The sequence below is a fragment of the Natrix helvetica genome, assembly GCF_964273705.1.
Source record: "Natrix helvetica genome assembly, chromosome: 1".
NCBI classification, from domain to species: Eukaryota; Metazoa; Chordata; class Lepidosauria; order Squamata; family Natricidae; genus Natrix; species Natrix helvetica.
Genome location: NC_138548.1, coordinates 370546527 through 370618615, shown reverse-complemented (window position 1 = coordinate 370618615; position 72089 = coordinate 370546527). Strand labels below are relative to the sequence as shown.

General features: G+C 41.9%; 1 protein-coding gene across 1 annotated transcript; it reads right to left on the bottom strand.

Moving 5' to 3' along the window:
• Nucleotides 1-13528: 13528 nt before the first annotated feature.
• Nucleotides 13529-38744, bottom strand: LOC309382702 (vomeronasal type-2 receptor 26-like; the record flags this gene model as incomplete). Its single annotated transcript, XM_081934456.1, has 6 exons — nt 13529-13557; nt 30591-30866; nt 31652-31778; nt 33144-33356; nt 37661-37949; nt 38671-38744. 6 exons carry the CDS (start codon nt 38742-38744, stop codon nt 13529-13531), a joined length of 1008 nt encoding a protein of 335 aa, XP_081790582.1.
• Nucleotides 38745-72089: the final 33345 nt, after the last annotated feature.

The window sequence follows — 72089 nt, the reverse complement described above, 5'->3', positions numbered from 1 at the left end:
AATGCTCTCCATTCTCTGTGTCTGGAGCAAAGAGGCCAATCAGGGTCCATTCAAAATGGAGGAGCAGTTGAACAATTGCTGGGTATTGAAGTCCTTCTTTGGGGACCATTGGATGGAAAAAAGGGAATTTATTTTTATCACTCAGAGCCTCTGAAGCAATTCTATCACTGACCTGAAAAAAGGAGTCAAGAATTTTGTGACATTTAGGGTTTTACCAAGTTCTAATGTTTAATTTTTAATGGATCCAACTTTTTTCTCATGCACATATTAGAACAGTTTCTTCTTGATTAGTCATTGGGCCTTATCAAGATATAGAATATAAAAGGAAGAACATTAACAAAATATCATTTCAATGTAGATTTAAAAAAAAAATAGTGCAATAGAAAAAGCATAAAGAAGGAAAATAGTATTTTTATGACCCCTGAATTTACAACAATCAGACCATAATTTCCTTCCAAAAAGGGTTTTATTATATGTGATTTTTGAATTCTGAGCACCCATTAAATACATTTTTTAATATTAGGATCCCAATAGGTGCAGTCGAAGAAGTTGATCTCCTGCTTTCTTTTATAATTAGCATTCAAGTAATAGATGTATTACATCTTCTATCTCTGAACCTCCATAAATAAAAGTATGTTCACTGAAAGGGATTTGGTAGGTTCAACTCAATACTTGGAAGGTTCATTTGTAGCACCTGATGCATTTCAATATGCCAACCTTACTGAGTAGAGCTATGATCTTTCTCTGTTTTGCCAACCTTGATTCTCTTCCAGCATTTTTTTTAAAAAATTTCTCCAATTGTAAAAAGACAGGGAGACCACAGTTTCCAATATAATTTATCAGTTGCACACTTCAAGAACTTTTAAATTGAAATTTGTTTCTTCTAACAGAGTTTTGGGACTATGACAGTTTGCATATCATTAATTTTATTTTAAAAAATTCATGCCCTAATTTTATAAATTGTATACATTCCCCATTCAGCTCTGAAGGCAGCAGAAGATTCTTCTCAGAGGATGACTTTGACAATGTAGGTTAAGGAAGCTGCATAGTTGTGATTAAAAAAAGAAAAGAAGTAACAGTGCATTCACTTGCCCCTTTGGTCTAAATGACCTCCTGCAATGGGAGGGAGCCAAGATCCAGTCACAGAGAAAAATACTCCTAGGTAAGGAAAGGCGTGAACTTCCTCTATTGACTCATCATCAAATAGCCCTATGTGGCAATGATACCATTTTCCAAACATCGTAACTTTTGATTTTGACTTAGAAATAATCAGGTAATTCTTATGAGAGGAGAAGTCAAATCTTCTTAACAGTATATGAAACCCAAATGTCATTTAGGCAGCAGCCTTGTTTTACCTTCTGGTAAGGATCAGTCCTACTTCTCAGGGCTTCATGGATCCTAAAACAGGGCTCCCCAGCCAATGAGCCAAGGCTGACTAGTGGTCCATGAGGGGATTGCAATGAGGCCATAGAAATGGATTACAAACATCCATTTGCACAAGTGCATCCTCACTTGCCTGAGCAGCGTGCGAGCATGTGCACAGGAGCTCTATTTAAGCCAGCTGTTTGCACAGAAAGGTCCCCTCTGCCCTCCTTTTCAATCTGCAAAGCTGGAAACATTGGGGAATTCTGTCCTAAAACACACTCTCAAACAATTGAATGTGGAACATGAAATAATTGGGATGGAAGGGATCTTGGAGGTCTTCTAGTCCAACCCTCTGCTCATAGAGCAGATCGTATGCCATTCCAAGTATGAAAGCCCAGCTCTTTTTGAAAACCTCCAGTAGTTAGACAGGATCAGCTTCATGAGGCTGTTTCCCTGGTTAATTGTTCTCACCCACCAATGCTTGTAGAAAGGGCTTTGAGCAGGGTCAACATTCTGAGCTCCGTTGCAAAAGCAACCAGTTTCCTCCATAATATTCCTTTGTTTACTGTGTCAAATGCTATAAAGGCAGCAGAGGCATTCTTTCCTCTGACTGATATTTTTCATAGTTAGATAGTTCAAGGCAACGCAATTACCAACAGTGGATCAAATCTGCTTCTGGTTCTTCTACAAGGAATGTCCTTTTCATCTGCCACTGTCAGCTCTATTGAAGGGGAAACTGGCATGTCTTCTAGTCCAACCCCCTGCCTAGGTAGGAAACCCTACACCGCTTCAGACAAATGTTTATCCAACGTCTTCTTAAAAACTTCCAGTGTTGGATTATTCTCAACTTCTGGAGGAAAGTTGTTCCACTGATTAATTGTCCCAACTGTGGGGAAATTTATCCTCAGTACGAACTACAATTATACAAACTATAATTTCCATCTTTGACCCAAATGGGCATGGCAGTAATTATTTATACATGTAAATGAACCTGCCAGTAGAATGTCCCACCAGTTGGGATATTTCTTAAATTGTTCAACTGTTAGAAAGTCCCCTCCAGAGGCAATATTGTTCTCAAAAACATTGAAGGATGAATTTTAAAACATGAGCATTTTAGGGCAAAAAATAGTTGACATTTTGGCTAACATATTTGTAATTCTTTTATAAAATGGTTAATTCATGTTTGATAGTATCATTACTTTGGAAATATCACGAAAGAAATGAGAGTTTTCCTTCAGTGCTGCACTTTCCTCTGGTAGAAAGACCCTTTGATTGAACACAAAACTCATCTTCACAAGTGTGCAACAGAAGCCCTCAAAGCAAGAAGGAGGGTCTCATGAGTAGATATTTCTGTTTTGACCCATTCTCCTTACGCACTATTATCTCAATCCCCAACCATGAAACCTACAATGGCCATGGTGAAAAGCAGCTCTTGAATTCTATAGTCAATAAATGGCTGGATCTATCACTCACACACCAACAATCCACTCACTTTACGAGATAGTAAAACACAAACACAAACCTGGGCGATTTTGTAGGGGCCGACTAATGTTGACATCTGGATGGAGAAGTCTCTGTTAGCTCCATCAAGAATCACCAAAAGATTGTCCTTCCTTCCACAGCTGTAGTTGGGAACATTGGCTTCTCCAGTAGACAACATATCTAGGAGGGCATCTGAAGTGCCAAGTGTGTTCAGATAGTTGTCATAGAGGATGTAGGCAAGTGTGTGATTGTGCAGAAGGTGGTGATTTTTGTTAAACACCTCAATATTTAAAATCATACGTAGTATTTTTTCTTTTCCATAAGGTGAACTAGTGTAAGACCATGCTCATATTAATATTAGGATTATCAACAGCAAAAACTAAACACATTGTCTTTATTTAATCCTTTTTTCTCCATAAGCTAACTGAGGCTTAAACCAATATTGATCCAAAACGATAGGCAAATGATAGTCACCCATTAATATTTCTGAGTGTTGAGATTATTGCATGGAGATAGTTCTCCAAAAGGATTTTAAAAAATCAGAAATATACTATTATTTGCATCTGTACTAATTTCCATCTGCCAAGTAAACAGGTTGTAGAATAATTCATCCATTAAAGCAGAACTATCATAAAAGGAAGAAGATATTTGATCAGTGACCCGGAAAAGCTATTCTAAAAACAAATCATCCTCTATTCCTATAAAAATCAGAGAATAGAATATTAATCAGTCGGTATAAAAATATGGAAATGAGCTTTGCAGGGGAAACTACAACAATCACTACTTTAAGCAAAACTCAGAATTCAATTGATGAATTGAGGATTGAACATAGAAAGGAAAATAATGTGGACTTCTTTCAGGTTTTATTTTCCTCATGTTTGGATTTGAGCCTCTCCCAGAAAATAAGACAAAAGTGAGAGGCTGTGGAAATCAAAAGGCTTCAACAAATTAGTCAGGTCCTGTAATATAGGAGTAAGTAAAATAATAAGAATCAATGAGTATTAGAACTGCAAATGGAGGGAATGAATCTCCATCACAGTGAATGACTTACAACTGAATCTGTCTAGAAGGAGCCATGTTGAAAGGTAATATTGCAGGTGTTATTTTTGATGGAGAAACGACTATACCAAGGAGAAGATCTCCTTGGCTATAATAGCTCCATGGCTTTTCTCCATCCTGGTAGTCCAAATTCAGTGGGCACTTCAATCTATGTTTCCCAGAGACTGGCTGAGACACCAGCAGCAGCATCAGAAGCAGAAGCAGGAGGTCCATAATTGCTGGGGCTGAATCATTCTCCTTCCTGTTTCTAAAAAAGAATTAGAAGAATTCAAAGACTCTCAAAGGATGGAATATTCTGTGGCTTTCCTGATTCAAACAGAGACAAGCCAAGATTCACCTGGAAGAAAGGGAAAGTACATTCAACAGCACAGCTCCTACCTGTCCCATAACTGGAGCCACAAAGAGCATAACCTCTGTTATTTATACTTTTCTAATGCAAGAACCCTTCCATGTTGCTTCAGTCTGATCAAAGACAGTCACTGGAGAAGAAGGAGAAATGATCTCAAGGCCTGTATGAAGATAATTATAGTGAGAACAAACATCTCTTGGGACCCTGAACTTCTTCCATGTAAGGGAGGGTAGCTAGAGAAAATCTTAGTGAAAATATTTTGTCAGAGTTTTGACAGCATGACTATTATTATGGGATAAACCCCAGGAGCAAAACACAGCACACAGCACACAGAGCCTTTATACAGTTAATAGTGGTTTATATACAAATATATACAGACATGCAGATGGAGATAAATGCCTTACCACTCAGGTACGAACACAAGGAGAGTAATGAGATACATGAAGAGAGAGAGAAACGCCCCCTAATGGCCACCTGTATAAAGACACCTTACCAGAGTCTCCACCCCACTAGAGTCTTAAAGAGGTGATGCAAGTATTGCTGAATCATCCTCATTGCATCAGCCTACAGATTACAGTTTACAACCTTACATCAGCTGGCAGCTATTAAATCCTCAGTACCTGACATATTTATATATTTCATATCAGTAAAAAACCACATTCGGCATTCGTCTGTAGTGGCTTTACTCCTTCCTGTTAGGACATATCCAGAAAGTGATGCTGGAGCAAGATACTTCAACATCCAGCAAAGTGACTTCTGCTGTCCTTCAATGTGGCCTCTTGCCTCCAGAGATTGCTAGGGAAGATCACTCAGAGTTATGGAGTTTGGTGTCACTCTAGGTTGGTGCCACTTAACTTTAGTGCTCCCTGTGCTTTCACTCCATGGAAGCAATCAGAATACTTCAACCCAACCTAATGATAAGAGGTCTTGATTTTTTCCCCATGAAACTTCCATGTATTAACACCGAATTAGAGCTGACTTTATAATTCCTTGTAATTGAAGTAAAATTTGCCATCGGTTCTAGAAATATCAATTTGCATGAGAGCTGACTGAGTGACAGGAAACTGACAGCCTTTGGAGACTGCATATTGGCTAAGAGAGAGGAAAATATGGAGTGGATGGAAGTTTTTGTTTTAGTTACCTTGACACTCTCTGTGTTTTTCCATATTGATACAATGAGAGCCATTAAATGTTGACGTTGCTTAGTTAAAATAATAAAATGGTGCTGAGAGGTCTGCAGTTGAGATGGTGGCAGATTTCTTGCCACAGCCACCCAGAGGTTGGTTTAGGAAGACCTTGTAGCAGTTCCTCTGGTTGTGTAGGTGTGACTATTGTGACATTCCCATCTCTGAGGCTTTATTTGAAACTCCCCCCCCCCAAGAAGACCTCCAAGTGCTTCAAGGGTACAGTTCAGAATCCCCATGTTCTGTGTTTCCTTGGCTGATTGTGTATGGATTATGTTTCCTATCTCCAGGGGAAATGTTAATATCTACAGCTCAGCCTGGAAGGGAGAAATGGGAGTTTGAGTGAGAGGGGAAGCTGGTGATGGGATGGGCAGGTCCATCCTCACAATAAGGAGTCACAGGAGGACCAATATTCCCATTTCCATTATTTGAAAGTTGTCCCACTGCATGGCCCTCAGCTTCCACTCTCAGTGCCTGCTACCAGATCTGTGGTGGCCCCAGGCTCAAGCTTTAGTTTCTATATGCCAGGTTGATGTGCAGAAGAGCTAACTTTGTCCATTACGTTGGCTGCCATTTCTCACTGAAGCCTATTTGTTTCCAGAGGGGAGGAAACGTCTCCTCAGTTGTGTAGAAAGTTAGCATCCACCCCTCTCCTAGAAGAAGGAAATACTTTGAGAAATATTGAAAATGCAGACTCTATTATATTTCCCCGGATGAGAAATGGAGAAATGTGCTCTTGGGAAGCAGCCCCCACCTTCCTTAATAGCCCTCAGAAGATGTCAGCACTTCAGAGATAAAGAGATAGCTAGCTCTATTCATAAGCAAACTCCCAGCAGCAAGGTCTGAACAAAGGCAGGATCAGCCCTCAGCCACAATAGGAATTGCCCAACAAACCCCTTCATTGCATCAACCAAGCTTAGCTCAGACAAACTCCTGCCTTTTCTCTCCTTTTTGACTCTGCAGTCAAAGTAACCAATTTGGAGCCAACCTAGAAGTAAGGAGAAATGTCATGACAGTTTAGTTTTAGCACCTAATTCGGGGCTGGGGGAGGAGTGAAAGATGAACAAGTTTCTCTCTCCCAGCTTTGGTTGTATGTGTGTGTGTTTGTCTGTGTATGTCCTTTATTAAAGAAATTTGGGTTTTGGTGGGAGAAAGATGGGATAAAAGAATGGAAAAGGTTTCAGGAAATTTGTCCTGAAGCTGCTCTTCAGCATGCAGTGCCTGGTTTCCCAAAGCTAGAAAGAGCCATGGGAGGTTTGCAGCCTCCCAACAGCCTGAGGATCAGGGTGGGAAGCTTCCAAAGCAGCCACCATTTCTCCAAGATCTTCTCAGAGTATGGAAAATGGGGGCCACTTCCAGGAGGCAATGGGGATCAGGCCCAAGCACTGCAGGAGGGCATTATTGAAGGAAGGGAGGCCTCCAGCCAGAGGGGAAGATGTCACCAAGCCACATCTGGATAGATACAGGACACCCAACACTTCTATACCAGAAAGAGAGCTTGTGGGGTCATAAGGATAGGTTTGTACCCTTGAAGAAAGAGCTCATATCTGGGGGAAAGGAGATGGGAAAGGGGGCTCTCGTGGTGGTGGGTGACCCCTGCAAGCAGAAACATGGCTGCATTTGTATTCAGATCTTATTTTCCCCAGGGTAAAACACTTTGATGTGAAGGAAGACAGAGAGCCCTGATCTTTAGTGGCGAGGGAAGTCCAAAGTCTGAAATCATCCAGTGTTTTTTTTTCCCTAAGGAGAACCTCTCCAGGGCAGCCTTTTCTAGATGGGGAAGGGGAAAGGCTCTGAATTATGAAAGAACCATGAAGATGAGGCTGAGACCCTCGTAACTAACTTTGAAGTTTCCCACCAAGTTTAAAGCAGTCCAAAGCCCAGGAAATGGCTTATGTGTGTAGTCCCTTCACGGGTTGCTTAAGGCAAATATTTCCTAACCAGTCTGCTGAAGGTAAAGGAGGGTTATCTATAATTTAAAAACACAAACATCAACTATTAATTCATTTCATTGTTTAATGATTATCTTAGATTTTAATTTGATTAATTTAACTTTTTTTCTTTCAGTTTTAAATAATATAAGTTGTCAAATAGTGGCAAAGAAAGCATATAAACCAACATCAACTGTAATCAATAAATAAACGTTATGATTCTAAGAAACATTTTCATTGTCAGCTCCCTTCTTTTATAATTAGATGTTCCTTTGTGTTTAGATCTGGTCTCAGGAGAATAATGTAGCACTTGGGGAAGAAGATGCAGCCCAGCAGTCCAGCACTGGAGGACAAAATGGAGAAGATTTGCACAGCCACCATAGACTTTCCTTTGGTGCTCAGGTAGGTGGGCAGGAAAGAGACCCAGACACTGCAAAAGACCAGCATGCTGAAAGTTATCAGTTTGGCTTCGTTGAAGGCCCCAGGCAGGTTTCTGGCCATGAAAGCCACAATGAAGCAAATGACAGCGAGGAAACCCATGTAGCCGAGGACAACATAAAACATGATAACAGAGCCTTCATTACACTGAAGGATGATCTCTCCAGGCTGGGAGCGCATGTCAGAATCAGGGAATGGAGGAGAAACTCCCAGCCAAAGGGCACAAATGAAAATTTGGACACCAGAACAAGAAAGGATGATGGAGTTGGCCAAGCTCTTTCCTAACCATCTTCTCATCCTGTTTCCTGGTTTTGAGGCCAGGAAAGCCAGCACCACCATGATAGTTTTGGCCAACACAGAAGACACAGCTACTGAGAAGACAATGCTGAACACTGTTTGTCGGAGAAGACAGGTGGCTTTCCTTGGTTGTCCGATGAAGAGGAGAGGAGACAAGAAGCAAAGCAGGAGGGAGATCAGGAGGATGAAGGAGAGGTCCCGGTTGTTGGCTTTGACAATTGGAGTTTCTAAGTATTTAATGAATAGGATTAAAACAAGGCCTGTAGTTAAGAATAAGAGTAGGGCAAAGGAGATGAGGATGATGCCAAGATGTTCTTCATAGAACAGGAAGATTATTATTTTGGGGACACATTTGACTCGATTCTTGTTTGGATATTGTTCACCTGGGCATTTTGTACATTTTTCAGTATCTGAGAAAACAAAGTAATATTTTTTTTCATACTCTTTCAAATTTCAAGAAATCCTTTAGATGAGATTTGATACTGAGAGACAGGAAAACCTCATTAAATTGTATATAAATACATTCCAAGAAAAAAATATATAAATCAAATTAAAAGAAGAAATATCTGGTAGCACAAACTCCTTTCTCTGAGGTAATCCACCAGATTCTTATCCTTCGCTGACTTTCCTTTGAGTTTGTTTGTTTGTTTTAATTTTTGACAGATGCTACACATGCGTTTCTCACAGGAATATTTAAACTCAGTTATTAATGATTAACCCACCAACTAGGCTCTCAATCAATTGCTCAAAAAATTCTGCTCACTTGTCTAACATGGTTGGATCCATGGAGAGCCCCTTGAGAATGGTTGCAAAACGGCCTACTTCAGGGAGATTATACAGCCCCTTCCAGTTAAAAATCATTGACTACCCTGGATTAGGGAGTATCTGCAAGCTGTAAGGCCTTTTGGAAATCCTTTAAAATGTGATTCTGTCAACAGCCCTGGGAATCACTTTGCAACAGATCCTTGTGTATTTGGTAGCATCTTGATGCTTTCCTCTCTTGCTTTCTCAATGTTTATTTCTCATTGTATTAATTTATAATTATTGCTTTAATTGTATGCCAACATGCAATTACTTTGAATGAAATAGACAGAGTCACTTTATGTGAAATAGACAGCCATATAAATTTGATGAATAAATTTTAAAATAAAGAGATCTTTAAAAAGATTAATTCATAAAAGAATTCATGAATAGGAACTGAAGTTGTTATCTGTAAAGTCTTTTTGCCCAATAAAAATGTGAAGATGAAGCAATATGTTTCCATCCTCTCTATATTTGGCAACAATTTTAAATAGAGCATGGATTCAACATTCGTATCAATGGATATTAAGTAGATTTTTAATTAGTTCTTTTTTCTCCCTCCTTTCTGTTCCTTTTAATCCTAGTGCAGCATTTTAGACTTTTTTTCCCTTTCAAAAGCAGGACTATATTCCTTTTTTGTTGGTGTTATAACTGTTTGTATCTCAATATTTAACAATAAGGAAAATTGGAAAGATAAGAGAAGGTAGGAAGGAAATATCCACTTGACAGTTTTATGATAAGACATCTGTTTGGTTTTCATTGTTCCTTCAACCCAAAATCTCTCCCTCAATTGTTCCTCCCAATTAGATATTTCAACTTATTAGGATTTATGATGTTAATAAAGATTAACTGATTAAATGTATGATTGATCAATTTTGTGGCCTGTAATATAAAGTTGGTTTGGGTAAGCAAAGCCCATTGAAATAAAATCATTCCTCAAGTTACGAAGAATTCAGAAGTACCTAAGATAAATATGGAAGGATACATTGAAATTGGCAAATAAAAGAGAGATTTCCTAACCAATTCACAACCTCCTTCTACCTACCTCATCCTTCAAAATCTTTTTCTTATCTCTCCCATATGGAAGGAATTGGACACCATGAAAATTAAGGACAAAATCATCAAATTTACATTTGTCTTTAAAATGCATATTGATATAAGAGCCCTGATCAAAGATGTTATGTCTACTTTATATGTAGCTTTATCCTTCCTCTTTAGTGTTGTTGTTTCCTGTATCACATTGCTACTATAGGATTCATCTTTACTGTTTCTGTGATGCATTTGCTGTTTCTGTTTTATGGCTTGTGTAGCATTTTAATTACTCCACATGAAACACACTCTTGCTGAATCCAGTAGGTTTCCCTATGGTGTCACCCACCTTCCTGAGCGGAGATGGTCCCCTCTGGACAAGGAACACAGTCATAGCAGCAAACTGGCTCTCCTTCTCGAGCCTTCTTGACAAATCCAGGCTGACATTTATCCACACATTTGGACTGAGGCAGAGACTGAGAAGAGAAAGAAGAAATGCCAAAGGAAATATGTTGAGGTTCATCATTCATGAAAGATGGTGGTAGACATGAACTTTATCCAAGAAGTCTCTGGGCTTCACTTAGGGAAATATCTGGATACTTCCCAATGGTTGCAGGAGGTACAATTGCAGGCAGATGCCTCATTTAGTTCCTCCTTTTTTTCTTGGGACGTATCAGAGAGCAAAAAAATGTACCTTTCTACTTAACAAAGTCTTGAGGGATGAAATTGAGAAAAGATTCAAGCATCAAGTGACAACCAGGGGGTTCCACCTAACAGTGGAATTAACATGCATTCCTCTATTTTTCATATAGGCATGATTTTGAAATAAGATATCTCATTTGAATGTAAACTTTACTGTAAAATGTTTATTAAATGTTTATTTTATTAGATTTATTAGAATAAAACTGTGATGAAGAAAGAAACATCTGACCAGTAGGATCTGGAAAAGTTCTTTTCTGGAGCACATAAAACATTGCAAAGTTGCTTCCCTTAGAAACTATCCCCCCACTTAAGATACAGAGGAAAAATTCCTGACAAACAAGGGCTGACAACCTTAAAGGATATGCTCATTATTTTGTAGGAAGGTAAAGCCCACCCTCTCCAAGAAAAATGAAATATCCTGGGAAATATTGAAAAGGCAGAATATTATATTTCCCTGGATCAGAAATGGACAAATACGTTTTTAGGCAGGAAACAATCTCCCTCTTAATAGCCCCCACCTTTGTCAATGGGCCATTAAAAAGTCTGGGCCAGCCTATTCTGCATGACAAAGATCTCCCCCCCGCTTCAGATCCAGGGTGATGGGATTAAGGCATTAAGGTAGTATTAGCCCTTTACCCATCTCACCACAGGGCACCTGGGAAGAAGCAATGCTCAACTAAATGTGGACTCCCCCTGCATGGCCCCATGGGAGCTGACAACCAATCAGAAAACAAGCTCAAGATCAAAGGCCAGAGAGGGCATAAAACCAGGAACTTTCAGCATCTCACTCTCTTTTCTTCTTTACCCAACATCTGGAAGCATGTGATTCCCCCTTTTCTGTTCAGGAGCTCAAGCCATGTGGTCCTGTGCACCATTAAACCATCTTTCCAAGCAGCCTCCATGTTTCCAGTCTCTTTTTCCCCACTTGGAACTGAACCCAGAAGGACATTTCTTCCAACAATTTGTATATTTATTTGTTCAGTTAATATGGCTACCATGGTAGTGAACTAAAACTTACTGACTAGTTTCTAAAACTATTGTGCACTCTTAAAAGCCAAAGCTCGATTTAAGTAATGTTTCCCTTGAAATTGTCCCTTATTACTTCTAATATCAGGATTCTTTTGCACCCAAGTCCAGCTTGAGTACTTCAGTTTTCAAGCCATTATCATGATAAAATGGGCAGCTAATAAATTTAATCAATGAATGAATAAATAAATAAGCTCACATCAGAACAGTCATTATTATTTTATGTGAACTGAAAGCCTTGGACCTCCTTCCTAAATTCAACTATCCCAGTGGGGTTAAAGAGAGACATGTCTAACTATGGTCTCAGCTGATTAAAAAATCACAGATTTTGGGTCTGCAAATTTAGGAGACCCTGACTCTAACCCGGCAATGAAGGAATGAAAGAGATGTGCAAATACATTGACAAAACCCTAGCATGGGGGTTCATCAAGCCAGCCAAGCCACGGGTTGTGGCACCAATGCTTTTTTTTTTTAAAAAAAGATGGAACTTTGAGACTGTGTGTGGACTTTTGAGGAATAAATGCCATGTGCGTACACAACCTATACCTCTCCCCCTTATGAAGGACATGCTATCTCATCTGGCCAAGGGAAAAGTCTTCACCAAACTAGACCTCAGAGAAGCATACTAACGAATACATATCAGAGAGGGGAATGAGTGGAAAACAGCGTTCAACTGCCCCCTAGGGAGCTTTCAATTCAAAGTGATGCCTTTCAGACTGCAGGGGCCCACAGTGGTATCCATGCAGTTAATAAACGAGGTGCTGCGCGAACACCTCTACAAAGGGGTCCTCGTCTACCTAGCTGACATTCTCATCTACACTGAGACCATGGACGACGACATACCCTTGGTCCGCGAAGTGCTGGAAAAACTTCTGGCAGCCAACCTGTATATCAAGGTATCAAAATGCGAGTTCCACTGTGCATGGTTAGACTACCTGGGTTACCAAGAATCAAATGAGGGAATAGAGATGGACCCAGCCAAAGTACAAGCCGTCCTAGTCTGGGAACTCCCTCGCACCCGCAGACAGCTACAAAGCTTCCTAGGGTTCACAAACTTCCACAGGAAATTCATCCCCTCCTTTGTGAATATTGCCAAACCCCTGACAGACCTCCTGAAGGGAGCCCAGGAACAAAAGTTCACCCGGGAGAACCTCTATAGTGGGACCTAACCTGCCAAGAGGCATTCAAAACACTAAAAGAAATGTTTGCAAAGGAGCCAGTGCTAAAGCATCCTGACCCTGAGCAACCCTTCATGATCCAGGCAGATGCCAGTGACATGGCAGTTGGAGCGGTGCTACTCCAAAGAAACAACCAAGGAAACTTACAACCCTGCACCTGCACCTCCCGCAAGCTCACAGACACAGAGAGATGATGGGCTGCATGGGAAAAGGAGGCTTTTGCTGTGAGATGGGCACTGCTAACCGGGAGACACCTGTTGGAAGGGGGCCAGAAACCGTTCAAAGTCTGGACGGACCACCAAAATCTGGAGGCGCTCAGGACCCTGTGGAAACTATCACTCAAACAAGTCCGATGGGCTCAATACTTCAACCATTTTGATTTTGCTTTAAAGCACATCCCATGGGGAGGAACTTTCTAGCTGATACCCTCTCCCGTATGCCCCAGTACAAATGCGAATGGGAGCAGGTGGTAGATGCCATCATTCCCTCTACTCAAATAGCTGCCGAAGTGACCACCAGGCGGCAATTCCATAACCGGCAAGACCAACCCGCAAGCGACCTAAGCACGAGACTCAAACCGAACTACTAGCAGACCCCTGGTTCCCAAACAACTAACACATCTTGACAAAAAGAGATGACCTCGCATGGAAGGGGACGAAACTCTACATCCCCTTCTGCTGCAGCACCTCATTGGTGGATATGATTTATGACACAGACTGAGGAGAGGGGAAACACAGGGGTAAAGTTCAGAGACCATTAACCAGAAATCAGATTTGGATGTGCAGAAAAACATATCAAAATGTTGCTCCTAATTAATGAATGGATTTCTTTTGAACTTTGTCATGAGGCTCGTAAATTAATTAGGGCATCCTTTGGAAACTTCACACCCACCTTGTTTAGTAACTTTAGCTGTGACAAATCATCTTGGTCGATTGTAAGTCTCTGTCTTTCAAAACTTCCCAAATACTGGTTGATGGGATCCTTCTTGGGAAGAACCACCCTACTAAGGATCCACATATCTGCTGCTAATTCTCCATTTTGATCCAAGTACAATTTCATCAGGGAAAGATTGTACAATTCCTTCTTGTTTAGAAATGAATGGAACTAGAATGGAAACATCCAGGAATTTTAAAAGCAGAAATCTTGATTTCTTACCTCTTATCTCTTTTTACATTTGGATCTTTCTTCTGTAGTTGTTTAACTTCTAAATATTGTGAGTTGGGAGAACAAGTGCTGCCACTATTTTCAAAACTCAAGAACAAAGTTTCAGTAATAGTTCTCAATCACTTAGTATTATTGACCAAAAGTATAGTGAGAAGATATATGTCAACCTTGAAGTGAACCTGGATGAGACCATCTTTCTGGCTTCATGGTTGCCACAAGGCAGAAGAGGGGACAGGAAGGGGATAAATTAGATAGCTGGGGTTTCGCTGTCAAAAGAAAAAGTTTTCCAATGGGAACCAAGGTCATTCCAACAGGTGGCTAAGAAAGGAAGAGTGGAGTAAGCAAGCAACCTGCAGCACCTTTATTGGTCAATGTGACTGATGACTTGGAGGAGAGGGGGAACTTCCATTTTTTAATTAGGTGAAAACCATGCGACATTTTAGAGTCAGCGTTCACCATTGTGTCAATATGATGTATCCAATAAACTGTTCTTTGAGGAATCTACCTGCCTCGGAGTTCTACTTTCAATGGGTGCATTACTTGAAACACTGACAATAAAATCGACAAAAAAATGTCAACTATAAGGTACAGTTGAGGAAAGATCATAAATCAATTGAAGAAAAAACAGAAATAAGTAGAGTATTCATAAAGTCATTCAAAACAACAGGGTGATTAGCAGAAAGCAAAAATTTGTTACGAAGATAGTTGGCAGGCAAATCCTTATTCAAGTAGAGCAGAGGGGGGAAATGATCAGATGAACCAATTCTACTTTATTGTAAGACAATATTAACAATGGGATTGTCCAAATCTTTTAATGAACTCTTTTGACAGATCTTATCTGAGTTTCTTTTTCTGCAGCTTCTGGTTTCCTCCCCCACATCTTATCCAATCCTTCCCTATGCAGCATCTCTTTCTCTCATCCTCCAAATTCATTCCCACATATCATCACACTTCCTTATTAAACTGTGTGAATGCTGGTGGTATAACTTGATATTTAGCAATCAACAAAATCCTTCCTGATGTGGTGAGTGGGGATCTTCTTAATTGTACACTGGATGGCATGTTAATTAAGTGGATACAACCATCTTTAAAATTGTACTCAAATAAATTTTAATCTTAGTGATAAAATTTGGGAGTTATGAAAAACAATTGGACTTTGGGCATTGCTTCTTTGATATTTTCATTTAAAAAGGAAGTAGACAAATCATGATTTTGCGATGCAGAAATTATAATAATGCTTTGACAAAGTTGTTTTGATCTCCTTTAAAAATTCCCAGCTTCTAGAAAATAAAAATATTATTTTGAGATAGAGAGAGGTGCATATGTAAAATCCAGTTCAAAACTAATTTTGAGCACCTATTATTCTATATGTAGAGTGATTGCTGATTATAATAATAGTAATTTTTTACAATTTGTTAATCATCATATTACTAATTTGATAATGTCATGAATCATACAGTGGATTCATACCAGGTCTCCTAACAGGCACCAACCTTTAAAGAAGAAAATGCACAAAATTTTCATCAGCTTTAGGCAAGGACAAAAAAGGGGAGGAAGAGATCAGCTTTTATCCTTGAGGAAAGAGAACAAGGAGAAGAGCCATGTTGGTTTATAGGAGTTTAAAATCCGAAGGAGTTTGGAAGCCCTTTTTCAAATACAGAAAAGATCTTGGTTGTAGAAGGGAAAACACGTCTCTCTTCCAATAAGTACAATAAGATTTTATACAGGAGCTTAAGATCTTAAACAACTAATCCTAAACAACTAACCTCAGAGAGCACCAAAGACCCTGAAAGGAATAAATAGTTTGATGGATCCCTGTTGGGACCCTTTACCTTCCATGGCTGCAGCCTTGGAGCTCCCAACTTCTCTTCTCCCTTCCTTCTTCTCCTCTGGGATTGGGATGCAGCATTTAAGGCATGAGCCAGGATCTTAATGGCACTGTAAACATTGCCATCATTTGGGATCCGCATCCTATTCTTTTTCTCTTGGGTCCCCACTGGTGCTTTCTGGGTGCATCTTCTTCGGCCTTTGACAGAAAAGACGTGTTTTGAAACAGAGCAGTGAAAATACTCAGCTTGAAATTCAGGTTCCACAAACAAAGGAAATTTAAAGTCATCCTCTTTTCTCCAATTCTTTTGAAACTGAATTGGAAAGGTCCAAGTACTATGGATATACTTGAGACGCCTGTCCCTTTTAATTAAAAATTGTGCAACCACTGTCATGATCCAGACTTTCCCTTCAATGGGTCCTGGCAAAAGTTCAAATGTTGAATGGAAAGAAAGAATTCTGTCAAATGGGTCCTCATATTCCATGAAGTGAACAAAGACATTGACTTGTTTCCACTTAGAGAGGGCATCCCCGAGGGTTGCTGTGTGTCCAGTCACTGAGAATTGTTGCGATACAACAACACAAATTTTATTCTTGACAAGCATAGGAGTAAAAGTTCTCATGAAATGCTCTCCCTTCTCTGTGTCTGAAGCAAAGAGACCAATCAGGGTCCATTCAAAATGGAGGAGCAGTTGGACAATTGCTGGGTACTGGAACCCTTCTGTGGGGAGTATTTGATGGAAAAAAGGGAAATGACTTTTATCACTCAGAGTTTCTGAAGCAATTTTCTCACTCATCTGAAAAAAGCAATAAAGAATTCTGAGTTATATTTGGGGTTTATCAAATCCAAATTTTTAGCTTTTAATAAACTCAGCTATTTTCTCATGCACATATTAAAAGAGTTTCTTGTTGATTAGTCAGTAGGACATATCACAGAACACTAACAAGAACATATATAAAAATAGAATTTAAAATATTAAGTGGAATAGAATAAGCATAACAAATAAAAATAGTATTTCATATCATCCCCAGAATTTCCTGCAATCAAACCACATAAGAAGGTTTCAGCTGAATTAATTTCTTCTGAAAAAGGGCTATATACCAGTGGCTTTTGATACCATCGACCATGGTATCCTATTGCGCCGGCTGGAGGGGGTGGGGGTGGGGGTCACCGTTTTGCGGTGGTTCTGCTCCTACCTCTCTGACCGGATGCAATGAGTGTTGGCAGGGTAGCAGAGGTCGACCCTGAGGACGCTCACTTGTGGGGTGCCGCAGGGGTCGGTCCTCTCGCCCCTCCTGTTCAACACATATATGAAGCCGCTGGGTGAGATCATTCATGGTTTTGGGGTTGGATACCATCTGTACGCTGATGATACGCAGCTGTACATCTCCACCCCTAACCACCCCAACGAGGCCGTCGAAATAATGTCCCGGTGCCTGGAAGCCGTTCGGGTCTGGATGGGGGACAACAGACTCAAGCTCAACCCCTCCAAGATGGAATGGCTGTGGCTACTGGCGCCCCGGTTCAACCAGTGGACTCCATCACTGGCCATTGGGGATGAGCAACTGGCCCCTGTGGAACAGACACGCAATTTGGGCGTCCTCCTAGATGCCCAGCTGTCGATGGATGACCATGTGGCAGCCGTGGCGAGGGAGGCGTTCCACCAGGTCCACCTGGTGCGCCAATTGCGCCCCTTATTGGACCAGGACGCCCTTTGCACAGTCACTCATGCGCTGGTGACGTCTCGTCTGGACTACTGCAACGCTCTCTACATGGGGCTCCCCTTGAGATGCACCCGAAGACTGCAGCTGGTCCAGAATGCGGCCGCGCGGGCTATCATGGGGAGTACTAGATACTCCCACATAACACCTCTCCTGCGCGAGCTGCACTGGCTACCTGTGGTTTTTCGGGTGCATTTCAAGGTGTTGATTACCATATTTAAAGCGCTCCATGGCACAGGACCTAGTTACCTGCGGAATCGCATCCTACCCCATACATCCCTGCGACCAATTCGCTCTCACAGGGAGGGACTCCTCCGGGTGCCGTCCACCAAGCAATGCCAACGGGCGGCGCCCAGGAGTAGGGCCTTCTCTGTGATGGGCCCAACCCTCTAGAATGACCTCCCCCCCGATATTAGAACCATTACTGACCTCCGCTCCTTCCGTAAGAAACTCAAGACCCACCTGTTCCAATTAGCTGGCCTAGCCCATCTATAGTTTTATTCTTATCCTCCTGGCAGTTATTTTTAATTATTTTTAATTTTGGGGTAGATTTTAGGGGTTGATTTTAACGTTGTTCTTAATTTTATTTTACTGTACAGTTTGTATATTGCCTCCTCTATTTATATTTATATTTATATGTATGTATGGTGTTTTTTACTCTGACTGTACACCGCCCCGAGTCCCTTTGGGGAGAGGGAGCGGTTTATAAATCTAAATAAAGTTCAGATATTATATATACTTTCTGAATTCTGACCACACATGAAATATGTTGTTTTAATATTAGGATTTAATATTAGTGCAGTCCAAGATATTAATCTCCCTCTTTCTTATATAATTCACATTCAAAATAACAGATATATTTCAACCTCTATCTCTGGAACTCCAAAAAACAAGTATATTCATTTTAAGGGATTGGAAGATTCAACTCAATACTTGTCAATTTGGAAGCAGCTAATGCATTTCAATGTGCAAACCTTACTGAGGACGGCTATTGGCTTTCTCTGTTTTGAAGATCTTGGATTCTTTGTGCAGCATTTTTTTTTAGTTTTTTCTCCAATTGCATAAAGACAGAGAGACCCCAGTTCCTAATATGAATTACCAGTTGTACAATTCAAGAACTTTTTAATTGAAATGTATTTGTTCTAACAGATTTGGGGGGGGGGGGAGGCTGTGTCACTTTCCATACCATTAATTGTATAAAAAACAATTATATGCCTTAATTTTATAAATTGTAGAAATCCCCAATTCAGTTCTGAAGGCAGCAGCTGAAGTCCTTTTATCCACCCACAAGATACTTCTCAGGTGATGTGATCAAATTTGTTCAAGTAGTCATATAAATTAAATCCCAAAGTTCAGCTCAATATAAATGCATGGTGGTAACTTTGGCCTTTTGTACTTTAATCATTCAGGCTAACAAGGCTGCATAGCTATGATTTTTTAAAATTCTTTTAACACTGTGTTCACGTTTCCCTTCATTGTAAATGAGCTCCTTTGATGTTGAAGGAGCCAAGATCCAGTCACAGAGAAAAAATACCCAGGTAAGGAAAGGTGTGAACTTGCTTTATTGGCACATCATCAAATAGCCCTAGATGGTAATGATATCATTTTCCAAAGACCCTAACTTTTGATTTTGACTGATCAATAATCAGATAATTCTTGTGAGAATAGGAGCCAAGTCTTCTTAACAGTATATGAAACCCAAATGTCATATTGGCAGCACCTTGTCTTACTTTCTGGTGGGGATCAGTCCTACTTCTCAGGGCTCCATTGAGCCCAAATCACACTCTCTAACAAATGAACAAAGAACATCGAATAATAGGGATGGAAGGGATCTTGGAGGTTTTCTAATCCGACCTGTGACATTGATTAATTGTTCTCATTGTCAGTGCTTGTAGAGAGGGCGTTGAGCAGGGTCAACATTCTGAGTTCCATTTTGAGGGCAATCAGTTTCTTCTATGTTCCTTACTTTGTTGTAGCAAATACTCTAAAAGCAGCAAAACATTATTTCCTCTGATTGATATTTTTAGAGTTAGATTGTTCAAGACGACACAATTGTCAATACTGGGTCAAATCTGGTTCTTCTATATTATTCTAGTTCTTCTCATTATTCAAGGGGAAGCTGATATATATTTTAGTCACAATGTCTGTTAGAGATCTGGGCCTGGAATTGCTAGGGTGCTTTTTATTCCCTGTCTTTATCTGTCGGAATTAGGTTTGACCCATATGGGCATGGCAGATATTGTTGATATGTGTAAATGAAGTTGCCAATATAGAGTCCTACCAGTTGGGATATTTCTTGAATTGTTCAGCTGGTAGAAAATCCTCTCCACTGGCAATGTTGTTTTTCAAACCTTTTATGATTAATTTGATCATGAGCATTTCAGGGTAAAACATAATTAACAGCATGGCTAACATATTTGTAGTTTTATGTAAAATGGTTAATCAATTTTAGCGGTTCTTACAGGTTCATAATACAGTACATACTGATTTATCAACAGTAGGAAAGATAATCCAGTAAGGCTCTGTTTATAAATCTTGGATTTGTTCGTGATTGAGAATGCCATTATTTTGACTAAGATCATATTTTTAAAAAGTGAGCTTTCTATTATTGCTGCATCTTCTTGTTCTTCAGAAGACCCTTTGATTGAACACAGAGTCTCTCCTCACCTTCCCAATTATGCAGCAGAAGACCTCTAAGCAATGAGGAAGGGGTCATGAGAAGATATTTTTCTTAGGATCATTGTTCCCCCCCTCACTGTATATCCCAATCCCTAGTCATGACACCTACAAATGATATGGTGAAAAGCAGTTCTTGAATTCCACAGAGCAGACATGGCTGGATCTATTCCTCACAAACCATCACCACACTTACTTTATCAAATACAGAAATGCAAACACAAACCTGTGGGATTTTGTAGGGGCCTGTTAATGTTGACATCTGGATGGAGATGTTCTCAAGAGCTCCATCAAGAAGAGCCAAAAGGTTGTCCTTCCTTCCACAGCTGTAGTTGGGAACATTGGCTTCCCCAGTAGAGAGCACATCCAGCAAGGCATTTGAAGTTCCAAGTGTGTTCGAATAGTTGTCATGGATGTTGTAGCCAAATGTAAGATTGTGCAGGAGCCGGGTTCTTTTGTTAACCATTTCAATATTGAAAATCATTACTTCTTTTACATAAAGAGTTTGACTGTAAAACCATGCTCATGTTAATATTAGGATCAACAGCAAAAACTAAATCTCTTTTTCTCCACAAGCTAACTGAGACTCAAGCCAATATTGATCCAAAACCTGAGGTAAATTACAGTGACCCATCACCCTTTAATATTTGTGAGTATTGAGAAGATCGAATGGAGATACTCTTCCAAAAGGATTAAAAATCAGACACACACACTAAAAAAATAAAAAAACCAGGCATATACTATTATTTGCAGAATTACTAATTTTCATCAGTCCAGTAAAAGGTTGCAGAATAATCATTAAAGTAGAACAATCATAAATGGAAGATAATTCCAGAAAACTTGTTCTAAAAGCAAGTTATCCCTCTAAAAACCAGGCACAGAATATCAGTGAGAGGTTATAAAAAATATGGAAGTGAGCTGAGTAAGGGAAACTGCAGAAATCACTACCTTCAACAAAACTCAGTACAGGAGAAGCTCTGGTCACAACCATAATTAGTTCCATAACTTTGGTCGCAATCCGATTTAGTCGTGACTTGAATCTAACAAAAATTAATGCAAAATTAATTCAGGGGCCACATGTGGGTCACTGTTCTTTGTAAACAAACAACGGGATATTTGGCACTTACAAAAGAAACCCGATTCGGTCATGGTCAGAAGCGTTTGTGACCAGAAGTTCTACTGTATTCAAGTAAGGGTTTTAGGATTAAACAGGGAGAGTAAAATAATGTGGACTCTTTTCAGGTTTTATTTTCCTTATGTTTGGATTTGAGCCTCCTCCATATAATAAAACAAAAAAGTGAGTGTCTGTGGAAATCAAAAGGATTCAAGAAATTAGTTAGGTCCTGCATTACAGGAGTAAGTGAAATAAGAAAGAAAAAAGAGTGTTAGAACTGCAAATGGAGGGAATGAAACTCCATCACAGTGAATGACTTACGATTCAATTTGAATAGAAGGAGCCACATTGAAAGGAAATGTTGTATGTTCCATTTCTGATGCAGAGATGATTATACCAATGAGAAGATCTCCTGGCCTATAATAGCTCCATGATTTTCCTCCATCCTGGTTGTCCAAATTCAGCGGGCACTTTGTTCTCAGCTTCCCAGAGACAGGCTGGGATACCAGCAGCATCAGAAGCAGAAGCAGGAGGTCCATAATTCGTAGGACTGAATCAATCTCCTTCCTATTTCTAAGGAAGAACTGGAAGCATTGTCACAGGATAGAGTATCCAGTGGCTTTCCTGATTCAAACAGAGAGAAACCAAGATTCCCTTGGAAGAGAGAGAAAGTACATTCAAGAGGGCAGCTCCTCCCTGTCCCATAACTTGAGCCACAAAGTGCATAACCTGTGGTTTTTATCCTTTTCTAATGCAAGATCCCTTCCATGTTGCTTCAGTCTGATGTTTACATCAAAGACAGTCAGGGGAGAAGTAGGAGGAGAGATATCAAGGCCGGCATAGGAATAATAACACTGAGAAGGAACTTCTCCTCTTGGGACCCTGAATTTCTTCCATGTAAGGAAGGATAGCTGGAGATAAGCATATTTGTGAGAAATCACAGATACACCCCTTGGGGCTTTGTTCTGTGGTGGCCTTACTCCTTCCTCTTAGGACACATCCAGAAAGTGATGCTGGAGCAAGAAATATCAACAGCCAGAAAAGTGACTTCTGCTGTCCTTCAATGTGGTCTCTTGTCTCTGGAGACTGCTAGGACAGGTAAAACAGAGCTATGGAGTTTGATGCCACTTTAGGCTGGTGCCCCTTAACTCTAGTGGTGCCTGTGCTCCAAAATCATGGAAGCCATCATTATCCTTGAACCCAGCAAATGTTAAAAATGGGGCCTGTTTGGGATTTTCTTCTCAATGAGGTCTCCATAGATTCATCTTAAATTGGAGCTGATTTTATAACTACTTGTAACTAAAGTGAAATTTCATTTGCCCTCTTTTCTAGAAACATTTTTTTTCATGAGATCTAAGAGACAGGAACATGAAAGCCTGTGGACCACAACCCTGAGTAAGAGAGAGAAAATGATACAGTTGGTAGTGAATTTTGTTTCAGTTTCCTTGACAAATTCTGTGTTGTTTTTCCATACTGAGGGGCTTCAAAGTTCCTTGGTTTCTTAAATAAACAGTGAGCTGTGAGGTCTGCAACTCAGATGGTCTGTGTCCATAGTGTGGTGGATGGTGGGACCCAGTGGTGAGTTCTGGCAGCCGCTACTGCCGGTGCACTCTGGGCCGTACTGCATGTGTGAGTTGATGCACACTGTGCGCGCATGTGCAGTACAACAAAAATTGCTCTGCTCATGCGCAGAAGCCAAAACCAAGATGGCGCTGCTGGGAGAACCAGTTCGTGGGCGTGGCAGGCCTTGGTGTCTGCCAGGTTCCAACAAATCAGGCTGCCAAGCTACTACCGGTTCTGCCAAACTGGGCCGAACCGGTAGGAACCCAGCACTGGTGTGACCTGATTTCTTGCCACAACCATCCAGACGTTGGCTTAGGGGGACCTCTTAGCAGTTCCTCTGTGGCTTCTTTCTCCCTTGCATCTTCACAGGAACCTCTAAGGAGAAGGCGACTCATCTTTGGTTGGCCATGGAGTCCCTGAAAATATTACTGAGATTTTAAGAAATATTTCATACATTGCAGTAGCTGGGAATCTTCTCCTGTGCAAATGTGCAAAGCGGAGCATCGTGCTAAGCCCAGCGTTTTCTTTATGTATTTTGGCATGGCACATTATGCCAATGTAGCAGTTCTCTTTCCTTAACCTAAGTTAAGGGTGTTGTGTGAACTCACTCAGATTCACCCCAAACCATCTATGTGATGGCCAATGCAGTATATTTTCACATAAGATTGAAAACGTTCTATACGATCTGCTTTTGGATTCAGGGTCCATGGTTCTCTCCCATGGGAACATTCACAAGGGAATGTTGGGGAAAGGAGATGGGAAAGGGGCCCTTTGGGTGAGGGGTGAGCCCAGCAGGTAGAAACATGGCTGGATTTGCATTCAGCTCTTAGTTTCCCCCGTATTTGAAGTGAAAGAAGACAGGCAGATCTTTACTGGGGAGGGAATCTGTTATATTCTGAAACATGGGACAGTCGAATAATGATTGAGGTGAGGCGTGGATTAACTAGCTAATGTTTTATTGCAAACAGAAAAAAATGACCACTGAACTATTGTTATTCTGTCATTAACATAAGGCCAATTCCCATTTGACAACTCCTTTAAATAGGCGGCTGTCAAACGCAACCAGCCAATCAGCGGACGGCATAACTCCCTCTTATACCACAACCAATCAGGATCTCAATACGCTACAGAATCCAAAGTTTAAAGTCATCCAGTGACACTTTTTGCCTAAAGCCAGGTTGAAACTCTCCACCCCCCCTTGTCTTTGTTTATTTAATCTCGTATCCAGGAGTCTGATTGGTGGCTGAGTTCCCAGGCAACCATAGCCTCTTCCCTCCTGTTTGATTGGCTGTTGCTGGGTTGCCATGGCAACAGGGGCAGGCCAGCAAGAGAGGCAGCCACTAGGGAGAGAGAGGGGGTGGGGCTTTTGTCTTCCCTCAGAACTGGAGGAGTTGAAGGCAAAATCTTCTCTCTTTCAAGGAAAAACCTTCCTCAGATGCAGCCCTGGATAGGAAAATATGAAAGAATATTTAAAAAAATATTTTAAAAATAAAGGGAAAAGACCTTGAGAGAAGGAAAAGAGGGAACTGAAACTAAAAATAGATAAAAGATAGAAAGATGGATGTAATATTGCACAATAAAAGGAAATAGTCTGGATAAGGAGCTTATAGAAAATAGTTGAAATAGAAAACAGTTTTATTATTTTAGTAGGAAGATTAATTTTGGCATTAGTTGAAAACACTTGAAATTTACAATTCCTTTTTTGAATAAATGTGTAAGGTTTTTCTTTTAGGAAATGGAAATGTCTCCCCAGCGACTGTAAACCGAATAGCAGAATGACAGTTGGAAGGGACCTTGGAGGTCTTCTAGTCCAACCCTCTGCTCAAGCAGGGGGCTCATTGTTCCAACTGTCAGAATTAAGTTCTCCTTCATTCTAGGTTGGGTCTTTCCTTTGCAGGTTTTGGTCACTACATGACAAAAAAAGATATTTGAAAACTGTGGAAAAAGGGCAGAGAAGAGCAAGTGAGATGATTGAAGGCCTGGAGAGAGCAACATATGAAGAAGGGCTGCAGGATTTGGGTTTGGCCAGTCTAGAGATAAGAAGGACTGGGGGAGGGGGATAGGATAACAGTATTCCTGTATTTCCGAGACTGCCACAAAGAATAGAGGGAGTCAATCTATTTTCCAAAGCACCAGAAGGGAAGACAAGAAACAATGGATGGAAACTAATCAAAGAGAGAAGCAATTGGAAATCAAAGCAAAACTTCCTAATTAGGACAATTAACCAGTGGAATGGCTTGCCTTCAGAGGTAGAAAGTCCTTCATCACTGGAGATATGACAGCCATCTATCTGAAGTGGCATAGGGTCTCCTGCTTGAGCAGGGTTGGACTAGAAGACCTCCAAGGTCCCTTCCAGCTCTATTCTAATTGATTGATTGATTGAAACCCTACTCACCTAGGCATGGCTTATTCAATGATTGCAGTTGGATAAGGGGACTGCACATCCCACATAAAAACCCCAATGATGTATTAACATGCATTGCATCTTTTTGTCTTCTATAAGGGATTCTTTCAGCCTAACTTTATATGAAAATTCTCCCCTATCCTACAACTAATTCAGGTTTAAACTGGGAGGTTTTGTCATGGATTTGTTGAAAAGATGACAAGGGTCTTCCCCCCCACCCCTTTCTTATATTTCCCTCTTTCCTGAAAGAATCATTCAGAAACATCTTCCTTGTGGAAATCATTAAATGCAAGGGATCTCAGAGACCATCTAGTCTAGACTTTCTCAAACTCAGGAATTTAAGAAGGTGTGGACCAACTCCAGACATTTTCAGCCAGTGTGGAGCTGAAGTCTAAAATAAGCTGAGATTTAAAAATCCTGCTCCAGAGTATCTTGAAGATTGTTTTTTCCCTACCTATTTTTTGTAAACATTTGTCAACACTTGCAGAACATTCATAGATTGATTAAGTAAGAAAAAGTTCAGGGATGCAATAAAGCAAAAAAGATCATAACTAGAGCCACAGATGTGAAAGAGGCTTGTACGAATTGAATTGAATTCAATCCACTGTTCTGTGGAAGTTTAGTTCAGCTGTAGTCTTAGACAAAATGTCAACAAAATATATCATTCAAAGGAGAACAAAGAGAAGAAAAACAAATTTAAAAAGTTAAAAAAACCATTTAACATCAATCTTAGAAAATTAGTTAATCACATAGATGGTTTGAAGAAAATTGGCACATGTATAGAGATCAAAGATCCTAGAGCATCGGGGAACTACCAGAGGACTGGAAAAGAGCTGATGTGGTTCCCATCTTCAAAAAAGGGAAAAAAAACAGATCCAGGAAACTACAGACCTATCAGCCTGACCTCAATACCAGGAAAGATTCTGGAAAAAATAATCAAGCAACGAATTTGTGAACACCTAGAAGCAAACAAAGTAATAGCCAAAAGTCAACATGGGTTTGTCAAAAACAGATCAAGCCAGACTAATCTTATTGCATTCTTTGATAATGTGACAAAATTAGTGGAACAGAGGAATGCCGTTGATATAGTTTACTTGGACTTCAGTAAGGCATTTGATAAGGTAGACCATAACCTACTACTAGATAAAGTAGAAGAATGTGGGTTAGACAGCATCACCACCAGATGGATTCGTAACTGGCTGACCAACCGCAATCAACGTGTAGTCCTCAATGGAACTGCATCTACATGGAGGGAAGTATGCAGTGGAGTACCCCAAGGCTCCGTTTTAGGCCCTGTACTCTTCAACATCTTCATCAATGTTTTGGATGAGGGAATAAATGGGGAACTCATCAAATTTGCAGATGACACCAAGCTGGCAGGAATAGCCAACACTCCAGAAGATAGGCTTAAGATACAGAAGGATCTTGACAAACTTGAACATTGGGCACTATCTAATAAAATGAAATCAATGGTGAAAAGAGTAAGGTTCTACATTTAGGCAACAAAAACAAAATGCACAGGTACAATATAGATGGTACCTTGCTCAACAGTAGTAACTGTGAAAGGGATCTTGGAGTCCTAGTGGACAACCCTTTAAATATGAGCCAGCCATGGGCATCAGCTGCCAAAAAAGCGAACACAGTTCTAGGCTGCATCAACAGAGGGATAAAATCAAGATCATGTGAAGTGTTAATACCACTTTATAATGCCTTGGTAAGGCCACACTTGGAATACTGCATTCAGTTTTTGTCGCCATGATGTAGAAAAGATGTAGAGACTCTAGAAAGAGTGCAGAGAAGAGCAACAAAGATAATTAGGGGACTGGAGACTAAAGCATATGAAGAACGGTTGCAGGAACTGGGTATGTTTAGCTTAATAGAAAGAAGGACAAGGGGAGATATGGTAGCAGTGTTCCAATATCTCAGGGGTTGCCACAAAGAAGAGGGAGTCAAACTATTCTCCAAGGCACCCGAGGGTAGAACAAGAAGCAATGGGTGGAAATTAATCAAGGAGAGAAGCAACTTAGAACTGAGGAGAAATTTCCTGACAGTTAGAACAATTAATCAATGGAACAGCTTGCCTCCAGAAATTGTGAATGCCCCAACACTGGAAGTCTTTAACAAGATGTTGGATAGCCACCTGTCTGAAACGGAATAGAGTTTCCTGCCTAGGCAGGGGGTTGGACTAGAAGACCTCCAAGGTCCATTCCAACTCTGCTATTGTATTTTATTGTATTTTATTGTATTTTATTGTATTGTATTGTATTGTATTGTATTGTATTGTATTGTATTGTATTGTATTGTATTGTATTGTATATGGTTAACAGTTTCTCTCCAGAACAACAAAATAACAGAAGACACTGTACAAAACTTGACCATATTACTACATGTCCCTGCAGGTGCATCATCAAAAACTGACTTTCCCCACATTGGTTAAAGGTGCAGATTGTGGCACAGTCCTTAAATTCTACATATTTATCCAGGTCCAAAAAGGGATGAGGAAGGCTGGGACTTTTTGGGTGCTAGAAAGATAGAACCACGATAAAGCCAACAAGGGAGATACTCCCAACCAAACATATTTCTGCTAAATTTGAGAAACTCTGTGATAATTTCTTTGAATAAAATGTCCTTGCAAACTTCCATTTCCAAAAGTTAAGAACAGGTCTTCTGAATCAGGTCAGGATCCATCTTCCTTTCTCAGTGCCTTGGTAAGACCTCACTTGAATTCTGCATCCAGTTTTGGTCACCACAATGCAAAAAAATATGTTGAGACTCTAGAAGAGCAACAAGTATGATTAGGGGACTGGAGGTTAAAACATATAAATAATGGTTTCTGGAATTGTGTGTGTCTAGTTTAATTTAAAAAAGGACTGGCGTGACAGGATAGCAGTCTTCCAATATTTGAGGGACTGCCACAGAGAAGACAGAGTCAACCTATTCTCCACAGCACCAGAAGGCAGGACAGGAAGCAATAGATGGAAACTAATCAAGAAGAGAAGCAGCCTAGAACTAAGGAGAAATTTCATGACACTTAGAACAATCTATCAGTGGAACAACCTGCCTCCAGAAGTTGTGGAAGCTCCAACACTGGAAGTTTTAAAAAAGAGATTGGATAGCCATTTGTCTGAAATGGTATATAGTTTTCCTGTCTAAGTAGGGGGTTGGACTAGAAGACCTTCAAAGTCCCTTTCAAATAACTGTGGAATTTCTACCATCAGAAGAATGAGTTGGATGAGTTGTTGCAACTTAGTAAGGAGTATTTACTTCAAATTCCATCTCCCTCCCATACATCACATTTATAGGACACTTAAATATGGATACTCTCTGTTAGATTAGCGGTTATGAAGCTCAGAATCTAAACTTATCCCAAAGAGAATCTGAACATGAGGCTACCGAAATTCAGCTTTATTCTTGCTCAAAAGTGAAACTGGATGTCCTTAATCTCCTGCCTCAAACAGGAAGGCAGAGAGGGAAAAGGTAGGCACACTTATTAAAACTTTTTTTTTCTTTTTATAGTTTACACATAGTTCATGCATAGCTCGTCATTGTTTTAGAAACATAATTTCTTATCCACTGTTTTATGCAAAGCTCATGATTTTCCGAATGCTTAGGAACAATAGGTTCACAAGGAAAAAGAGATACACATTTTCTAGCATTTAGCCTGGAGCTTGTTAGGGCTGCAATCTCAATTTAAGTAGTTACAGCAATCAGAATACATATTTTAAAGTTACAGGAAGGCTACTTAGCAAGGCTAAGCTTGGCATTTAGCCTGGAGTTTTTAACTCTGCAGGTGGTGCATTTTAGGCCACAATGAAGCTCAGCTCATCAAGAATATCAAAAGCTGAGTTAGTAACACTCTGTGCATGCTCTAATCCTTTCACTCTCAATTCTTTGGGAATTGTTTGGTAAAACTGTTATATGGCTGTATTTCAGCTCTCATATTTTATTTCTACATAATTTGACCAGCTGGATGATTTTGATGTCATGCTCCAGCATATAAATTTTACATATGTTGCTGCTCACTAGCCCCATCTAGTGGCTGGAGAGACAATACCAATTACATTGTTTGAAGCTGACCCAACCCATTTTACCCATCAGCCTACACTCTCAAACAAGTGCATGATGGGAAGCCAGACTCCTTTTCCTTTAGCTTTTGGAGAAGCACAAAGAAGAATCCATCTTAATCTGTGGCACATGGTCATCCAAGGACAAACGCATCCACACATAGAGCACCGTTGGTGAGGTTTAAAATATTTGTATGTATTAATTGTTATGTTCAGCAGTAACTCAATACTGCCTATCTTGTATTTGGTCCTCCTTGTGTGTATTCCTATTTTCCCCATGTTTCACCATATCCTGTTCTTTCAAAAAAGTATTCAGATCTATGCATATGGTCTGTTTTCTTGGAGGATAGGTGGGTTTAAGTTCATGTTGAGCTGTACACAGACTAATGTATGGTAAGGACAGAACACCAGATTATCCACATCTTGCAATTATACTGAATAAGGATGGACAACACTATCTTCCAATTGCTGTTTGATTATTTCACTTAAAATTATGGTCCCAGCTCATGTATGGCGGCAGTTTGAAACAATTTCTATGCTTGGCCTGTTGGAATGTGTTGAGAATGGAAATTCCTTTAACTCACATTTATACATTTCTTCTGGTTGTAAGATGCTCTTTTGTATTCAAGTCTGGCCTTAAAATCATAATATAGCACTTGGGGATGAAGACACAGCCCAGCAGCCCAGCACTGGAGGCCAAGATGGAGAAGACCTGCACAGCCACCATGTATTTCCCCTTGGTGCTCAGGTAGGTGGGCAGGAAGGAGACCCAGACATTGCAGAAGACCAGCATGCTGAAGGTGATCAGTTTGGCTTCATTGAAGGCTCCAGGTAGATTCCTGGCCAGGAAAGCCATTGTGAAGCAGATGGCAGCCAGAAAGCCCATGTAGCTGAGGGTGATGTAGAACATGAAAACAGAGCCTTCATTGCATTGCAGGATGATCTCTCCAGGCTGGGAATGAAAGTCTGAGTCACGGAATGGGGGAGAAATTCCCAACCAGATGGAGCAGATGATAATTTGGACACTAGAACAAGAAAGGATGATGGAGTTGGCCAAGCTCTTCCCCAACCATCTCTTCACTCGGTTTCCTGGTTTTGTGGCCAGGAAAGCCAGCACCACTGTGATGGTTTTGGCCAAGAGAGAAGAAACGGCAACTGAGAAGATGATGCTGAAAACTGTTTGTCGGAGAAGGCAAGTGGTTTTCCTTGGTTGACCAATGAAGAGAAAAGGAGACAAGAAACAAAGCAGGAGGGAGACCAGGAGGATGTAAGAGAGATCTCGGTTGTTGGCTTTCACAATGGGAGTTTCCTGATGTTTAAGGAATAGGATTAAAACAAGGCCTGTGGCTAAGAACAAGAGTAGAGCAAAGAACACAAGGATTATGCCCAAATGGTCTTCATAGGACAGGAAGGTTATTCTTTTGGGGATACATTTGACTCGATTCTTGTTTGGATATTGTTCATCTGGGCATTTGGTGCATTTATCAGTATCTGAGTAAAACAAAAAAGCAACATTTTAAAAAAATATTCTGTACTTTCATAGTTCAAGAAATAACTTCTTAGGACAAGAACTGTTACCAGCAACATTTTCTGAAAAGCATTGCTTAAAATCTCTACAGAAAGAAGGCAAGAAGAATAACATTTTCTGAAAAGAACAGACACAATTTTGGAGTTTTGCACATTGGAAGAAGTCCTGGAACCTGTATGATTTCTTGTGTAATTTGAAGAACCTATGTATTAGAGGTAAATAATAAATCAGTTAAATTTTTTAGATACTTTTCCTGGATCTTGCCAGATGACGCTTCTTAATATACTTGATTCTGGATTCCTATCTTTTGACATTGAATGAGCTATGAAAAAGTTGGTTCTGCAAATAATCAGGAATCCCAACTAAAAAGCCAAAGAGATTTCCACCTCCTATCTCTTCCTAGGCCCTCCCTCAAGGTGTTCCTGTTATTCCTCTAAGTATGAAATTGTGCAATTTGAAGATAATAGCAATAGTGCTTAGACTTATAAACCACTTCATGTGCTTTACAGACCTCTCTAAGCAGTTTAGAGTCTGCCTATTGCCCCAAACAATCTGGGTCCTCATTTGACCAACCTTGGAAGGATGGGAGGCTGTTTCAACCCTGAGCCTGTGAGAATTGAAGTGCCGAACTGCTAGCAAAAACAAAAAACAATTGAGCTTCAATCTGTCTTTCAACTTGCACTTTCATGACAGTGTTTCAGATGAATCCACTTCCACAAGGCCTGCCCTTTTCCTTGGTGTCCCCCACCTTCATGAATGGAGATGGTCCCCTCAGGGCAAGGAATGCAGTCATAGCAGCAAGCAGGCTCTCCTTCTCGCTTCCGCTTGACAAATCCAGGATGACAACTTTCCCCACATTGGGACTGAGGCAGAGACTAAGCAGAAAAAGAAGAAATGCTGAAGAAAATATATTGGGACGAAGCATGCATGAAAATGGATGTAGACATTAACATTAGCCCAATAGTTCCTCAGCTTCACTTAGATAACTACAAAGTTATTGACTCATTCCAAACAGATTTAGGAGAGAGAAATACTGGTGGATTGTTCATTTAATCACTCCCCTTTGCTTTTGGCCTCTAACATTGAAATAAAGGATTTTTCTACTTAAGAAAGACTGGAGGGATGGAATTGAAAAGACTTCAGCCTTAAGTGACAACCAGTTTGGTTCCTCCTCCTAGCCTTGTTAACATGCGTTTCTCCATTCTTCACATAAATATGATTTTAGTACAATGATATTACATTAAAGTTTGGAAAATAAATTATAGTTAATATTATTTTTTTATTATATAAGATTTATTAAATAAAATAATACTGTAATAAAGAAAGAAACTTCAGACCAGTATGATCTGGACAGGCTTCTTCTGGAGTATATAAAACATTGCAAAACTGCTACCCTTTGAAAATAATCCAAAACCATCCCCCAATTAAGTAGAAAGAGGAGGAAATCCTTAAAAATTGGGGTTTGATTTATTTGTGTGTTTCTTCCCTCAATTTATATGGTTCTCAATTAAGACTAAACTGACTGCCTAGTTTCTAGAACTGGGGTGAGATGAGATACAGGAGAGGTCATGAGAACCTGTCCCTCAAAAAGGGATCTTTTCATCTTCAGCAAATGGGACAAGAGTAGGAGACTTGTGTCCAGCTCTGCATCTGGATATTTTCTACTGAAGAAATACAGTTGGGGGACACCAACCAGATCCATGGTCTAAAGAATAATCACCCAGCATCAATTGGGGGGTTCTACCAATTTGGCCAAACCGGTAAGTCCAAAGATCAGCTGAGAGCGAACCGGTTCGCTCCGACCTTCAGGTGGGCTCATTTGCCCACCCCCGGGTTATACTCTCCTATATTTCCTTGGTTTTTAGCCCAGCTGATTGGTGCGGCAGAGGTGCCTCAGCTGTTTTCCTTTGAACTGTGCATGCACACTCAGTATGTGTCATGCATGTCAGGTGCAGGTGCTCAGCAAACCGGTTGTTCAAAGGGTAGGATCCCACCCCTGCCCAGCATCCAATATTGGACATGTCTGAATCAGATTAAAAGGAGTTTCCTTATCATGGCATCTGAAGGAGACTTTTGTGAATAGCATTGAAGTCCTCACAAGCCATCTAACAAAAGGTTTTCTCTTCTGAACATTCAGCTCCCAGTGAGGGTCATCATCAGCCATGGCGACTAGAGTTAACCCACTTGAAATGGGTCAGAATCTTTACAAAAAAGGGAAAACACAGCAATATTTGACCCACCTTGTTGAGCAGAGTTAGCCATGAAAGAGCAATTTCGTTAATAATAATACTCTCTCTTTCAATACTCCCCAGTTTTCTTTTCGTCGAATCCCCCTCAGGAGAAAACACGAAGAACTCAATGTCCATATCTGCAGCTATTTCTCCATTATGGTCCATGTAAAGATTCCAGTGGGAAAGATTGTAGAAGTCATTCTTCTCCAGAAAGGGATGGAACTAGAATGGAAACGTCCAGGAGTTTTAAAAGCAGAAACCTTCATCCCCACCTGGTATTTTCAGGTATGAATTTTTCTTGTACAGTTTTTTTTAATGTGCCAACATGCTTAATTAGGACAGCAAGTATTACCACTAAGTTGTGAATGAGAAAGGTTCAACAAAATTTGCCAATCATATATTGAAAATGTATGTAAAACTTCTTAAAGGTTGATTGCCAAAAAGCATGGATTTTTTTCAAGATGAAAGTTCCCAAGATAATCTGCTCCTAGGTAAATATGACCACAGGAGCTAATGTTACTTTATTGGAGTGCTATTAACAGAATCTTTCAAGTCATGTTGATCTACAGAAACTGAACATCAGAAGTCTGGAAGCACCTTTTCTAATAGGGTTGCAACTGGAGAAGGGAAGGATAGAGAACTCTTCCAAAAACTGAAAGGTGTTGCAGAGAAGCTTAAGATTTGTTCATGGTTAAACCAGAGACTGGAACATGATAAAATGAACTCAGCGAAGATATTCTGGCTGAATTGGTATGATATGTTGATATGATTCCCCTCTTTCTCTAATGGATTCCTTCTCCAGAGGAATTTAGTTGGTTAGATCCTTGTTGGGGCCACATACCTGCCATGGCTGCAGCCTCGGAGCCTCCAGTGTCTCTTGGTCCTTCTTCCTTCTCCTCCAGGACCTGGATGAATATGCAGCCTTCAAGATGTGGGCCAGAGTCATAAAGATACTGTAAACAGAGTCACTGTTTTCAACCAATATCCCATTCAATTCATCTTCTGTCTCCACTGGAGTTTTTTGGGTGCATCTTTTCCGGCCTTTGACAGAAAAAACATGCTTTGAAAAAGAACACTGAAAATTCTTCTTTTCATACTGGGAGTCTACAAAGGAAAAGGGTTCAAAAGCACCATATTCTGGCCTTATTTTTTGTATAAATTCAAAGCTCCAAATACTATGGATGTATTTGTGATATCCACGATACCCAATTATATAGTTTCCCAAAGCCGTGGTGATCCAGATTTTCTCTCTAATGGGTCCTGACAGAATGTCAATTGTTAGATGAAAAATATGAAACGTGTTTGAAATGATAATATTTTCTATGAAGTGAACAAAGACATTGACTTGTTTCCACTGAGAAAAGCTGGAATCCCTGAAGGGTGCTAGAGGTCCAGTCATTGAAAATTGTTGTGATATAACAACACAAATTCCATTCCTGACAAGGAAAGAAGGAAAAATCCTGAGGAAATTCTCTCCCTCCTCTGTGTCTGTAGCAAGGAGGCCAATCAAGGTCCATCTGAAGTGCAGGAGCACTCGGACAATTGCTGAATACTGAAACCCTTCTTTGAGGAGCATCCGGTGGAAAAAAGGGAATTTACTTTTATCAGTCAGAATCTCTGAAACAAGTCTGTGACTGATCTGGAAAAGCAATGAAGAAGGCTGTGTTTTATTTGTAGTCAGATCAACTCCAAAATATGAGTTTTTAACAAATTCAACTTTGTTTTGATAAACGTGTTAGACTAGTTTGTTGATTAGCCATTGTTTAAAATATTAAACAGAATATTAAAAATACTTTTTATAAAAATTGATGATAGTTGACATTTTGGCTAATATACCTGTAACATTTTTTAAATAAAGTGATTAATTAATGGTAGTTGTCACTTCGAGGCTATAAGATATATATGTTTTATCAACAGTAGAGAAGATTGGAATTAACTGAATAACAGAATTGGAAGTGACTGTGGAGGTCTTCTATACCCTATTTCAAATAAATTGGTTCTTGAATCTCTCCCAAAAAACTTCCAATGTTGGAGCATTCACAACTTCTGGAGCCAAGTTGTTCCACTGCTTGATTGTTCTGTCAGGAAATTTCTTCTTAGTTCTAGGTTGCTTCTCTCTATTAATTTCCATCTGTTGCTTCTTGTCCTACCCTCAGGTGCTTTGGAGAGTAGGCTGACTCTGTCATCTTTGTGGCAAACCCTGAGATATTGGAACACTCTGTCATGTCACCCCTAGTCCTTTTTTTCATTAAACTCCAACCATTCTTCAAATGTTTTAGTCTCCAGTCCCCTAATCATCTTTGTTGCTTTTCTCTGCACTCTTTCTAGAGTCTCCACATCTTTTTTACTACATGGCAATCAAATCTGGATGCAGTATTCCAAGTGTAGCCTTACCAAGGCATTATAAAGTCTTCACTGATTCTTTTTCTTGATTCTCTTTTTCAGAATCTTCCCAGGTATGGAGGTCAGGCTGAAAGGTCTGTAGTTTTCTGGATTGATGGGTCCCACCCCCCTTTTGGAGATGGGAACTACATGACCTCTTTTCTGTTCCTCTGGAAGTTCCCCAATGGTCTAGGGTCTTTGAAAGATATAGTTCACTAGTTCTGAGATCACATCTGCCAGTTCCTTCAGAACATAGGGGGTTAATCCATTTGGTGATTTGCACTCATCTAGGGTGGATTTACCATTGTCTTGCCAATTTTAACATGTATTCCTAATCTGTGCTTTACAATACTATTTTTAATAGGTTGGATTGTTTTTCCCCCTTTTGTGTAAAGACAGATGCAAAAAACAAGTTAAGCAGTTTCGCATTTTCCCTTCTCACCTTCTTGCCACTTTCTCCTGTTAGTGGACTAATCATTTCCTTGACTTTTGTCTTGTTTTTTTTACATGTTTACATGTTACTCCTTTTACAAAGGAGATGTTTATATTTGTCATTTTTGTCTTTCAGTTTAATAGAGAGTTCTTTATGCAACCATGCTGTTTTCTTTTGAGATCTGTTATTTTTCTTCTTCATTTGTATTGTGCTAGACAGGGCTTTTATAATCTCAATTTTCAAAGTTTCCCAAATTTGGGTTGTTTTCCCCTTGAGGATTCTAATCCATGGAATCCTTCTCAAGCTCTCTCTGTTTATTGAAATTAGCACTCTTAAAGTCCAAGACTCTAGTTTGACTTTGTTTTATTGCTTGTGCTTCCATAATGTTGAATTCAAATATTGCATGATTACTCCCACACACACAGACGTTTCCTGTAGCTTAAAGACCTTTTATCATTTCATCTCTATTACTGAGAAGTAAGACCAATATGGATGATTCCCTCCTTCTCTTCCCCACTTTTTGGGAGTCAAAGTTGTCTGTAAGAATCTGTTTCATCTTCCACTTGTTGTGGAGTTTGTCTCCAAGTTGGTGTCAGGGTAGTTAATGTTCCCCATTACTATTGTGATTTGCTTCCTACATACCTTAATTAGCTGACTAGCAATGTGTTCATCTATTTCCTCTGTTTGGTTGTGTGGCCTATAGTATACAGCTGTGGCAATGTTATTTTCCCCTCTTTTATATAGACACAAATTCATTCAAGACAGTTTTCATCATTGTTGTGATCTATTTCTGTAAAGATGCTGTTATTTCTTATATGTAGTTGAACTCCATTTTCTCTTTTATTTGGTCTGTTCCTTTTTACTAATTAAAAGAAACTGTATATTCCATTTGTGGGTTTCATCCCACCAGGTTTCTGTAAGGACAATAATATCGTATCTGCCATCATTTACTTGAATTTCTGATTCCTCCTCTTGCTCATACTCTGTGTATAGCTATTTCAGTGCATTTTAACTGACCCTGAGTTTACTTTCTACATAATCTGTTTTGTGCCTGAGTTCCACTACTTCCTTATCATTTGTTTGATTAGTGCACGATATAACACACACTATCAAAAGCTTGATTTTCCTTGACAGCAAGGTTGAGATTCTTACCTGCGCAAACAGCTATGTTACAATCACTGATTACCCTATCAGTTTTAGATTGCTGGGGATGAATGTGTTCTGTATCAATTTACTCTCTGTCCCCATTGTTCAGTTTGAATGTTTCTCTAGATAATCCATGAATTTAATGCCAAGTAATTCAGTCCTTTTCTTTGATGGATGGGAATCATCTCTTTCACAATTATTTTCAGGAATATGGCATTTGTTCAGCATTATTATCATTTTTCTAAGATCATGTACAAACTGTGAGCTTTCCATCAGTGCTGCACTTTTCTATTCTACAGAAGACCCTTTGATTAGACACGGAGCCTCTCCTCATTTTCACAAGTATGCAGCAGAAGCCCCCAAAGCACTAGAGATGCTATCAAGAGAGGATATGACTGTTTTGATACATCCCATCCTAATGTGCATCCCAGTTCCCAGCCACGACACCTACAATGGACATAGTGAAAAGCAGCTCTTGAATTCCACAGAGAAGATATGGATGGATCTATGATATACCCACTACCATCCCACTCACTTCACTATATAGAGAAACACGCACACAAACCTGTGGGACTTTGTAGGGGCCTACTAATGTTGACATCTGGATGGAATTCTCCCTGTCTGCTGCATCAAGAAGAGCCAAAATGTTGTCCTTCCTTCCACAGCTGTAATTGGGAACATTGGCTTCTCCGGCAGAGAGCACATCCATCAAGACTTCTGAAGTGCCAAGTGTGTTCAAATAGTTGTCATGGATATTGTAGCCAAATGTGAGATTGCACAGAAGCTGAATATTCTTGTTGATCTCTTGAATGGTGGAAATGAAGCGTTCTATTCCTTTGGAAGTATAAGGTTCACTAGTGTAGAAAAAAAAAGGCTTTGGTTTATACAAGCATCATCAATAGCAGTAATAAAATACCCTTTTTCCAATTTCATCCTCTTTATCAACACATGACTATTGAGTCTGAAGCTAATATTGATCAAAGAACAAGAGGCAAATGATAGTCACCCATTCAACATTTCATACTTATAGAAGTTGAGAAAATGGGAAAATGATAAGAATCACAAATAGTTTATTATTTATAGCAGCAGAAATTTTCATCAGCACATTATCCAGTCTGCAAAATAACTCATGTTTTAAAGTACAACCATCAGAAAAGGAAAAGAATATTTCATAAGTGACCCAGAAAAGCTGTTCTAAAAACAATTCATCCTCTGCTCCTGTAAGGATCAAGCATTGAATTTCAATGAGCATATAAAAATATGGAAATGATCTGATCAAGGTTAACTACAACAATCACTATTTTAAACAGAAATCATTATTCAAGTTATAAATTCTAGATTGGAGTTGGAGAGGAAGATAATGTGGACTTCTTTCAGGTATATTTTTTCTGCTCCGTCTTTGTATTTGTGTCTCTTCCATTAAATAAGACAGAAGAGGAAACTGATGGGAATCTGATCAATCAACAAAATTAATCACTTCCTGAACTATAGGAGTAAGCAGAATAAGGAGAGAAGAATAAGAGTGTTAGAATTGCAGATGGAAGGAATACAATTTCATCACACTGAATAACTTACAAGTGAGACTGACTATGAGGAACGTGGTTGAAAAACAACATTTTCTCTGGTAGTGTTACTGCACTGGTGACCATACCGATGAGATGGTCTCCTGGCCTGTAGTAACTCCATGGTCTTTCTCTATCCCTGTGCACCATATTCAGCGGGCACTTCATTCTAAGCTTCCCAGAGATTGTCTGGGACACCAGTAGCATCGGAAGCAGAAGCAGGAGGTCCATAATTCATTGAGCTGAATCAATTGCCTGATTCCAAAGAAGAGTTAGATGATTTCAAAGCACTCTCAGAAAATGGAATTAAACCGACACTTTCTTTTTCTGAACAGAAACAAATTGAGCTTCATCTGGAAAAGTGGGAAAGTTATATTCAGCAGCACAGTCTCTGCCTGTGTCCTAAATCTTGTGCAAACCAGTCAGCATGAGTAGAGGCTTATATCTTTTTCTGATGCAAGATCCATTCCACGTTGCCTCTCTATGACATCATATCAACAACAATCACTGGAAAAGTAGCAGTAGACGCCTCAAAGTCTGGGATTGTGATAATTATTCTGAGTGATAATTTGTACTCAGGACCGCTTCCATGTACCGAGGGGCAACTGGAGAAAAGGATGTTTTTGAAAATTTTGCAGATACTCCCCTGGAGACACTTTTCGATAATGGTTGTCATCCTTCCTGCCAGGGCATGTCCAGAAAGTGATGCTGGAGGAAGATGCTCCAAGATCTAGAGATTGCTAGAGAAGGTCACTTGGAGCTCAACCTCCCTCCCACCTTCACCCAAAGCCTCGTGCCACACCAGGAGACTGAAGTTGGAATTTCTTTTCCCCCACTGTTTCATACCTTGGCAACAGGAGTGTTTCCCTCTGCCTCCTTTTCCAGCCAAAAAACATGCCTGCAACGGCAGTGGCGACTCAGGGAAGCAGTTTGGGTGTGTGGCCAGGTTGCCATTACTACCGGTTCGAAAAAGTACACCAGATTTTTACTACCTATTCAGGCGAACCAGACTGAACTGGTAGGAACCCACCTCTGGTGTGACCTTATTTCTTCCCAGACTTACCAAGAAACTGGTTTGGAGACACATATTGGCCCTTTCTCTACTTCTATGGATGCATAAGTGGGATGGGCCCCATTTGACATTCCCATCTCTCATGCTTTGTGTGGCTTTGAGGAGCATTTGGGAGACCTGAGTTCTGGGTAATTTATGGTTGAGGTTACATTTCTTACCTGGAGAACAGATGGAAATGAACTGTCACTTGCTATGTAAAGCTTGGCTTTGAATGGAGAATGTGGGGTTTGAGTGAGAGGAGAGAGCTGAGGGGATAGGCAGGTCCATCCTGAAGTGAGGAACAGAGAAAGTGAGAAAGTTTCCCCACTGTATGGCCTTCAACTTCTACTCTCAGGGTCTGGGCCTCCTGAGATGGGAGGAATTCCCCTTTTCAGTCAGATATGTGCCCTTGCCAATATGTATTTTTCCCCCAGGGGAGAGGAGGAAGGGTGGCTGTTGTCATTTGTGGTTTTTTATGGTCTTTCAGGATTGTGAACATCATCCTTGCAGGAAGAAAAATGTCTCTGGTTATTTCAGTTACAAATTATTGTTCAACTTGTCTCCACTAATTAAAATACTTCAGGGTCCCAGTAATTCACTGATCCATCAGCCAACAGGTTTGACTTCAGAAAACAAACCATATTTAGAAATTTCAAATGCAGCCATTGGTGAAGTGACCAGGCTCAGTGGATTCTGAATGTGTCAAGCACATGCATGAGGAAAGAGAGCACACACACACAAAGTGTGCAATACCCGTACCAGTTATTAAACCAGTAGGATCCCACCACTGAATCTAGCTAATCAATAAAACCCAAAATCAAACTTTCATTTTTTTCCACCTCAAGCACAAAGTCCAGAAGTGATTTCGAAGTGGGCTTTTTTCCTTGATCAAACAGTCAATTTAACCATCTCTTCTAACTCCATTAACTTTTGCAACCATTCGTCCATTGTGAGGGTCAAAGGGTCCTTCCATTTTTGACCATGAAGTTATCTTGCTGCCATCAACATATATAGCATCCAAGTTCCATTTTTTTACCCTTTTCCATTAAGCCCAAAAGCAAAGTCTCTGGTTTTATCTTTATATTCACTTTAAGAATTTTCTGTATTAGAATATGAATCCTACTGCAATATTTCTTGCTTTTGTCACAGGTTCCCCATAAATGATAAAAAGTCCCTTCTTTACATTTGCATTTCCAACGTTCATTTGAAACACCTTTATACGTTTGTGTTAACTTATCTGGAGCTAAATACCAATGATACATCATCTTATAGAAGTCTTGTTTTAATTGTAAATTAATGTAATTTTAAATCTTTCTTCCATATGTTCTTCCATTGTTCAAGCATTAAATTATATCCAAAATTCCTTGTCCTTTGAATCATAGAATGCTTTATATGTTCACTTTTCAAATTTAAGTTCAATAATTTTTTATAGACCTTAGCGATATGTTCACCACTACCACACAATAAGATTTCCAGTTCAATACATGGCAATTGTGACTGAAATTTGCTATTTGTTGTCATAGTGGTTAAAGAGAAAACCCTGGGGACTATTTAATGTCTGAGCATGTCACAGATCTGAAATAGCTGCCTGCTAAGTGGGAGCAAAATTTTACTTCATTTTAACAGCTAATGCTCAAGGGCATCACCACTAAAAACCTGATCCAATAGTCCAAAATCAAGTTTAGTCAAAATGTAATCATTAAAACGTTCCATAGTTTAAAAAAAATCTTTCACACACAAAATGGGATTGAGTTCTTGTTTACTGGCTCACTTCCAGCTCTGCAAAGAAGCCATGGCAAATGTACAACTTCTCCCCTATAATTATGGAAGTGCTGGGGATTTCTTTCTTCCTCTTTTCTCTCCAGGGAGTTTTCCATCTGTCCCTTTTGAAACCAGTTCAGTGAATGGCAAATACAAGAAATAATGCAAAGTTTTGTCCTGTCCTGAGCCAGAAAGCCCTAAATATAGATAATTCCTGGCTCAGTCTACAATTTAAACACTACGAATCGCTGCATAATTTCAGACTCTGGCTTTCATGAGTCTTTTCATCTAGAGATATTATTTAAAAATGGGATATATTAGTCCTTCAAGACTCATTTCAATTTATTTCAAGATGGGCATTAAAACACTCTTATTTTATCCTATCTTGATTCAGGCAACCTCAACATTTGCTAAATAGAATACTGGGATTACTCCATGAGAAGGTTATTACACATAGAGGATCTATCCATCTGAAGAAAGTTACCCCATTAGAATGTCAACTGTAACACTTTCTTAGTAGTGGTTTTGTTTGGCTGGACTAACAATGAGCTCTGCCTGCCTATTGATATACTCTTGCATGACACCAGTTCCTTCTGGCTTCTCAAAGATAAAAAACATCAGTCAGACCATTTCCTTCAAGATCCTAGAACTGAATTCATCTCTCCCTGGCCCTGAGATTTGTATGGGTTGAAAGTAAAAATTTATCCCCTAAACTACCTACAGGATTTTCCCAGTCTCAAGGTACAGGTTTGGTTTTCTCCATTGGTGCATCACAACTCTTGTTGGATCCCAAACTCTCAGAAACCTGGGACCAATACAAATAGAGTAATTCTGCCTTTTCTTTGTCATCTCTTAGAGACTTTTTATATTTGTTGAGCCACCATTTTTTTAAAAAAATCTTTCATTTTGAATATATTGTCCATGCAGGACAACGAATGGACTATGAAATGACATATAATAAGAGCAGATCTCTTAATCCATGTAAGAGGATCTGAAAGGTTGAAAACCTTGCACGTGGCATGAAGTTTGAAATGAATCTGGGCATCATTATGAGAAAAACCACAGAGCTGAAAAAGAGTTCAGGTTAAACTTTATTTGTAACTTCAGTCCTATTTTTTTCTCTCTGCTTAATGACTTTCACTATCAGAGCTTGGAGATCATTTGCATTTTTGGCTATGCAAGTTGTGTCATCAGCAAAACATTGGTTATTGATCATCACAAAGGTACTTTTTCAAGAGACAACTGGACTGTTTGGTTTTTCTTTGAAGACATTTTGCTTTTCATCCAAGAAGGTTCTTCAGCTCTGAAGTTTGGTTATTGATGTTTCTTCCTTCAGTTTTCAAACAAAACTCATCTTCTTCAAATCCAGTTTCCTTTATTATATATTCAACACATAGGTTGAATAAATATGGGAAGAGTATTGTAACGATATGTGAAAATGTGCTTGTGAGACAGGAAGAAGATCAACAGACTGGACAAGTGGCATGTAAAAGATCTGCAATCCACGGGAGGAAGAGGGAGCATGGGAAAGGTTTGGGAAGAGATATTCCATATTTTTCTGGAGAGTGCAAGAAGAGGAAGGGAGAAATATTTTCAGTCTTGCAAGACTTGTGTGGACCCAATGGACCTCAGGAACTCTCTCCAGAACTTGGCGGTGAACTGAACTCCACGGTCTGAGATGATCCTCCTGGGTATGTGCAGGTGGTAAATATATTTAACAAACATCTTCACTAGCTTCTTTGTGGACGGTAATCCTGAGCAAGCAATGAAATGAGCTTGTTTGGAAAATAAGTCAATGACTCTCCAAATTACTTTATTCCCGCCACTGTCTGGAAGCTCTACAATGAAATCCATTGTGATCTCCCCCATGGTCGGCTAGGGCTGGCCACCCATTGCAATAATCCAGGGGGCTTCCCTGGCCATATTTTCATGGTTGCACAAGTGGCACAGCTTTTCACGTAGTCTTCCACTTCTGCTTTCATTTTTGGCCACCAAAATTGATGCCTGGTGAGGTGGAGCATTTTTAGGAATCCAAAGTGGCCTCCTAATTTCGCATCGTGGCTTCGCTGTAGTACTTCCAGCCTCAGGTTCGTGGGAACATACAGTTTGGATCCTTTCCAGGCTAAGCCATCTCTCATCGTCAGGATGTCCTTGTTGTCATTGAGCCAGGGGTCAGTTGGCAGCACTGATTTTATTACTGTGGTCAGCTTGTCCTGGCTGAGGGTAGGCTGCCATTTGTAACCCAGCCTAATGTTAAGAGTAGGGCCTGTTTGGGATTTTCTTTTCAATGAGATCTCAATGCATCAATCCTAAATTGGAGGTGGTTTTAGAATTCCTTGTAACTGAAGTTTAACTTCATTTGGCATCCATTCTAGAAATACCAATGTTTGAATGGGAGGCTGACTAAGAGACAGGAAAGTGACAGCCTGTGGACCACATCATTGGCTAAGAGAGAGGAAATCGTAGAGCTGGTAGAATTTTCTGTTTTAGTTTCATTGACACAGTCTGTGTTGTTTTTCCATGCTGATAAAAACCTTTAAAGAGCCTTTAAAGTTTGAAGTTTCTTGGTTTCTTCACAACCACAGTGTGCTGTAAGATCTGCAGTTGAGATGGTGGCGGTGCCCACACTGTGGTGGATAGTATGACCAAATTTCTTGCCACAACTACTCAGAAGTTGTTGTTGGGGAACCTGGTGGCAATTCCTCTGGTTTTGTAGATGCACTTGGTGTGGTGTGACTATTGTGACAAGTGCTTCAAAGGACCAGTTTGGAGCCCCTGTGTTCTGGTTTCTCTCGATCAACTGTTGACGGATTATGTTTCTTACATGGAAGGGGGATGTTAATATCTACAGCTTGGCCTAGAAGGGAGAACTGGGGATTTGAGTGAGAGGGTGGGGGCTAATGGGATGGGCAAGTCCATCCTTACAATGAGGAAAATAGTATGACCAATATCCCAGGTCCATTATTTGAAAGTTGTCCCACCGTTCTCAACTTCCACTCTCAGTACCTGCTATCAGATCTGTGGTGGCTTCAGGTTCCAGCTGTTGTTTTTGAATGCCAGGTTGGTGTGTAAGAAGGTTTCTCTCATGTTACTACCATCTCTCACGGAAGTCTCGTTGTGCCCTGAGGGGAAGAAAACTTTCCTCAGTTGGAAATGTGGCCACCTATTTTGTGGGTTTGCATAGGGCAAAAGCCCAAGGAAGTGGAGGAGGAGATGTGGTCATCCATGGTTTATGATAGCCTTTCAGGAGGCTGCCCCTAGAACTGTCTTTTGTCCCAGGGTGGCTGCAAGAACATTTCCTCAGCCTGGTGAAGTATGTTGTGTGAATGTGGTCCTTATAAGAAGAAAACTATCTCTAGCTTATTTGTGTTATAAATGATTATTCAACTAGTCCCTGCTGAATTAATATACACAATTCACTGACTCATCAGGCAACTAGTTCTCATAGTCAGGATTGGATCTTTCCTGCCATTTTTACACAACCTCAGAAAATAAACCATGGTTAAAAGTTGAAGTGTGAATGCAGCCATTGGTGAAGTGACCAATTTAAGTGGATTGCATGGCTATGACTAGAGCCAGTCTATGGTCAAGGCATCAGGCTAGTAATCAGGAGACCTTTAGTGCTAGTCCTGCCTTGGGCACAAAGCCAGCAGAGTAAACCTGGGCCAGCCAATCTCACTGAGCCCTTGGAAAGAGGCAATGGCAAACCACTTCTGAAAAGCCCTGTCACTTATAGTCTTTCTGAAACTTCCCACACAGCTGGTTGAGGCTGTGGAACTTTCTGACTCTGGCTTCAGTCCTGAAAAATCAGCCAAGTGGACTCCAACTCGCTAAACTGGGGCAGAATTTTTATCTGGCTGCTCTGTAAAGAAGAAGCAGAAAAGCTCAAATCTTGATCACGAGGGGAAGTTTCAAGTCCTCATGAAGGACCTGTATAACTGTCTTATTTACCACTGTATAATAATTTAGTTGAGCAAATGCAAATTATTATCTTTCTCCTATCTCTCTACTCTCCTTCTGCTGATGATGCTGAGATCCTGAGTTCAATACTTCAAGGAAAGCCAATTGCAAGTAAACAGTGATAGAAGAAAAATAATGGCATTTTTAGGGCCTCACTCAGTTGTTTCTATTAAGTTTCCACTTGCATAAGTGTCATGCTTCAAAGAAGTGAATGTGGCATTTGAGGTCTCAGGTGGGCCAACTATACGTGACAGATAAGCTGTGTTGATGGCACAAAAGAGCCCAGTAGACATTCTGCAATTCCACTGAACAAGATTGAGAGACATTTTCATCCAGATGCCATTTAATTATTTCAAGATAAATCATATAGGGAGAACAGTTGAACCATTTTCTAGAAGTGGCCTATTACTAGAACTAAATATGCTAATAGTCAAAGTCCTCTGTCTCATAGTTTGTCATTTCCTCTGGTTGTAAGCTGCTTCTTTGTATTCAGTTCTGGCTTCAGGATGATAATGTAGCACTTGGGGATGAAGATGCAGACCAGCAGACCAGCACTGGAGGCCAAGATGGAGAAGACCTGCACAGCCACCATGTATTTCCCTTTGGTGCTCAGGTAGGTGGGCACAAAAGTCACCCAGACACTACAGAAGACCAGCATGCTGAAGGTGATCAGCTTGGCTTCATTGAAGGCCCCAGGTAGGTTCCTGGCCAGGAAAGCCACCAGGAAGCAGATGGCAGCCAGGAAGCCCAAGTAGCTGAGGGTAAGGTAGAACATGACAAAATATCCTTCGTTGCATTGCAGGATAATCATTCCAGGCTGGGTGTGGAGATCAGCATCAGGGAATGGATGAGAAACTCCAAGCCAGATGGAAGAGATGATAATTTGGACAGCAGAACAAGAAAGGATGATGGAGTTGGCCAAGCTCTTCCCCAACCATTTTGTCACTCGGCTTCCTGGTTTTGTGGCTAGGAAAGCCAGCACCACCGTGATCATTTTGCCCAAGAGTGAAGAAACAGCAACTGAGAAGATGATGCTGAAAACCGTTTGTCGGAGAAAGCAAGTGGCTTTCCTTGGTTGACCAATGAAGAGAAAGAAGGACAAGAAGCAAAGCAGGAGGGAGACCAGGAGGATGTAAGAAAGGTCCCGGTTGTTGGCTTTGATAATGAGAGTTTTTCGGTATTTAATGAATAGGATTAAAACAAGGACTGTGATGAGAAACAGGAATAGGGCAAAAGAGACCAGGATGATGCCCAGAAGTTCTTTATAACACAGGAAGGTTATAACTTTGGGGATACATTGGATTCTGTCCCCATTTGGATATTTATCATCAGGACACTTGGTGCATTTTTCTGTATCTGAGAAAACTAAAAAACATTTTTTTTCTTCTACATTCTGTCCTTTGATGTTGTAGGAAGTTAAAACCCACCCCTCTCCTACGAAAATGAAGTATCCTGGGAAATATTGAAAAGGCAGAATATTATATTTCCCTGGATAAGAAATGGAGAAACGTGTTTTTAGGCAGGAAGCAGACTCACTCTTGATAGCCCCCACTTTTGTCAATGGGCCATTAAAGGCCTGAGCCAGTCTATTCTACATGAGAAAGATCTCCCCCCCCCCTTCAGCTCCAGGGTGATGGGATTAAGGCATGATAGTATTAGCCCTTTACCCTTTACACAAGACACCTGGGAAGAAGCAATGCTCAGCTAAACCTGGACTCAAAACTCAGTCTACAGAGTTGCCCCTGCAGACTCCCCATGGGAGTCTGACAACCAATCAGAATACAAGCTCAAGATCAAAGTCCAGAGAGGGCATAAAACCAGGGACTTTCAGCATCTGTGCCCCTTTTCTCTTCTTCACCCAACATCTGGAAGCATGTGATCCCCCTTTTCTGTTCAGGAGCTCAAGCCTTGTGATCCTGTCCACCATTAAAACCATCTTTCCAAGCAGCCTCCAATTTCCAGTGTTTTTTCCCCACTTGGAACTGAACCCAGAAGGACATTTCTTCCAACAATTTTTAAAGTAATATATTTTTAAGACAATAGCTGATACCACTTTCAAAGAAGTAGGAGAATATGTATATGTGTGTATTTGTGTCCTTATATAAAATATTTCTCTCCCCTCCCTCCCTGTGTGTGTGTGTGTGTGTGTGTGTGTGTGTGGCTTTATACTGCTAATTCAATCCAACTGGGGGAAGTCCTAGTGGATTTCTTGTGAAATGTGCAGAAACTTCATAGGAACCTACATCATTAGAGGCAAATAATGAAGCTATTAACCTTCTTGATAACCTTACTGAGTCCTGCCAGATATCACATTTTAATATAATGGAGTCAGAGGAAGAGCATTCAGCTACTCTTGCAAATAATCTGGAATGGCAGTTGTAATATGTACACAACAAGGTGCACCCATAAATCTCCACACCACCTCAGCAATCCTCACAGGCGGTGGTGTATTAAGGCTCTGAGCACAGGAAAATCTTGGTGCCCCCCCCTCCTTTATACATACTGTACAAATCTTCATTGTTTTTTTTCTTTCTTTCTCAACTTTGTGGTGCAGGAAGGCAGGAAGACAGGATCCAGGGCAATCAATTTAATTAGAGGCACACAAATAAACCCCTCAAGCTGCAGGAGATTCAAAGGGGAATTAAGAATAAAAGGCTCAGAGTCAGACTTCCAAGTTTTCTTGCAAGCCAGGAACACTGGAGCTGTGTCACTACTTTTCTTGCCTTCCTGGATTAAAGGAACCCTTTTAGCTGCTTCCATGTCTGTTTCTTCTCAGCATCGGTGACTGCTTCCCAGCTGGGAACGAAATGGGGAAATTTCTTCCAACAGCTGAATCTGCTTAAATCGATGTTCCAAATTATAGCATCTGAAGAACATCTGTATGGAGAGTAGAGAAGCCTCTCAAGTCGTCTAAGAAAAGGGTAAGGTGTCCATTCCCTACATTCAGTTCTCTAAGATCATCACCAATTTCACTGAGATCACCACCCTGGTGAACGGGCTTAAACCACTTGAAATGGGCTTTGTAAAACAGAGAAAACACAGCAATATTCTACCCATCTTGTTGATTGACTTTGTCCCTAAAGACCACATTTAAAGTAATGGAATTTTATATATTTCTGGCATATCAACAAGATTCCCATTGCACAACAGTCACATTTTTAAAAACCTGGATTTGGCATCTCAGGCCTCAGGTAGGCTAAGGGTCCTGAATAGACATGGTGCCTTAAGGATCCCAAAAAGCTCAACGGACATTAGGGAATTTTACTGTACAAGATTAGGGACAATATATCTTAAACACCCTTTAAATATTTCAAGCAATATGTATACTTATGTATGGAGACCAGCAATATACAGGTATATGGAGAGGAATACTTATGTATGGAGAACACTTTGGACCATTTTATAGCTATGGATGTTGGACAATGTTAAGGCTTCAAATTCCTCTGTCTCACTTATCTGCATTTCTTCTTGTGGTCAGTTGCTCTTTTGTATTCAGCTCTGGCTTCAGGATGATAATGTAGCACTTGGGGATGAAGATGCAGCCCAGAAGACCAGCACTGGAGGCCAAGATGGAGAAGACCTGAACAGCCACCATGTATTTCCCTTTGGTGCTCAGGTAGGTGGGCACAAAAGTCACCCAGACACTGCAGAAGACCAGCATGCTGAAGGTAATCAGCTTGGCTTCATTGAAGGCCCCAGGGAGATTCCTGGCCAGGAAAGCCACTGTGAAGCAGATGGAAGCCAGAAATCCCAAGTAGCTGAGTGTGATGTAGAACATGAAAACAGAGCCTTCATTGCATTGCAGGATGATCGCACCAGGCTGGGAGTGAAGGTCAGATTCAGGGAATGGGGGAGAAACTCCCAGCCAGATGGAAGAGATCACAATTTGTAAAGTAGAAGAAGAAAAGATGATGGAGTTGGCCAAGCTCTTCCCCAACCATCTCTTCACTTGGTTTCCTGGTTTTGTGGCCAGGAAAGCCAGCACCACTGTGATTGTCTTGGCCAAGAGAGAAGAAATGGAAAATGAGAAAATGATGCTGAACACTGTTTGTCGGAGAAGGCAGGTGGCTTTCTTTGGTTGACCAATGAAGAGAAGAGGAGACAAGAAGCAAAGCAGGAGGGAGGCCAAGAGGATGTAAGAGAGGTCCCGGTTGTTGGCTTTGACAATGGGAGTTTCTTGGTATTTAATGAAGATGATTAAAACAAACCCTGTGGTTAAGAAGAAGAGTAGGGCAAGGGAGACCAGGATGATGCCCATATATTCTTCATAAGACAGGAAGGTTATAACTTTGGGGATACATTGAACCCGATTCTCATTTGGATATTGATCATCTGGACACTTGGTGCATTTTTCTGTATCTGAGAAATCCAAATATATATATATATATTAGCATAGTTGACCTTTTAAGGGTCACCTTCTTGGGCAAAACCTCATAGCAGAAGAATTTCCTAAGGTGCATTTCCTAACATTTCCATACAAAGAAGCTAAGAAGGATATCAGTTTCATTCATTCATTCATTCATACATACATACATACATACATACATACATACATACATACATACATACATACATATATGTTGTATTTGTACTGATAAATAAATAAAGGGAGACTAGTATAGATCTATTTCGAGCTAATTAGCTCTCATCAGCTAGCCATACCCTTACTGGGATTTGAACCTGGGCTGTATTATATCTTAGGCAGGAGTCTTAGCCACTAAGCCACAGGCTCGCCTCCTTATCAGTTGAGCCAGGGAAATAGGTATGTATTTGTGTTACACCCCCTGGTATGCCTAAATATAGGAGGAAGGTCACTACTCCCTCTTTCTGTCCTTCGGCTCATCACAGAAGACCATGCAGGCAGAAAACCATATTTTTATTTTTAATGTTGCCTTTTTATATTTGTGTTGTATTTGTACTGATAAATAAATAAAGGGAGACTAGTATAGATCTATTTCGAGCTAATTAGCTCTCATCAGCTAGCCATACCCTTACTGGGATTTGAACCTGGGCTGTATTATATCTTAGGCAGGAGTCTCCCTTTATTTATTTATCAGTACAAATACAAGACAAATATAAAAAGGCAACATTAAAAATAAAAATATGGTTTTCTGCCTGCATGGCCTTAGATAAATCTGAACACAAACCTAAACTCTGGCTTAGATATGTTGATGACACTTTTGTGATTTGGCCACATGGGAAAGAAAAACTGGGCAACTTCCTCACACATCTCAACAGCCTACACCCCAAAATACAATTCACCATGGAAATAGAAACAAACAAACAACTTCCCTTTATGGATGTCCTAGTCTACAAAAAACCCAATGGCTCCCTCGGACACACCATCTACCAGAAAAAAACACACACCAACCGCTACTTAAATGCACAATCCCATCACCACCCTGCACAGATCAACTCTGTAGCCAAGACCCTCATCTCCAGAACCAAACGCCTAGCCGAGAAAGACCACCTGAAAACTGAATTACACAAACTCACAAATGTATTAATCTCCAACGGATTCCAAAGAAAAACAATCACCAACCTAATCCAAAAGGAGACTCCCCCAAAAAACCAAGACACAGAACAGGACAATGGCATCGCCCTCCTCCCTTATATTTATTTATTTATTTATTACTTGAACTTATTAGTCGCCCCCTCTCCCCACAGGGACTCGGGGCGACGTACAAAAGTATTATATAGCGTACAGAGGAGGTAAGAATAAATAAATAAGTTACAATACCTAAAAAAGTTAAAACCCCAGTGAAATTAACCCTTAAAAACTAAAATTACCAATTAAAAATGCCCAGGGCTGGAGAGGTTGTAGAATTATGCCAGGTCAGCTAGTCGAAACAGGTAGGTTTTCAGCTTCATACGGAAGGAGCGAAGGTCGGTTGTAATCCTGATGTCTGGGGGGAGGTCATTCCAAAGGGTGGGGCCCACTACAGAGAAGGCCCTACTTCTGGGTGCTGCCCTCTGGCACTCTCTGGAGGACGGCACCCGGAGTAGTCCCTCTCTGTGTGAGTGGACGGGTCGCAGGGATGTATGGGGCAGGACGCGATCCTGCAGGTAACTAGGCCCTGTGCCATGGAGCGCTTTAAAGGTGGTAACCAGTACCTTGAAGTGCACCCGGTAGGCCACAGGAAGCCAGTGCAGCTCGCGCAGGATAGGTGTTATATGGGAGAACCTCGATCTCCCCATAATTACCCGCGCGGCTGCATTCTGGACCAACTGCAGTCTCCGGGTGCACCTCAAGGGGAGCCCCATGTAGAGAGCATTACAGTAGTCCAGGCGAGACGTCACCAGCGCGTGAGTGACTGTACGCAAGGCCTCCCAGTCCAAAAGGGGCCGCAATTGGCGCACCAGGCGAACCTGGTGGAACGCCCCCGTCGCCACAGCTGCCACATGATCTTCCATAGACAGCCGGGCATCAAGGAGGACGCCCAAATTGCGTGCCCCTTCCACCGGGGCTAATTGATCATCTCCGATGGTCAGCGATGGCATATGCTGGTTGAACCGGGAAGCCGGAAGCCACAGCCACTCTGTCTTGGAGGGGTTGAGCCTGAGCCTGTTGTCATCCATCCAGACCTGTACGGCTTCCAGACACCGGGACATCACTTCAACAGCCTCGTTGGGGTGGTTTGGGGTGGAAATGTACAGCTGAGTGTCATCAGCGTACAGATGGTATCCCACCCCAAAACCACGGATGATCTCGCCCAGCGGCTTCATATATATGTTGAACAGGAGAGGCGAGAGGATCGACCCCTGTGGGACCCCACAGATAAGGGGCCTCGCAGTCGACCTCTCCTCTCCTGCCAACACACATTGCGTCCGGCCAGAGAGGTAGGAGCGGAACCATCGTAATACGGTGCCCCCGACCCCTAACCCCTCCAGACGGCGCAATAGGATACCATGGTCGATGGTATCGAAGGCCGCCGAGAGGTCTAATAGGACAAGGATGGAGGAACAACCCCCATCCTTTGCCCTCCAGAGATCATGCACCAACGCGACCAAGGCTGTCTCCGTGCTGTGACCGGGTCGAAAGCCGGACTGGCGCGGGTCTAGATAATCAGCTTCTTCCAGGTGGCGCGGAAACTGCTGAGCCACCACACTCTCAACAACCTTCGCTAAGAAAGGAAGGTTGGAGACAGGACGGTAATTTGCTAGCTCCGTTGAGTCCAGAGAAGGCTTCTTGAGCAGGGGCCTCACCACCGCCTCTTTCAAGGCGGCTGGTAAAAGGCCCTCACCCAGCGAAGCGTTCACCAGCCCTAGTAGCCAGCCTCGTGAGCCCTCCCAGGAGGCCAGTACCAACCAGGAGGGACACGGGTCAAATAAACATGTAGTGGCTCGCAGTCGCCCGCGCAACCTGTCCAAATCTTCGGTGACAACAGGGTCAAATTTCTCCCAGCATGGTCTCTCAAGACTAGCCTCAGACGTCCCCACTGGAGCACTGAGGTGGGTCCATCCCCTTCGGATCCGATCGATTTTATCCTGCAGGAACTCTCCAAATTCCTCTGCCCAGCCCAGCAATGGGGGGTCCCGTTGCCCCTGTGACAAAAGGGAGCGGGTCACCCGAAACAGGGCGGCAGGGCGGTTCTCTGCGGACGCTATAAGGGTGGCACAATACTGACGTTTGGCCACTCTTATTGCCACAAGGTAAGTCCTTACGTAGGCTCTTACTTGTGCTCGGTCGGATTCGGAGCGGGAGGACCTCCACTTGCTCTCTAGGCGTCTCCTAAGGCGTTTCATTGCCCTTAGCTCCCCGTTAAACCAGGGGGCCCGGGTAGATCGTGGCCGTCGGAGAGGCCGCAAAGGCGCCACCCGGTCTAAGGCACCGGTGGCCGCATTATTCCACGCGGCTACCAGGTCCTCTGCCCGGGGGCGGGGCAGGTCTGCAGGAGGTGGCCCAAGCTCTGCCTGGAACCTATCTGGCTCCATCAGACGCCTGGGGCGGAACCATCTGGGATAGTCTGGTTCCGCCTCCCCGCGGTGGGGAGCAGCGCCAGGGAAGTCCAGCTGGAGAAGTGAGTGATCTGACCATGACAGGGGCGTGATGACTAAATTCCCTCTTCCCAGATCACTCGTCCACTGGTCGGAGACAAACACAAGATCCAGTATATGGCCTCCCTCGTGTGTGGGGTCCTGAACTACTTGAGTCAGATCCATGGCTGTCATGGAGGCCATGAATTCCCGGGCTGCCCCAGATGCCTCTCCCGTCGATGGCAGGTTAAAATCCCCCATCACTAATAGCTTGGGGGTTTCAACCGCCATCTCCGTGATCCGCTCGAGGAGCCCGGGCAGGGCCGCTGATGTATGGCGGGGAGCCAGGTATACTATCAACAGGCCCAGCTGACTCCCTGGGCCCCATTTCACACCCAGAGACTCACAACCAGATATCTGCGACACAGTGAATTCCCTCGGTGCCAAATCTTCCCGGATGATTATCGCTACCCCACCACCCCTACCTTGGACCCATGGCTGGTGGAATACACGGTAACCTGGAGGGCACATTTCCCTGAGGGGCAACCCCCCCTCTGGGCCCAGCCAGGTTTCCGTTATTCCTGCGAGGTCCGGCTCCCCCTCTGTGATCAAGTCACTGATGAGGGGGGCCTTATTAATCACGGACCTCGCATTACATAACATCAGCCTAAGGCCCAGGCTCTGCCGATCCTGTCCACCTAGCCTGCGGGGGTTGGTACAAGCGACCGGGCATATCCAGCGGCCCCGGTCTCCCAACCGATTGTATGTTCTTCTAGTGTCCTCGCGCCCACCCCTCCCTACGACCGTCGCAATTGGAATTCCTCTTGTAGGAATGGTGTTTCCTCCCACCCCCCTCACTCCGCTCCCTTCCGTCCTGACCCCACCTGTTGACCTGGCTATGTCCATATCCCAAGGCAAAGTAGCCCTCCCCCCCTCCCTGGAACCCCTTAAAACCTTTAAAAAACATTTTACTAAAAAAACCCTAATCCCCCGCTTCCTCCACCTCTCTGGGTTAATAAACCCCTCATCGAGGTGGGCCCTCTTCAGGGCAAGGGGGCATGCCTGCGAGAGGGGGGACCCTCGCAGTCGAAGAATGTCAGACCTTGAATAGATAAAAATGTTAATCAATCCATGACTATGGCTGTGGCAGGGTTTTTCTTTGCAGCAGGTCCAAGATGTAACTAGATGTAAAATAGAGCAATGAGTATTTGACAGGCAGATAAGATGGAAGAGGAAGCAGACCTCGCAATCCATAGTAATCTACAGTCCACCAGCGAGGCCCAGAGGTAGTTTTTAAGGCCCAGAGGCCCAGAGGTAGTTTTTAGAATATACAGGGATCGCACCTCAGCGGGGGTGCGGGGTGGGGGATGGGCGGGGGGGAGTAGGCGGGGTGCCAAGGCCAGCTGCTCAGCCTATTGATCTTCTGGACGTCGCCCAGAACCTCCGGCGACCCCCTGGCTTTCTTCTCCAGCCCCACCGGCCCCACTGGCCTCTTAGCCAGGCTGCGGTCAGAGTGATAGATGAGAAATAGATGAGAAATAGGGCGCCCGATATTCCAGCGCCATTTCTGCCGCCCCGTCGCCGCCGTCGGTTGGATCCAGACGCCGCCCCCGCACAGCAGGATGTAGCTCGCCTCCCACACGTTCTCCTCACCGACTCGCTATCTTCCTGGAGTCGCTCCTCCGCTGTCCCGTTGTCCCGCCGCCCTGGCAGCCACATAGACCTCCTCCTTTCTGCTCTTGTTGTTTTTTTTTTCGCTGCCGCGGCTCGGCCTCTGCATTCCCTGCATTCTCGTCTCTTCGCCGTCCTCCTCCTCCTCTGCCTCCGTCCTCCTGGCTATCTGGACCCCGCCCAGGGTCCAAGCTGTTAACAACGAGAGCCAGGGTTGCCACTTAATGAATTCTAGGCCCCCAGAATGACCAACGGGGGCCGAAAACGCCTGCTGTCCCTGCCAAAGAGCCCCATCGTTTACGGAGCTTTGAGAAGGTCCGCCATTTTTCCCCGGAAGCCCCTCCCCTTTTTTCAAAGGCACTACAGATAAAATCAGCAAAATTCTCCACAAGCACAATATCAAGACAGCCTTCACCACTGACCAAAAAATAGCCAACATCTTAAGAAACCCCAAAGACAAAATCCAGCTAGAAAACCAAGGAGTCTATGAAATACCATGCAAAATCTGCCCGGCAACATATATAGGACAGACAAACAGGAGAATAAATGCACGCATCGCAGAACACAAGAACGCAGTAAGAAAAAAAGAAAAAAACTTCCTCCCTTTTCCAGCACCTTAAAGCTACAGGCCCTGCCTGAACTCCTCGAGCTGATCGCAACGATGGCGGTTGAGACCCCCAAACTTTTAGTTATGGGGGACTTCAACCTGCCATCGATGGGAGAAGCATCCGAGGTGGTTCGGGAGTTCATGGCTTCCATGACAGCCATGGACCTGACTCAATTAATTCAGGGTCCCACACACGAGGGAGGCCACACGCTGGACCTTGTTTTTGTCTCTGGCCGGTGGATGAGTGATCTGGGAATAGGGGAATTAGCTATTACCCCCCTGTCATGGTCAGATCACTCACTTCTCCGGCTTGACTTCCCTGGCGCTACCCCCCGCCGCAGGGAGGCGGAACCGGAATGTCCTAGATGGTTCCGCCCCAGGCGCCTGATGGAACCGGATAGGTTCCAGACGGAGCTTGGGCCACCTCCTGTAGCCCTGACCCGCCCCCGGAAGGAGGACCTGGTAGCTGCATGGAATAGTGCGGCCGCCGGGGCCTTAGACCGGGTGGAGCCTTTGCGGCCTCTCCTGCGGCAGTGAACCACCCTGGCCCCTTGGTTTACCGAGGAGCTAAGGGTGATGAAACGCCACAAGAGACGCCTAGAGAGCCGATGGAGATCCTCCCGTTCCGAATTTGACCAAACACAGGTAAGAACCTATTTAAGGACATACCTTGTGGCATTAAGAGCGGCCAAACGTCGACATTGTGCCGCTCTTATTGCGTCCGCAGATAACCACCCTGCCGCCCTGTTTCGGGTGACCCGCTCTCTTCTGTCACAGAGGCCACGGGAAGCCCCTTTACAGCAGGGCAGAGGAATTTGGGGAATATCTGCAGGATAAAATCGCTCAAATCCGGAGGGAATGGGTCCCCCTCAGAGGGCCAGGAGGGACGCCCGAGGTGAGTCTTGAGAGACCATTCTGGGAGGAGTTTGACTCTGTTGCCACCAATGATTTGGACAGGTTGCGTGGGCGACTACGAGCCACCACATGTTTATTGGACCCGTGTCCCTCCTGGCTTGTACTGGCATCCTGGGAGGTCACACGAGACTGGCTCTTGGGACTAGTGAACGCTTCATTGGGCGAGAGGTCCTTACCAGCCGCCTTGAAAGAGGCGGTTGTGAGGCCCTTACTCAAGAAGCCTTCCCTGGACCCAACTGAGCTAGCTAATTATCGTCCCGTCTCCAACCTTCCCTTTTTAGCGAAGGTTGTAGAGAGTGTGGTGGCCCAACAGTTCCCACGTCACCTGGAGGAAACTGATTATCTAGACCCGTGCCAGTCCGGCTTCTGACCCAGGCACAGCACACAGACGGCCTTGGTCGCGTTGGTAGATGATCTCTGGAGGGCCAGGGATAGGGGTTGTTCCTCTATCCTGGTCCTATTAGACCTCTCAGCGGCTTTTGATACCATCGACCATGGTATCCTATTGCACCGGCTGGAGGGGCTGGGGGTAAGGGGCACCGTTTTGCGGTGGTTCTGCTCCTACCTCTCCGACCGGATGCAATGCGTGTTGGCAGGGGAGCAGAGGTCGACCCTGAGGCCGCTCACTTGTGGGGTGCCACAGGGGTCGGTCCTTTCGCCTCTCCTATTCAACACATATATGAAGCCGCTGGGTGAGATCATTCGTGGTTTTGGGGTGGGATATCATCTGTACGCTGACGATACGCAGTTGTACATCTCCACCCCGAACCACCCCAACGAGGCCGTCGAAATGATGTCCCGGTGCTTGGAAGCCGTACGGGTCTGGATGGGTGACAACAGACTTAAGCTCAACCCCTCCAAGACAGAGTGGCTGTGGCTTCCGGCCCCCCAGTTCAACCCGTGGATCCCATCGCTGGCCATTGGGGGCGAGCAACTGGCCCCCATGGAGCGGGCGTGCAATTTGAGCGTCCTCCTAGATGCCCGGCTGTCTATGGATGACCATGTGGCAGCCTTGGCGAGGGGGGCGTTCCACCAGGTTCGCCTGGTGCGCCAATTGCGCCCCCTATTGGACCGGGATGCCCTATGCACAGTCACTCATGTGCTGGTGACGTCCCGCCTGGACTACTGCAATGCTCTCTACATGGGGCTTCCCTTGAGATGCACCCGAAGACTACAGCTGGTCCAGAATGCGGCTGCGCAGGTGATTATGGGGAGTACGAGATACTCCCATATAACACCTCTCCTGCGCGAGCTGCACTGGCTCCCTGTGGTCTATCGGGTGCGTTTCAAGGTGCTGATCACCATCTTTAAAGCGCTCCATGGCACAGGACCTAGTTACTTGCGGGATCGCATCCTGCCCCATACATCCCTACAACCAATCCGCTCTCACAGAGAGGGACTACTCCGGGTGCCGTCCACTAAGCAGTGCCAAAGGGCGGCGCCCAGGAGCAGGGCCTTCTCTGTGATGGGCCCAGCCCTCTGGAATGACCTCCCCTCTGACATTAGGATTACTACCGACCTCCGCTCCTTCTGTACAAAACTCAAGACCCACCTTTTCCAACTAGCTGGCCTGGCTCAACTATAGTTCTATCTCCAATCCTCCTGGCAATTTTATACTTTTTACATTTTAAAATTTTAAATCGGGGTATTTTAATTTTTAACCTTATTATTATTGTTGTTTTATGTATTGTAACAGTTGTTGTGATTTTATACCTCCTCCGTGTAATGTCTAACCGTGTAATGTCTAATCGAGTAACATGTGATTTATTTATTGTAAGCCGCCCCGAGTCCCTTCGTGGAGAGGGAGTGGCTAACAAGTTTAATAAATAAATAATAAATAATAAAATGAAATCAATTTTGAAGGAACCAGGTTCATCTCCAAAACAGAACACCTCAACAAGAGAATAATTATGGAAGCCATCGAAATAGAGAATACAACATGAATAAACGTGATGATGCCTCCCGCCTACCAAACATCTGGAAACCAGCCCAAGCCAACAGCCGAACCCCACCCACCATCCAGGCCGTTACAATACAAAAGAACAACGAACACACAGCCAGCACCAATCAGCACCAATCTACCAATCATGATACAACCACACAACCAATCATTCCACCTACTGAAACAAAGCCAGCACTCCATCCCCTCCCACCAAGATATATAGAAAGGCGGCAGCTCTGGTCACACTTTAAGACCACAGCCTGAAGATGGCGAGTGAGATCTCACTGCATTGGCTCCTTATACACACTGGGAGATTATAGACTTATTAAATACAGGTTCAGCAATCTTTAAAGAGACTTCTGACTTGTTTGGGGGGAAAAAAGGACTATTAGTCAATTTAAGCTTGGAAGTAGTTGTCTCTGGTTTTCTCCCAAAAGAATATATTGCCGGTTTTTCCCATTCTGCGGTTAAGATACATAGAGAAAGAGAATGAAAGTGAGTAAGTATTACATTAAATGACCAGATGGTATCTGCCTTTTGATTAAGCAAAATTCTAATTGTTTGCTTTTGCAAGTTGAAGTCCACAAGTTTTAAAGCTGTCAAGTTTGAACACCCCTGGGTTTTTTTTCACTAAAGGGTTAGGGGTGCAAGAGTCTTGTAACTTGACAGCTTTTAGACTTGCGTGCTTCAAATGCCAGAGCTTCTGAGCCAACATTTTGGTTACTAAGCAAGAGCATTGTTACACGAGCTTCACCACATTTTGCAAGTTGGCCACTCCCACCCAGTCACACAACTGCCAAGCCATTCCTCCCGGTCACATGACTGCCAAGTCACTCCCACAAAACAGGCCACACCTACAGAAGAGATTCTAAAAAATTTTGAAACCCACTACTGGGTGTCACCCACCTTCCTGAGTGGAGATTGTCCCCTCTGGACAAGGTACACAGTCATAGCAGCAAACTGGCTCTCCTTCTCGAGGCCGCTTGACAAACCCAGGATGACAACTTTCCACACATTTGGACTGAGGAAGAGTCTAAGCAGAAGAACAAGGAATGCCAAAGGAAATGTGTTGGGATTTATCATCCATGGAACATGGAGGTGGAGAAAAACATGAGCCAAGTTGTCTAATGGGTTCACTTTGGTAAATATGAAATCATTGATGGAATTCAAACAGATGTAGGTGACATAACTATAACTATATAAGCCCCTCTGTGAGGAAAAAGGGCAGTTAAGTATGAAGAATAAATAAATAAACTAAGTAACTGACTAACTAAGGCAATGCAGTCAAACTCCTGGCCTGTGTCAAGTGCTGTCCGCTCCCAAGCCTGGTTTAGCGAAGGGGGAAAAGTCTCAATACGTCACGTGATGCAGCCGTAACGCCGTGAGTTTGACACCCCTGAACTAAGGCGTATTAATTTGCAATAAAATACTTCTCCATTTAATAAAGCCCGGAGGAGTGCAATTGAAAAAAGATGTAAGCATTAAGCAGCAACCATTGGATTCCTCCTGATGACTTTATTAACAGCTATTCCTCCACTCTTCCTACACCCATAATGTTAAAGTATGATGATCTACTCTAGTGGTGGGTTCCAGATCCCATTCCAACCAGTACAGTTGGAACAGGCCCGGCAGCGTCCACCTGGATGCACATGGCGTGCGCATGCATCTTACTGCCTCTGCGAGCCTCTGTGATGCTCCAGCTGCTCAGCGGAGCATCACACTGGCGCTGTACGCACCGTGCACAGAAGCGCAGAAGACTTAAAAGACTGGTAAGGAGCTCAAGCGGGTGGGTGGCCCTCCGGAGCACTGTACCGGAACGCTATCCGGTGCTCCAGGCAGGCTCTGGTACACCCATACCAGGGCGTACCGCGTGCAACCCACCACTGATTTGTTCATATTAAAATTTAGAATAAAATGTATGGTCAAAGACGTCAAAGAAAATTTCCTTACAAATCAGTCAATCTTGAAGGAGATGTTCTTTGTTTAATTATATATTTACTTATTCAGCTCAATTCTGCCTAGTTTCTAGAACTGTAGTGAAGGGTAAGTTGCGGCACAAGGGACATGAGTAAGAGCCCATTGTCAGAAGGAGATATTTTAAAGGCCCAGCTAGCTATGTCCAAGAAAAGATCATTTCTGTTGAAGAACTACACTTAGGTAAAACCAACTGGTATTTAAAAATAGTTGAAGAGCTATTATTCTATCTGGTTGAGTTTCTACTTCCCACATTTAATTTCTAAGGAGAATTCTCAAGGAAAGTCAACCATCTTAGGTAGTAGACTTAGTCCACTTGAAACAGGTTCTCAGCCTTTGGAGGGAAAAAGAAAAGACACAAATATTTCACCTACTTTGTTGAGTAACTTTAGATGATCTTTGCTGATAATAAGACTCTGTCTTACAAAGTTCCCCAGATGCTCCATGATGGGATCCTCTTCGGGGAGAACCAACAAGCTTACAATGTCTAGATCTGCTGCTACATCTCCATTTTGGTCTAAGTAGATTTTAAAGTGGGAAAAATTGCAAAACTCGTTCTTCTTTAAAAATGGATGAAACTACAAATGGAAATATTGAGTAATGTTTAAAGCTGAACTCTTGGCTGCTTATACCTCATGGTCCTTTCACATTTGAAATTTTCTAACTTTCAGTTTCCTAACTTACAAATATGCTTAATTAGTAGAACAAGAGAAAGTTACCATCTTCTTCATAAGTGAACACAAAATGTTCAGTAAAAATTGTCAATAATATATTGATAAAATAGTTTGACAAAACACAATTAATTCAATTGGTCACTTATAGGAAACATGTTAGAGCAGATACCAAATAAATTGAACAACAGAAAAAAGAGATTATTCATAAGACCAAATAAAAGAGGAGGTGGAGCACTATATACTGTATAAGAAATAACTAAATGTCTACAGAAATAGAGCACAACAATGATGAAAACTGCCTGTAATGCATTTGGGTCAATGTAAAAGGTTGGGAGGAAAGAAATGACATTGCCATAGGTGTATAGTATAGGCCACCCAACCAAACAGAGGAAATAGATGAACTTTTTGCTAGTCAGCTAACTATGTTATGATGGAAACACATCACAATAGCCATAGGGGATTTTAACTAGCCTAATATCAACTGGGAGACAAACTCTGCACTAAGTGGAAGATCAAACAGGTTACTGACAAACCTAGCAGACAACTTTGACTCCCAAAATGTAGAGATAGTAACAAGGGGATCAGCCATATTGAACTTAATAGAATCAAGATCACGTGAAGTGTTAATACAGCTTTATAAGGCCTTGGAAAGGCCACACTTGGAATACTGCATTCAGTTTTGGTCACCAAAATGTAAAAAAGATGTGGAGACTCTAGAAAGAGTGCAGAGAAGAGCAACAAAGATGATTAGGGGACTGGAGGCTAAAACATATAAAAACCGGTTGTTGGACATGGATATGTCTAGTCTTATGAAAAGAAGGACTAGGGGTGAAATTGTTCCAATATCTCAGGGGTTGCCAAAAAGAATACGGAGTCAAACCAAAGCACCTGAGGATAGAACAAGAAGCTATGGGTGGAAACTAATCAAGGAAAGGAGCAACTTAGATCTAAAGAGACAGTTAGAACAATTAATCAGTGGAAGAACTTCCCTCTTGAAGATGTAAATGCTCCAACACTGTAAGTTTTTAAGAAGAGATTGGATAGCCATTTGTCTGAAGTGGTGTAGGGTTTCGTGCCTAAGAAGGAGGTTGGACTAGAAGATCTCCAAAGCCTTCCAACCCTGTTATTCTATTCTATTCTATTCTATTCTATTCTATTCTAAACTCTTTGAAAACAACAGGGTGATAAACAGAAAGCATGGATTGTTCAAGTTGAAAGTTTGCCTGGTTAATCTTCTCCTTGGTAAAACAGACAGGAAATCCAAGCAGATGAGCTAATTCTACTTTTTTGGAAGGCTACATTAAGAAAATCTTGCATGTCTGAAAGTACAAATATCCCAGCAACTATTTTTTTCAGCTTGAAAAGCTGTTTCACCGAGTTTTTTTTATTCTCTTCCATTATCCAGCTGCAAACCTCCCTTCTCTTTATTGATCATTCCCTCTGCAGCATCTCTTCTTCCCTTCCCAGAAGTCATTTTCACATAACATTACACTTCCTCAATAGATTGAGGGAGTGATGGTCATTTAGCTTGGTTTCAACAAAGTATACAAAAACTGTTTAATAATGATTAGGAACATAGTTAACTGAGGTTAGATGGTATGATAATTAAGTGGATAAAAACTTACATGAAAATAGTACTATTTTTAAAATTGTTTAGATATTTCTCATAAAACTTGAAAGTTACAAAAAATAATTTGTCCTGTCACCAACTTTTCTATCTTTTCATTGATACAGTAGAGTTGATCAACCTCTGTGATACCAGGTTTGATCCACGATTCATGCCAACTCTTAGAGAAACATAATTTGATTTGATTAAACACTACCTAGTTTCAATAAAAATATTTATGATTTCCTCAGAGAGAGAGAGAGAGGTGCATGGGTAAAATGCAGTAGAAAAATACCTGATTTTTTTGCAAATAGGACTGATCAAATGATGGCATCCTGAACAAGAACATTAACCATGCACTGAAAGAAGAGTGACCCAACTTGTAGGAATATTTGTGAAAAGAATCACAAAACACGAGATGATTGCAAACCAATTGTGAGTCAGCAGTGTGATGCTCATGAATGGGAGGCAAGTGCATCCATAAGAATCTCAGGAAGTCCATCTTGTGGTTTGGGGAGACCCTCACTCACGCTTAGAGAAGACATTTCACAAAATCTGAGCCAAGGAAGAGATCAAACGAGCTGCTCATAGCCTCAATGAAAGACAACAATGGGAAGAGCCAAGTTAATCTATGGGAGTGGAAAATAATGAAGCTGGCAAAAGTGTCTCCAATTTACAAAATCTCTCATTTGGAGAAGGGAGGTTACAGCACTCTTCCAATAACTGAAATATGGTACAAAGAAGCTTAAGGCCTTTTTGCTATTATTCTAATGTCTGGTACATATTGAATGAACACAGTGACAAGAGAGGATATTCTGGCTGGATGAAAGGAAAAATATCCCAAGAGGGGGAGCAGTTTCTGAACTGAGCTAGTAAAGCAGAGAAGTTCAGTCCCTCTTTAATGATTGTCTTAATGCAAAAAACAAGCAATCATCAGTCAGAAAAGCATTAACTGGGATTCTTGCAGAGAGGAAGGGTTGGGTTAGATAGACTAAGGTGCCCCTTCAAATTTGTAAAGGTAAAATTTTATGATGCTCATCACAAACAGATACATTTAAGAGTTTATTTAAAATGAAAAGATCCTTTGAAAATTAGCTATCTTTAATATCAAAATTAATCTGTCACAATTCTGGCTCTTTGGAACATTGTGCTCTGAGTGACTGGATTGGTAAAATCTGTTGGCCTTTTGTAATATAAGGAAGTTGAGATGGTTCCCTTCCTTCTCTTTGGATTCCTCCTCCAAATGGACTACTGTAATTGTGAGGGATTCTTCTAGGAAACCCCTTACCTGCCATGGCTGCAGCCTTAGAGCCCCCAATTTCCCTTTACCATCCTTTGTTCTCCTGGATCTGAAGGAATACGCAGCCTTCAAGATATGTCCCAGTGTCCTAAAGACACTATATGTATAGAGATCATTTTCAATTCTGATCCTGTTCGATCCGGGTTGGGATTTTAGTGTCACTTTCTGGGAGCATCTTCTCCGGCCTTTGACCGAAAAGACGTGCTTTGAAAAAGAACAGGAAAAACACTGAGCTTCAAACTGGGGATCCAGAAAGAAATAAGGTTCAAAGACATCATCTTCTGGCTTTTCTTTTAGCGTAAAAGCAAAAGTCAAAATGCTATGCACGTATCTCAGAAGTCTGTCCTTTTTCACAGAATACATTCCTAAAGCTGTGATGATCCAGACTTTGCCTTCAATGGGTCCTGGCAAATCTTCAAGTGTTGAATGGAAGGGAAGAATTCTGTCAAAAAGGGGCTCATATTCCATGAAGTGAACAAAGACATTGACTTGTCTCCACTTAGAGAGGGCCTCCCTGAGGGGTCCCGTAGATCCAGTTGTTGGGACTCGTTGTGACATAACAATACAAATTCCATTCCTGACAAGCATAGGAGTAAAAGTTCTCATGAAATTCTCTCCATTTTCTGTGTCTGAAGCAAAGAGGCCGATCAAGGTCCATCTGAAATGGAGAAGCAATTGGACCATTCCTGGGTATTGGATCCCTTCTTTGGGGAGTAACGGATGGAAAAAAGGGAATTGATTTTTATCACACAGGGCCACTGAAGAAGTTGCAAAACGGATCTGAAACAACAACAAAGAATTCTGTGTTATATTTGGGAACACACTGAATTCAAAATATGAGTTTCAGGCCTGCAGCCGGTTCCTTTTGGGATCTTTCATTTGTTTCATTTGTGGGTTTCATCCCACCAAGTTTTTGTAATGGCAACAATATTGTATCTGCCCCCATTTACTTGAATTTCTGATAGATGATAGATAGATAGATAGATAGATAGATAGATAGATAGATAGATAGATAGATGATAGATAGATAGATAGATAGATAGATAGATAGATAGATAGATGATAGATAGATAGATAGATAGATAGATAGATAGATAGATGATAGATAGATAGATAGATAGATAGATAGATAGATAGATAGATAGATAGAGATATATTTGTTGTTTAAAAAGGGATCCCAGTAGTTCATTCTACTAATATGGCCTAAGGTACTGATCTCCCTCTTTCTTATCAAACTGACATTGAAATAACACAAGTCCATTTTCTATCCCTTGAGCTTCACAAACAAAACTCAAGAGACTTGGTTATATCTTCCATATTTAACCATTGTGTCCGGCTGCTCAAATCTTGCTCGAATAAACACCACCCTAAGATGGTTTGACATTTCTGCATTTCAGTACTTGGTGATTTGGAGGGTTCGTTTGTAGCAGTTCTTCTATTTCAATATGCTAAACATACTGAGGATGGCTTTATCTTTTTCTGCTTCCATATCCCAGATTCTATGTGCAGCAATCTTTTTATTTTTTAATTATTTTTATTTATTTGTATTCCATCTTGATTATTTTTAAGCTTTTTCTCCAATTGTTGATTGGGGACCACAGCTCCTAATATAATTTGTCAATTGTCAATTATAAGAAGTCATTAATTAAAATTTTGTCTCTTCCACAAGACAGAATTTGGGAAGTTTCTCAGATTCCATAACTATATTCCTTGATTTTAGTCAAAGAATAGAATTATATGCATTCCAAAATCAACTCTTAGAGCAGCAGCTGAAGCCTTTTATCCACCCCAAAATATTTCTAAGATCCTGTGATTGGATTTCGCCTAATAGTGATATATATATTTAAATCGGAAACAGTAATGGGGCGTCCTTGCCATTATAGACATTAATAAATGGGGCTAAAGAGGATGGTAGCTATGATAGTTTTGAGCAAAATGTGAGCTTTCCATCAGTGCTGCAACTTCCTATTCTACAGAAGTCACTTTGATTGAACACAGAGCCTCTCCTCACCTTCACAATTTTGTAGCAGAAGCCCTCGAAGCAAAAGGGATGGTGTCACGTCCCTTTGGACTCTTGTTTCTTCCCCACTGCATTTCCCAATCCCAGCTATGACAAAACCAGCTCTTGAATTTCCATAAGAAAAATATAGTTTGGATATATTGCTGATCCCCAACCTCCCCATGTGCATTACCAGATAGAGAAACGCACACAAACCTGTGGGACTTTGTAGGGGCCTCCTAATGTTGACATCTGGGTGGAGGTATCCCTCCAAGCTGCATCAAGAAGAGCCAAAACATTGTCCTTCCTTCCGCAGCTGTAGTTGGGAACATTAGCTTCTCCAGTCGAGAGCATGTCCAGCAACGCATCTGAAGTGCCAAGTGTGTTCAAATAGTTGTCATGGATGTTGTAGCCAAGGGTGAGATTGTGCAAGATTTGGGGGTTCTTGTTGACCTCTTCAATGGCAAAAATGAATCGTACAACATCACCAGATAAATTTCTGTAAAATAATGCTCATGTTATCATAAACATCATCTGCAACAGGAACAATTCTTACTCAGTCTTATTCCCATGTTTACCAAAATAAGAGGCAAATTATACCCATCTATCAACATTTATTTGCTATGAATATTGAGAAGATGGGATAGTCCTTTATCAGATAAGAATCACAAATACACCATTATTTGTCATAATTTTAATCTGCCCATTACCAGGATTCAAAATGATTGAATCACGAAAAGTAGAATCACCATAAAAGAAAGAGGATGTTTCATAAGTGACCCAGAAAAGCAGCTCTATAAACAAATCATCATCTTTATAAAAATATCTAAATGATCTGGGCAGAGGCATATATGATCCTTTCAATAAATACTTTAAATAAAAGTCATGATTCAAATGTTGAAGTCAGAATTTGACAGGGAGCGGAAAATAATCTGGACTTCTTTCAGGATTTTTTTCCTGCCCAATCTTTGAATCTGTGTCTCTCACACAAAATAAGATAAAAGAGGGCAGATAAAGAAATCAAAGTAATTCAGGAAATAAAAGAGGTTCTGCTATTAGGAGTAAGTGAATAAGAAGAAAAGAAGGAGAATGTTAGAACTGCAAACGGAAGGATTTCCAATTCCATCTCACTGAATGACTTACTGGTGAGACTGACTAGAAGGATGTATGTTGAAAGTCTGCATTATAGGTGATATTTCTATTATCGTTGTCAATATACTAATGAGATGGTCTCCTGGGCTGTAATAGCTCCATGGTTTTTGTCTATCCAGCTGTTCCAAACTCAGCGGGCACTTCATTCTCAGCTTCCCAGAGACCGGCTGGGACACCAGCAGCATCTGAACCAGTAGCTGGAGAGCCATAATTTATGAGGAAAAATCAATTCCCCTTCCTGTTTCTAAATAAAAATCAGAAGTCTTTGAAGAATTCAAAGAATTCTCACAAGATGGAAATGCCACTGGTTTTCCTACTTCAGTCATAGAGAAACTGAGCTTCTCCTAGAGAAACATCAATTTGAGAGCATAGGCACTGCCTTTCTCAAAATCTGTATCTCATAGAGCAGGACCTGAAGCATTTATACTTTTCTGATGTAATATTCCCTCCATGTTGCTTGAGTTTACATCAAAGTCCATCCATGGAGAAGAGGCTTAAGAGGTCTCAAAAACAAAGATGGTGATAATTACAGTGAGAAGCAACTTCTCCTCTGAGGATCTGAATTTCATCAGAGCTCCATGAGCAGAGGAGCTGTGTGAGAAATGCATGTTAGTGAAAAGTCACAGAAACAACCACAACATGTCCAAAAAGTGATGCTGGAGGAAGAAAGTTCAATACTCGGGGAATTGACTTTTGTTGTCCTTCCATGTGGTGTCATGTCTCCCAGTGTGTTCTGGGGAAGACCCCTCAGAATTTGGTGACATTCTAGGTCAGGGATGTCAAACTCATGTCATCATGGCATCATCACCTGATGTCTCACAACTTCCACCCTCCCCCCTTTGCTAAACCGGGCATGGGAGTGGCCAGCATGTGATGCATTTGGCCCATGGACCACAAATTTTACATCCCTGCTCTAGGTTGAGCTTCCTGTCTTCTTACGCCAGGAAAGCAAACAGTTACCTTGAACCTTGCCTAGTGTTAAGAATGGGGCCTATGGTCTTATTTTCTACTAGATTTCATATATCAATCCTGAAATGGGCTGATTTTAAAATTGGTTGTCCCTGAAAATAAATTTATTTCTCATGTGTTCTAGAAATATTAATTTTTGGATGACAGCTGACTAAGAGACAGGAATAGGACCACCTGTGGATTGTGCCATTTGGTAAAGTGGGAGAAAATTGTACAGTGGATAGAAGTTGCTATTTTACTTCCTTGAAATTCTCTCAATTATTTTCCCACATTTATTTAAGATACTGAGATCCTTTCAAGCATCTGAACTTATTAAGTAAACTCTCAGCTGTGAGGTCTGAAGCTGTGATGGCATCAGTGTTCCTAGTAGGGTGAATGATGAGACCTGATTTCTTGATACATTAACCCAGAAGCTGTTTTGGGAGGGTTTTTTTTTGGTGATCACTCTTCTTTTTGTGTAGACAGTCTTTGTGTGGTGGGGCCCATCTCTGAGACTGTGTGTGAACATGCCCCCAAAGATTGCCAAGTGCTTGGTAGGCATGGTTAAGAGTCCCTGTTTTCATGACATATCTGGGAATAGAATTGGGGGGATAATTTCTCTTATCTGGAGGAAGGGATATTGATGCTTACACCTTGGCCTATAAGAGTTGACTTGTGTTTTGAATGAGAGAGGGTAGCTGTTGCAATAGATAGGACCATTCTGAGAGTGACAGATGGAAGGTGGGCCATACTTGCTGTCATCTGATCTGTTACTCAAAGCTTATCCCACTCTATGGCTTCTACTCTCAGTGCCCAGCTACCAAGTTCTGATTGTTGCTTTTGAATACCAGGTTTTTGCATAAGAAGTTTTCTTTCATAGGATTTGTGAATCCAGGTACGTCCTGTGCCACTACCTGGAATGGGCAGATGGATTGGGTCTTGGATGACACCCTCCATGTGGTAATCCTTGAGTGTAATTTGGGGTAGAAAATGAAAGACTTGAAGGAGTCCATTGAAGGAAAAGATGAAGGGAGTCTGACCGAACATATTAGGATAATCCTTTCAAATTTCATGGAGATATGGGTCATGAAACACTAATATTTTCCCCACCCTCATTGTGTCTGCTAATAGTAATGCAGTCGCTTTATCTAGGGTGACCTGCTTCTTATTGGTTAGGGAGATCCACTCAGAACATCTGCTGGGCCTCAGGGAGATTTATTCAGGCTCTCTGGAGGATAAAATCATTGAGATTTGTGCTGACCTGGACAGGGAAGGTCAAGGTGCAAGGGGCATGGCCTAGTGGTGTAATCCCAGACATGTTTGATATGCTGACTCCTAAGGAATTGGACAAGTTTTGTTTGTTTATTGTTTATTTATCAAAGTTCTTAATCCCCCATCTCCCTTGTAGAGGGGCTCTTCCCTGAATGATGCAGAGCCCCCCCCCCGGACATTGACAAGGTGACTGATGAGCTTCCCTGGATTATGTGGGTTCCTTTTTCATTCCTATCCTTGTTGTATTATCCTTGCCTTTTTTTTTCTTTGTAATATCTTACTCCACTTTTCTTGTGGCTAATGTTTGAATCTGTGAAGCCTGCAGAGTCTTTGGGGCATGGAACCATTTACATTTTAATATATAAATAAATATAAAAGCACATGAGCTTTTTTTGTTTAAGCATGTGGAGGTTTAGATTGATTTAGGTTTTATTTTGGTTTATTTTGGACTGAAGACACAAATTTGCTTCTAAAATAAGTTTGGGGGAAATTTTCCTTTTAAATGTATAAAATGTGGGGACATTTGGGATTCCAGTTTTAAGGCAGTGATTGATGGGCTAAATGTGGTGTTTGCAGGGGATTGGGGGGGAAATATAGCTGGGAGGGTTGAGAGAGAGAGAAGAAAGGGAAGGGATATGGGTCAAAGCAAGGAGTGGGGTATTGAGGAGAAGCTGATCTTTTAAATATGAAGCCAGGCTTATGGGCTCCATAAGAGTCAACTTACCAGAAAGCCAATAATGGAAAACAAGGTGGAAAGACTTTGGGGGTCTTTTGACAGACTTTGAAATACTGAATAAGGGGATGAAGCTGAGAAAGATGAAAACTGAGTTGTTTCGCTGTGGCTAGAATTGTGTTAGGTTTTGGGGTGTTTTTTTAAAATCCTTTTTAACTGTGTTTTCTTTGTGAAAGCTTATCTGCTTTCAACACTTTAGTAAAGTTGATTTTCATTTAAATCCGGGAGTTGACCCATGGCCATCTTGGACCTGCCTCAGCTTGGCTGAGCTACTGACTCTCGAAACGAGACTAGGATGAATTTTATCTTCCATCTTCTTCAGTCAGATCGACTTGAATACCGATATGCCAAACCTGCCAGAAAGTTACAGGCTGTAAATAAATGTCTTCTATTGGAAATTCCTCACTAGAAATCAGAAAGTCTGTTCAGCCCCTCAGCCCAGGGAAGCTGGAACTGGAGGCTCTGAGAGAGGAAGCCATGAAGAGGAGAGAACTTGATCTGGAGCTGAAATGAAGGGAGGTTGCTGAGAAAGAGCCCATCAGGAGACAGAGAAGGAGCACCAACACCAGTGAGAGACTTTGAAGTTGCAACACCATGTCATCTTCCCCAACTCTCTTCTCCCCAGGAGAACCCATAACTTGAAGGAATGGAGAAACCAATTCATAAAAGACCACGAAAGAGATGAGCTTGAGACCTCCCTAATTAACTTTGAAGATGCCTGTTAAGCTTACAGCAGGCAGAGCTGGGAGGGGAACCAGGCAGCCTCTGGTTTATATATTTATCTCTGGAACAGGATTTTCAAATCTCAGCCACTTTTAAAAGTGGGGGCTTCAACTCCATGCTGGCTGAAGAATCCTGGGAGTTGGTCCACACCTTCTTCCAGTTGCTGAGTTCGAGAAAGACGAGACTCCATGGTCTCCAAGCAGAGGTGCATTTCTGCCGCTTTGGAGCAAACTGGTAGTGGCGGTGGTGGGAGGCTCCGCCCACCTGCCCGGATCCTTCTGCGCATGCACAAAAGCATCTCACGCTCATGAGGAAAGTGGTAGTCAAATAAATTGAAAGTCACACTGTCTCCCAGACTCTTCCCAAGCCTTTCATTTGGCTTTTGCTTTAATGTCCAATTTCACTACGTCTTCTACTGTACCTTTTTATTTGATTTTAGTTCCCATTTCCCATTTTCCTTCTCTCAAGGTCTCTAATTTTTCCTTCATTTAAAAAACATTTTTGAATATGGTTTCATGTATTTCTCACTCAGGGCTGCCTCTGATCAGAGTTTCCCTATAAGAGAGAAGATTTTCCCCTTCAGCTCCTGCTGTTCGGGGGGGGGGGGGGAGACAGAAGCCACGCCCCCCTCTCTCCCTAGTGGCTGCCCCTGTTCCTGCCCTGGCCTTCTCATCATGGCAACACAGCATCAGCCAATCAAACAGGGGGGACAATGGTTGCCTGGCAGCTCAGCCACCAGTCAGCCTCCAGGAGGAGAGGTTTAAGAAAAAAAAGACAAAGGTGGGAGGGAGGGGAGAGAATTTCAAATAAGGATGAAATAAAAAAGGTTTTTAAGTGTGATGAGAAAGAGAAGAGAAAAAAACAATTGAGAGAAATGCAGAGGGAGGGGAGGCTGAAGTCCTGGAAGAGCCTTTCCCCTCCCCCACCTAGACATGGCTGCCCTGGAGAGCTTCTCTTCCAGTTGAGGCTCTGGGGCAAGTGGGAGCAGCGGCTGCCCAGGAGAGCCTGGCTGGAGGGTCTTGAGGGACCCCCAGGGTCCCCCAGGTTGCCCCTTCCTTATAGCCCCAGAAGGTCCCTCCAGAGAGACCCCCCCTCGCCTTCTCCTCCCCAGCAATGCTGGATCCCCTTTGGAGATAAAGGCCCTGCATGGCTTCCCCCAGAGAGGAG